Source organism: Microcaecilia unicolor, chromosome 1 (assembly GCF_901765095.1).
Source record: "Microcaecilia unicolor chromosome 1, aMicUni1.1, whole genome shotgun sequence".
NCBI lineage: Eukaryota > Metazoa > Chordata > Amphibia > Gymnophiona > Siphonopidae > Microcaecilia > Microcaecilia unicolor.
In genome coordinates this window covers 3,938,353-4,009,692 of record NC_044031.1, presented here as the reverse complement: position 1 = coordinate 4,009,692, position 71,340 = coordinate 3,938,353, and the positions used below count along the sequence as shown (strand labels likewise).

Below are 71,340 nucleotides of genomic sequence, written 5' to 3'. Positions count from 1 at the left end.
TAGGACTGGGGAATAGGATAAAGTGATGCCTGTGGATGGGTTCAGAAAAGGCTATTGTTTTTACTCCAGGTGCCATGGTATAGGAAAGTGCTGGTAAGGAAGGAAAGTGTTTTTGCAACTCCATTCAAAGCAGTTTACATGGTATATACAGGTCCTTATTTGTACCAGGGGCAATGGAGGGTTAAGTGACTTGCCCAGAGTCACAAGGAGCTGCAGTGGGAATTGAACTCAGTTCCCCAGGATCAAAGTCCACTGCACTAACCACTAGGCTACTCCTCCACTCATTCCACCAATAAGAGCCAACCTCATCAGTGATGTCACAATGGCTTGATTGCCCAATACAGTTCCCCAGGATCAAAGTCCACTGCACTAACCACTAGGCTACTCCTCCACTCATTCCACCAATAAGAACCAGCCTCATCAGTGATGTCACAATGGTTTGATTGCCCGATACTTGGCTCACTTCTGATATTGTGATGTCATAAGGGAAAGGGGGAAGAAGGAAAGTGAAATGGGACTTGATATACCATCTTTCTGAGGTTTTTGCAACTACATATATTCAGGTCCTTATTTTGTACCAGGGGCAATGGAGGGTTAAGTGACTTGCTCAGAGTCACAAGGAGCTGCAGTGGGAGTTGAACTCAGTTCCCCAGGATCAAAGTCCACTGCACTAACCACTAGGCTACTCCTCCACTCATTCCACCAATAAGAGCCAACCTCATCAATGATGTCACAATGGCTTGGTTCACTTCTGATATTGTGATGTCATAAGGGAAAGGGGGAAGGGGAAATGGGACTTGATATACTGCCTTTCTGAGGTTTTTGCAACTACATTCAAAGCGGTTTACATATATTCAGGTACTTATTTTGTACCAGAGGCAATGGAGGGTTAAGTGACTTGCCCAGAGTCACAAGGAGCTGCAGTGGGAATCGAACCCAGTTCCCCAGGATCAAAGTCTGCTGCACTAACCACAAGGCAGGAAGAGAGAAAGAGTTGGGCATTGGAAAAGGGGAAAAGAGGAGGGTGTTGGTACATAAGTATTGCCATACTGGGAAAGACCAAAGGTCCATCGAGCCCAGCATCCTGTTTCCAACAGTGGCCAATCCAGGTCACAAATACCTGGCAAGATCCCGAAAAAGTTCAATACATTTTATGCTGCTTATCCCAGAAATAGTGGATTTTCCCCAAGTCCATTTAATAATGGTTTATGGACTTTTCCTTTAGGAAGCCGACCAAACCTTTTTTTAAACTCCGCTAAGCTAACCACCTTTACCACATTCTCTGGCGTCAGGCCTAGGGAAAGGGGAGAGGGAAAGTGTGCTCTTTCCTCACTAATTCATGTGAATGCAAGAGACTTATGAGAGAAGTTTCCCATGATGCTGGCTCATTTCAGTAAAAAAAAAAATGTCTTCATTATTTTGATATGCTGCTTTCATGTTCATATACTGGCTTCGTATTCAGCCTTAGCCTGTTGTTTTTTCCCCCTTTGAAATAATGATAATGAATATGTATGAGATGTCTGTATGCAAATGAATACGATAATATGCTAAACTCCCCCTCCCCACTCAAATTAAATAGTCAAATTATGCCCATGCCTATGCTGGATCCTGGGTCCAGGCAGCAAGGTTCAGCTCTGTCCTGAATATTTGTCTTCCTGTGCCAGATGCCTGCAAAGATCTGTGGGCCTGGGAGGATGGAAACTGTGGAGCTGGAGTTTCAGCAGAGCACATAGAGCTGCTGGCTGATGCCAGGTCATGAGACTCTGTAGTCCAGCTGTTATTTCCTTAAGCTCCCTGTGGAGCAAACCAGGCATCTCTGGGTTTCTGCAGTCAGTGTAAACACAAAGAGATCCCGGATTAATTCCAGAGAGGTTAAACAGGGTGGAGTCTTGCTGTCTGTCCTGGCTTAGAGTTAATTTAAAATAAATGAACGCAAAGTAATGCCCGTGATGAAAACATATGGAGCACGAATGTACCACCCAAATCAAACTTTAGTAGAAAAGGAAGGAAAAGCCTCAAAAAGCTGAAAATCACTACTACTACTACTAACTAGCATTTCTAAAGCGCTACTAGGGTTACGCAGCACTGTACAATTTAAACATAGAAGGACAATCCCTGCTCAAAGAGCTTACAATCTAAAAGACAAGAGAACAATCTAAAGACAAGTGAACAATCTAGAGGACGAGTGAACAGTTAATCTGATAGGGTGGGTAGATTGGTGCATTCTATATTTCTCAAGCGGTTAGGCGCCGAAGGCAGCATTGAAGAGGTGGGTTTTAAGCAGAGATTTGAAGATGGGTAGGGAGGGGGCATGGCGTATGGGTAAAGGAAGATTGTTCCAGGCATAGGGTGAGGCAAGGCAGAATGAGCGGAGCCTGGAGTTGGCAGTGGTGGAGAAGGGTACTGAGAGAAGGGCTTTGTCCTGTGAGCGGAGGTTACGGGCGGGAACATAGGGGGAGATGAGGGTGGAGAGGTAGTGAGGAGCCGCAGACTGAGTGCATTTGTAGGTAAGGAGGAGGAGCTTGAATTGTATGCGATATCTGATTGGAAGCCAATGAAGTGATTTGAGGAGAGGGGTGATATGAGTATATCGGTTTTGGCGGAATATAAGACGTGCAGCAGCGTTCTGAACGGATTGAAGGGGGGGATAGATGGCTGAGTGGGAGGCCGGTGAGGAGTAAGTTGCAGTAATCAAGGCGAGAGGTAATGAGAGCGTGGACGAGAGTTCTGGTGGTGTGCTCAGAGAGGAAAGGGCGAATTTTGCTGATGTTGAGGAGGAAGAAGCGACAGGTCTTGGCAGTCTGTTGGATATGCACAGAGGAGAGGGAGGAGTCGAAGATGACTCCGAGGTTGCGGGCAGATGGGACGGGGAGGATGAGGGTGTTATCAACAGAGATAGAGAGTGGAGGAAGAGGAGAAGTGGGTTTAGGAGGAAAGACGAGGAGCTCGGTCTTGGACATGTTCAGTTTCAGGTGGTGGTTGGACATCCATGCCGCAATGTCGGATAAACAGGCCGATACCTTGGCCTGGGTCTCTGCGGTGATGTCAGGTGTGGAGAGGTATAGCTGGGTGTCATCAGCATAAAGATGATACTGAAAACCATGAGACGAGATCAGCGAGCCCAGAGAGGAGGTGTAGATTGAGAAAAGAAGGGGTCCAAGGACAGTTCCCTGGGGAACTCCAACAGATAGTGGGATGGGAGTGGAGGAAGATCCATGGGAGTGTACCCTGAAGGTGCGGTGGGAGAGATAAGAGGAGAACCAGGAGAGGACAGGGCCGTGGAACCCAAAAGAGGACAGCTTGGCAAGAAGTAAATCATGGTTGACAGTGTCAAACGCGGCGGAAAGATCGAGGAGGATGAGGATGGAGTAGTGATCTCTGGATTTGGCCAGGAGCAGGTCATTGCAAAATTTAGAGAGTGCTGTTTCTGTCGAGTGCAGAGGGCGAAAACCGGATTGAAGTGGATCGAGGATGGCATGAGAGGAGAGAAAATCAAGGCAGCGGCTGTGAACGGCGCGCTCAAGTATTTTGGAGAGGAAGGGTAGGAGAGAGATGGGGCGGTAACATAGTTAACATAGTTAACATAGTAAATGACGGCAGATAAAGACCTGTACGGTCCATCCAGTCTGCCCAACAAGATACACTCGTTCTACATGGTATGTGATACTTTATACCAGAGTTTGATTTGTCCTTGCCTTTCTCAGGGCACAAACCGTAGAAGTCTGCCCAGAACTGTTCTTGTACTAAGTTCTGAAGCTAACATCAAAGCCCCTTAAAATTTACACTCCAGCCCATCCCTATCTATTCAGTCACGATCAGGGCGTAGACCGTAGAAGTCTGCACAGCTCTCGTTTTGTTTTCAATTACCAGTGTCGTCACCCAATCTCCACTAAGATTCCAGGATTCCTTTGTGTTTATCCCACGCATGTTTGAATTCCGTTACCGTTTTCATCTCCACCACCTCCCGCGGGAGGGCATTCCAAGCATCCACCACCCTCCGTGAAAAAAAACTTCCTGACATTAGTCCTGAGTCTGCCCCCCTTCAACCTCAATTCATGTCCTCTGGTTCTACCGCCTTTTGTAGTGGTGTCTAGTTGGTTACAGTAGGTTTTTGGTGGGTTTTGGAGGACTCACTCGATAACATAGGGGAGGAACGATGAGATGTGCACCTGGGAGGTTTGATATGAAGTCCACTGCGGTGCCCCTTAGGGTGCTCCACTGCTCTTCTGGGATGTCTGTGGTAACATATACATAGTAGATCATGGCAGAAAAAGACCTGCACGGTCCATCCAGTCTGCCCAACAAGACAAACTCATATGTGCTACTTTTTGTGTATACCTTACCTTGATTTGTACCTGTCCTTTTCAGGGCACAGAACGTAAAAGTGTGCCCAGCACTATCCCCGCCTCCCAACCACCAGCCCCGCCTCCCACCACTGGCTCTGGCACAGACCGTATAAGTCTGCCCAGCACTATCCCCGCCTCCCAACCACCAGCCCCGCCTCCCACCACTGGCTCTGGCACAGACCGTATAAGTCTGCCCAGCACTATCCCCGCCTCCCAACCACCAGCCCCGCCTCCCACCACCGGCTCTGGCACAGACCGTATAAGTCTGCCCAGCACTATCCCCGCCTCCCAACCACCAGCCCCGCCTCCCACCACCGGCTCTGACACAGACCGTATAAGTCTGCCCAGCACTATCCCCGCCTCCCAACCACCAGCCCCGCCTCCCACCACCGGCTCTGGCACAGACCGTATAAGTCTGCCCAGCACTATCCCCGCCTCCCAACCACCAGCCCCGCCTCCCACCACCGGCTCTGGCACAGACCGTATAAGTCTGCCCAGCACTATCCCCGCCTCCCAACCACCAGCCCCGCCTCCCACCACCGGCTCTGGCACAGACCGTATAAGTCTGCCCAGCACTATCCCTGCTTCCCAACCACCAGCCCCGCCTCCCACCACCGGCTCTGGCACAGACCATATAAGTCTGCCTAGCACTATCTCTGCCTCCCAACCACCAGCCCCGCCTCCCACCACCGGCTCTGGCACAGACCGTATAAGTCTGCCCAGCACTATCCCTGCCTCCCAACCACCAGCCCCGCTTCCCACCACCGGCTCTGGCACAGACCGTATAAGTCTGCCCAGCACTATCCTCGCCTCCCAACCACCAGCTCTGGCACAGACCGTATAAGTCTGCCCAGCACTATCCCTGCCTCCCAACCACCAGCCCCGCTTCCCACCACCGGCTCTGGCACAGACCGTATAAGTCTGCCCAGCACTATCCCTGCCTCCCAACCACCAGCCCCGCCTCCCACCACCGGCTCTGGCACAGACCGTATAAGTCTGCCCAGCACTATCCCTGCCTCCCAACCACCAGCCCCGCCTCCCAACCACCAGCCCCGCCTCCCACCACCGGCTCTGGCACAGACCGTATAAGTCTGCCCAGCACTATCCTCGCCTCCCAACCACCAGCTCTGGCACAGACCGTATAAGTCTGCCCAGCACTATCCCTGCCTCCCAACCACCAGCCCCGCTTCCCACCACCGGCTCTGGCACAGACCGTATAAGTCTGCCCAGCACTATCCCTGCCTCCCAACCACCAGCCCCGCCTCCCACCACCGGCTCTGGCACAGACCGTATAAGTCTGCCCAGCACTATCCCTGCCTCCCAACCACCAGCCCCGCCTCCCAACCACCAGCCCCGCCTCCCACCACCGGCTCTGGCACAGACCGTATAAGTCTACCCAGCACTATCCCCGCCTCCCAACCACCAACCCCGCCTCCCAACCACCAGCCCCGGCACAGACCATATAAGTCTGCCCAGCACTATCCCTGCCTCCCAACCACCAACCCCGGCACAGACCGTATAAGTCTGTGGTTCCAGTCTACTAAGAAAGTTGGCACCCCAGACATTCCAACGGCTTGTTTTTTGTTCATTTTTCCTTTTGATCTTTTTTTTTTTTAATGATCCTAAAAGATAGACACACTGAGCACAAAAACAAAAAGTTGGACATTTTTCCGATTTGAAAATGACCATGTTGACTACTGAATTGCTGGACTAGTCATGTACCACAAATCATGTTGCTCCGACCTACCATATTCAAGCAAATGCATTCAAAATAAAACACTTGTTTTCTACCTTTGTTCTCTGCAGTGCATTATTTCTAGCAAAAAAGGTGCCGATACTCAAATGCCAGACAGGGATGGACCCACCCCACACTAGCCAGACCCCCTGCAACCAGTCACAGAATCTATGACAAGGCAGAACTGGTGTGTACAGCCTGAGCTCTTTCATTAAAACTTAGGGACCATGGGTCAATTTTAGTAGACAATGGAAAAGGTGCCAGTACTCAGTACCCCCAAGTACCCCCTCAAAAAAAAACCCCTGGTTCTCTGGAAGTTTCTGGGTACTTAAAGTTTTCCAAGCATGTTGGTTCAGATTTTTTTCTCTTTTCCTGTCTTCTGCTTGTCCATTTGTCCTTTCTCCACCATCTTCTTCTACTCCCTTACTATATTTCCTCTTTCTCTCTTTTCTGTCTCCCCCCTCAAATTTCGCCTTCTCATTCTTCAGTCCTCTATGTAGCAGTCTCAACGTTCCATCCCCTCCTTTCACCTTCTACCACTCCTTCCCTTCTCTTTCACCCAGTCCCCATTCCTACACTTCTATTCTCACTCATCTCGACAGCCCCCGTAGTTTACCCCACATGGTTCCACCTTGCCAAGTATCTCCTCTCTCGCTCCCTTCTTACACCCTTGTGCCCAGCATCTCCTTCCCCTCTCCACCCCTCTCTTTCCACTGTGGTTCAGCATTTCCCTATCTTTTCTCCTTTTTCCTTTCTCTCCACTCCTGTACTCCAGCAATTCCCTGTCCCCCTCACTCCCCCTCCCCCTTATGGTCCAGCAACTCCTTGTCTCCTCTTTCCCCCTCATAGTCCAGTAATTCCCTGTCCCCCATTCCTTCCCTTCCATCCCTATGGGCCAGCAGTTCCCCATCCCATGTCTCTCTCCCCCCTCCTCACCCTCTAAAAATGTGAAGCTTCAGTGTTCAGCAAGGTAGTGGGTGATAGACGACAGCCTACTCAGGAAACCCAGCCTGGTGCCAGGAGACATGGCTACACAAATGTCATTGCTGTGTGCATTCCTGGGTTGTGTAGGTGGCAACTTGCACCGCAGTTTGCTAATTGTGTTTTACCACCTACACAACCTGGGAAAAAGCAAGGCATCAGGGTTTGTGTAGCTGCATCTCCTGTGGGTTCAGCACCTGATCTTACTCTCTCCCTCCCCCTATGGCCCCAACATCTCCCCTTCTGCCCAGCACTCCCACCCAATGGTCTACCATCTTCTTCTCTCCCCGGTTTCTTCACCCATAGTGGCATCTCTCCTGTCCCCCTCCCCTTGAAGGTTCAGCAGCTCTCCCTCTCCATCCAGCTCCCCTCCATGTGTCTTGCACATCTTCTCTCCCCCCCCTTCTTCCCTCAGCTCCCCAAGAGTCCAGCACCACTCTCTCGCTCCTTCCTTTAACCCCCCCCCCCCCCCCCCACAAAGGCCCTGGGCCACTCCCTGTCCGTTTGTCAACCCCCCCTCCCGATCCAAAACCACTCCTCTTTCCTTCAACCCCCCCCCCCCCCCATTCTGCCCATGCCCCTCCCATTCCCGTGTGCCCTTTTTCAGATTGCACGATTATTGGAACCAATTAGCTTGTTATTCAATTAAATTGAATGTGTACATTTTGGCAAATTTTATATAGAGGGTTAATGCATGCCTTTGCTCTATTACATTGTCCTTCTGTATTGTTAATTATGTCTTGTTATATTTTTGATCGGAAAAGAGAGGGTAAAGCAGTATACAAACCAATACAGGAACAAGAAAAAGCAACACTGGGCCTTCAGGGTTGGGATAAGCAAAGTCCTCCTTTATTGAAAGATAGACCCGACACGGGCTGCTGCATGTCTTAGCAAGGAACTTGCGGAGCAGGGGTCTTGGCAGTGGCAGATAATGCAGGAGGGGTCAGAGGTTTGCACTGCACTCCGAGGGTCACTGCCAAGAACCAGCTCCACAAGTTCCTTGCTAAGAACAAGCATTGTATTTCCATCGGGGTTTTTTTGATGACAGATGCATCTTTATGAAAGACATATTGAGGACTCTCTGACCCCTGAAGCAGGCGCTAGTGCACCGAAACACGCAGCCCGTGTCGGGTCTATCTGTCAATAAAGGAGGACTTTGCTTATCCCAACCCTGAAAGCCCAGTGTTGCTTTTTTTTCTGTTCTTGTTATATTTTTGAAAAAAAAAAAAAAAAGAGGGATTTTGTAGGCTGTTGCCTAATGTTAGATGCCAAATACCTGAGTAGATGGTGGAATGCTAGCAGTTTCATGGATCATTGGTGCCCTTAATTGGCAATTCTCTGCATGGGTTCTACCGATGGTGCTTGTTGTAGACACCCACATGTGGGCATGTGCAAATTAATTGAATACAGCCAATTAGCACTAATTGGCATCCTAAGAAGCTATTAGTGCTAATTAGATTTAATTAGCAGTTACACACAAACTTAGGTGCCAGATCTGCGCCTAAATTTTACGTGCGAATTTGAAAAAGGGAAATGGGAGGGTAATGGGTGCCGGGAGCATTCCTAGAATTTAGGTGTGCAATTACAAAATAAGGAGCACCCTTGAGTCACCCACACCCTTCCCATAGCCATGCCTCTTTGGATTGCACACCATGGGATTTCAGCACCCCAGTTTCAACTGAAACTCACTACTTTGTACCCACAGCAGTTGTTCCCCTCCTCCCCCAACCAGGATCGGGCTTAGCTCCTTCCCTCTCGCTCTGGGCCTACATTAGAGTCCTTGGGCAAATCCCCAGTCGCTTCTGCCCACGCACCTCCTCCACAGGTGCGGTCATGCCCAAGCCAGCTCTAATCTCAAAATGGCTGCCACAATCTTTAGTAGTGAGACTGCTGCTGAAGTTCTCGGCAGCCATTTTGAGGTAAGTCCTGGGGGAGGAGCTCATGCAGAAGCCCAGGAGGGGACTCTTGTCTGGTCATGGGGGAGCGGGAAGGAAGGCTCTCTGGTTGCAGGGTGAGGGGGTGGGTGCTGTTTGGGAGTGGAGCTGGGCTGGTTTGGGCTGAAAGTGAGCTACAAATTTCAGTTGCAGATTTATCTTTGATATACCGCATTTTCTTCAAAAAGGTCAAAGTGGTTTACATAAAACAATAGTAAATTAAAATTAAGCATGAAAAGAACTCCATTAATGATCGGAAAAAAGAAAAACAAAAAACATACCCAAGCAGCACAATTTAACAAGGGAAATAACTTACATTTTCTAGTACACATCCTGGGTCAGCTGGGGCTGGGGATGCTGGGAAGGAGGAGGGAATCCTGGTAGCCTTACTTAGGGCCAAGATTGCAAAGTTCTGGAGACCTGTTGCAACACAACTGAAACACAAAGGAGAGGGAATCCAAAGCACAAACGAAGTTAGGGGCCTCTGTTTCGGTGAGAAATGCCTACCTCTGGGGTTTATTAATGGTGTCTGTTTCTAGGGATGTCAATCATCCATTAGAGGAAAAGACCTTTGTCCCATGCATTAACAGGCCCCCGAGGCAGGCGTTTCTCGCCGAAACACAGTGTCGGGTCTGACCAAAAAAGTAAAGCTGAGATGCCCTTTACTTTAGGAGTGTCACTGCAATGACTAGATTCGGTATGGCGGGTGCAAGGAAGGAGAGGGGTAAATCCGAGGCGTTGCAACTAGGCTCATGATACCTGCTTCTGACTGAGTCAGAAACCCAAAGAAACAGCAGGAAACTAATTCAATAAAACAAAAATCCTACTAAGGCATTGTGGGGGAAATTCTAGAACTGGGCAGCACGAATGTTGCGCCTAGAGGCAAAGTGCTGAGGGCTAATTCTATGACTTCATCTGGCGCCCAGATTCCTTTGTAGAATACTTGCTTAGTTTGGCATCTACACACCTCCCATTTATGCCTTGTCAACAGCAGTTACTGTATGTTGTAGAAATTTTGGATCCACCCATGCCCCTCCCATGCAATACAGCACAGTCTCGCTTATCTGATCTCGCTAATCTGACCCCAGTGATGCCAACGCATTTAATTCTATTAAAAATCTTTGTTTTTGAACAATTTTTGAAAATTGTGAACTCTATGCCTTTGGTTTGAGGGGTTTTCTGTATTATCTGACTTTCCACGTATCCAACAACGGGCTGGTCCCATTTACGTTGGATAATTGAGACTCTACAGTAAGTCAAGTTTGATAAAACAAACATATTCTACAACTTACGCCTGCAGTAGACACATAAAACGTGGGCACAAAATGATAAAATAAGAGCTTAACTACCGAACCTTCTAGAAAATGTCCCTAGTAGGAAAGCTCTGCCCCATTTGCTCATATATTTCATACCAAGAAACGCTTCAGACCTTCTCTCTCAAGCACTGGTCTGCAGAAAGGTTTGACCACCAGCAGTTATCATGAACTTGGTGGCCTAGTGAGCGTCAGCATCTCACTGGAGACACGTCCATGAACCTACCTTGAAGGCCTAAAAAGCTCCTCCTGGCAGCTTTGAAGATTTTGAGGTTGCGGGTGGTCTTAAGAGTGAGGACTGAGGGAGAAAAAAAAGAGGAAGCCAAAGTTCATCCAATGAATCAGGTCGTTATTGCCTCAAAAGTCATGCAAGCCAAATGTTGAAAGGCTCGACACGGCCGTGTTTCGGCAGACTTGATTTTGTCAGGAGCCTTATCTTATTGACTGCATAAACAAAAGCATGAAATGTGAACTAGTACAAACATAGTACACATTAGAGTAAAATGCGTAGAGCAAAACAAGACAGAGACCATAAGCCCGATACCAGAGTATAATTGCTCTATGCGTCTTATTCTAATGTGTACTTGTTCCTTAGGGAATCAGGACAGCTGCACTAGAAGTGTCCGCATAGTCATGAGATGGATGGTAACCACTGTGAGACAATGTAAGCAAACAAAAAGATTAGTTGAATGAGGTTCGGAAATTCTCTTTATTTTCACATGACGTTCAACACTATTATATTTGCATCAACGCAGTAGATAACACTCAAGACAGGTTTTAATATAAAGGAATGTCCATTGGAACCTTGATCTTACAACAGGACGATTCTAAAGGAATGTCCATTGGAACCTTGATCTTACAACAGGACGATTCTTTAGATAGTTGGAAGGTTTCAAACACAAATCTACATAAATGGTTTTGTAGTATAACCCCTTCCGTGCTACTGTCTCTTGCCCGCATTCATTGCTTACTTCTCAGTATGTTAACCTAAAATACTAATACACGTAAGACAGCTAATAATTTAGCATTTCAGGCTTGAAACAAGTACCAGGATGTTTCTTCTAAAGTTACTCAATATATATTCTGTGTACATGATTAGCTTTTATCCAAGTTAACCAGAATATTGGGAAAGTCCTGAGAAACGTTGCTTCACCTCAGCTGCGTTCTTAGGGTAAGAGGGGAAATTCAGCCCTTTCACCACAAAGAATGTATTTAGGAACCTACCTTCAAGCTTCAGTAGGCTTCCCTCATCAATCCCTTCCTGTATTCCCTTCCATTGGTCAATTCCAGAGTTCCTATTTAGTGTGGCCATGAAACTCTCCGTCTCTCTCAAATACTGGAAGGGGTAACACTGCACTATAAGATTCTTATCCTGGGGTATTTCCATTGCACTGAATCCTTATCTTGGATGGCATCGGATGCTTGGGCTCAGGTCCCTATGTGTTATGTCAGAGACTTACCTTCTAGTCGTACACATTTTTAAATTTCATACACGGTAAGGTGCTCCGACTCAGCAAAGCAGCTTCCGGAACATTCTACACTGCTCCGACTCAGCACAGTTCCAAGTTTATTTTCGATATCCTGCCGCAGGGACATGCCATATCAGCAGCTAACAATATTATCAAAGATAGGAATTACAAATCTCACAGGAAAGAAGAAAATAAAAAATAAAAAGACTACAATTCTCCAAGGGGAGAAGGTAAAGAGACGATGCAGTTACATCGCAAGCTCAGTACTCCAACATGGGCACCTATGTCTATCTAAACAGATGGGTCTTAAGAACTGCCTAAAATTCTTGGTGAGATGGCAGCTGATTCAGGTATGGGGAAGCAGCTTCTAGAAGATTCCACAGGTAGTGCTTAATACAATTCTTACTGTTTCAAGTCCTGCTCCCATAACGAATTTTTTTTTGTAATCATTGGTTCTAAGTTTTCAATCAAAATCCAAGCAGGCAACAGTTGTAATAGTGCAGGGGTCATATCCCTAATCCCACCCCTCAAAACGACATTAGGAAACACAGGTCAGACCCCTCTATCCATAGTTCAAAACAGTCACTCTTTACATTCGTTATATTGAAGGAGTTTCGAGTAATTGGTGACGAAATCAAGCCAACTCATTTCAAAGAGCTGGCTTGATTTCGTCATCGTAAATCTGTTTATTCACTTTTGAAAGGCAAAAACCTGAAACGTTCATCATTGGTTCTGGGCGATACAGTGTCACTGGTCCATTTTCATTAGAGTCCGAGCTGAAATGGAAACGGAGTTCATAAACATATGGGATAAACAGATGATCGTTAGCGGCAACAGGAGGGTAACGAAGCAACTCGGCTATGGTGGTGAGATCTGGGTTGGGGGCCCATCAATCCACCCCCCCCCCCCCCCCCACAAACACACACACAGCTCTCTCCAACTCCATTGATATGGACACTTAAGGCTGGATTCGGTAAACGGGCCCTTTTGAGAAACACACACAAGCAGATGAGTGCGCAAACTTTAAATGAGTGCCGATTAACATCAATAATTTGTTGTCAGCACAATTAATTTGGGCGTGCACGTAAATCTGGGCACCGTGGGGTGAAGTCTATAAATCGTGCCTAAACAATCACCGCAGAAAAAAAAACCCACTTATGCGCAGAGGTCGTGTGTAAATTTAGGTGCGTCCATTTGCACCGATGAAAATGTGGTGCAAATTTACGCATGGAACGTTCTTATTCTATAATTCCACATGTAACTTGAACCCATGCCCACGCTCTGCCATGAAACACCTATGACCCTCCCTTTTGGGGATGTGTCAAATTTAGACATGGACCACGCACCTACATTTACACACGAACAAATTAATTGATTTCAATTAGCGCCAATAATTGCTTGTTAAAAAGTTGGCTCATTATTCAATTAAATTGTGCGCACAGTTTTTGGCGACTTATAGAATTAGGGGCCATATGTAGAATCCAGGGGATCAGTGCAGAGACCAGGTGGCACTAAAGAGTAATTACCTACACATTCCTTGAACCAGTGGCCTAGTGGTTAGAGCACCAGTCTTGCAATCCAGAGGTGGCCGGTTCAAATCCCACTGCTGCTCCTTGTGATCTTGGCCAAGTCACTTAACCCTCCATTGCCTCAGGTACAAACTTAGATTGTGAGCCCTCCTGGGACAGAGAAACAGAAGCCTGCCCTTGCAGATCAGCAACGCGGCCGCGCAGGCTTCTGTGAGTCTGACGTCCTGCACGTACTCACAGAAGCAGAAGCAGAAGCCTGCGCGGCCGCGTTGCTGATCTGCAAGGGCAGGCTTCTACATGGAATGTTGCTAATGGAGGAGTAGCCTAGTGGTTAGAGCACCAGTCTTGCAATCCCAAGGTGGCTGGTTCAAATCCCACTGCTGCTCCTTGTGGTCTTGGGCAAGTCACTTAACCCTCCATTGCCTCAGGTACAAACTTAGATTGTGAGCCCTCCTGGGACACAGAAATATCCAGTGTACCTAAATGTAACTCACCTTGAGCTACTACTGAAAAAGGTGTGAGCAAAATCTAAATAAAGATTCCATTCAGAATCTCAAAGAATAGCAACATTCCATGTTGCTATTCTTTGGGGTGGAGGAGTGGCCTAGTGGTTAGAGCACTGGTCCTGAACTCCAGAGGTGGCCAGTTCAAATTCCATCACTGCTCCTTGTGATCTTGGGCAAGTCACTTAACCCTCCATTGCCTCAGGTACAAACTTAGATTGTGAGCCCTCCTGGGACACAGAAATATCCAGTGTACCTAAATGTAACTCACCTTGAGCTACTACTGAAAAAGGTGTGAGCAAAATCTAAATAAAGATTCCATTCAGAATCTCAAAGAATAGCAACATTCCATGTTGCTATTCTTTGGGGTGGAGGAGTGGCCTAGTGGTTAGAGCACTGGTCCTGAACTCCAGAGGTGGCCAGTTCAAATTCCATCACTGCTCCTTGTGATCTTGGGCAAGTCACTTAACCCTCCATTGCCTCAGGTACAAACTTAGATTGTGAGCCCTCCTGGGACACAGAAATATCCAGTGTACCTAAATGTAACTCACCTTGAGCTACTACTGAAAAAGGTGTGAGCAAAATCTAAATAAAGATTCCATTCAGAATCTCAAAGAATAGCAACATTCCATGTTGCTATTCTTTGGGGTGGAGGAGTGGCCTAGTGGTTAGAGCACTGGTCCTGAACTCCAGAGGTGGCCAGTTCAAATTCCATCACTGCTCCTTGTGATCTTGGGCAAGTCACTTAACCCTCCATTGCCTCAGGTACAAACTTAGATTGTGAGCCCTCCTGGGACACAGAAATATCCAGTGTACCTAAATGTAACTCACCTTGAGCTACTACTGAAAAAGGTGTGAGCAAAATCTAAATAAAGATTCCATTCAGAATCTCAAAGAATAGCAACATTCCATGTTGCTATTCTTTGGGGTGGAGGAGTGGCCTAGTGGTTAGAGCACTGGTCCTGAACTCCAGAGGTGGCCAGTTCAAATTCCATCACTGCTCCTTGTGATCTTGGGCAAGTCACTTAACCCTCCATTGCCTCAGGTACAAACTTAGATTGTGAGCCCTCCTGGGACACAGAAATATCCAGTGTACCTAAATGTAACTCACCTTGAGCTACTACTGAAAAAGGTGTGAGCAAAATCTAAATAAAGATTCCATTCAGAATCTCAAAGAATAGCAACATTCCATGTTGCTATTCTTTGGGGTGGAGGAGTGGCCTAGTGGTTAGAGCACTGGTCCTGAACTCCAGAGGTGGCCAGTTCAAATTCCATCACTGCTCCTTGTGATCTTGGGCAAGTCACTTAACCCTCCATTGCCTCAGGTACAAACTTAGATTGTGAGCCCTCCTGGGACACAGAAATATCCAGAGTACCTGAATGTAACTCACCTTGAGCTACTACTGAAAAAGGTGTCAGCAAAATCTAAATATATATTTTTTAAAAATGCTTTGCATCTTGCAGTGCTTATGCTGCTTCTTCTCCATTTGGATGCTTTTTTCCATTTTTAGAGATGTTCTTTTGGCTCTAATAGCCTCTTTCACTTCACCTTTTAACCATGCTGGCTATCGTTTGCTCTTTTTTCCACCTTTGTTAATATGTGGAATACATCTGATCTGGGCTTCCACGATGGTATTTTTAAACAACGCCCACACCTGATTTAAAGTCCCAACCTTTGCAGCTAATCCTTTCAGATTCTTTTTAACCATTTCCCTCATTTTGTCATAGTCGCCCTTTCAAAAATTTAGAAAGCACGCCCCAATGCCAGATAGCAGGTTGTGCCTTCTTTGTTTCAGGTAGGTGTGAGCTCAGCAACAACTTTGCTTGGGAACTTTCCAGAAGGATCCAGGATACTCCCACAGAAAGGGCTGGTAGATACATAAGCAAGCAGAGGAATGAATCTACAGTAGGAAAGAAAAGCTGGGGGTGCTCTCAGTCTGAAAGAAGCACCAGGAGGTTCCTGGCTAGTTAAATCATTTTGGATATTGCGCCTTTGGTGACCCCTAAACAGGGGTGTGCTGGTAAAGTTTTAACAACAGGCTCTTTCTCCGGACGTAGCCAGCTCTGCAGGGTGTCCGGGGAGGGGGAGGGGGGAGGGGGAGCAACACTTGCCTCCCTCCCTTCGTACGAGCATGCTAGGCATACCTTTGCTGGCAGCCAATAAATAGACTGCCACCACTCCCAACGTCTTGCTCTGAGCAGCATGCTGGAACTTCTCACACATGCTGGAGAAGTCCTAGCCTGCTGCTCAGAGCTGGAAACAAGGAGCTGGGAGCAGCAGCAGTCTATTTACTTGGCTGGCAGGGCTCAGCATCTCCACCAGCAAAGTAAAAGAGAATTCAGCAGGGGGCCCAAGCCCACATTTTGGAGGCCAATTGTTAAAGTAGCCATGGAGGGCCCTACTTTAACAACCGGCTCCCAAAATTCTTAAAAACTTAACAACCGGCTCTTGCGAGCCTGTGAGAGCCTGCTCCAGCACACCACTGCCCCTAAAAGTGTATGAAGTGCATAAGGGACAGTGGAAATGGATAACGATGCACTTTAGAAAGAGAGACAAACTGAACGAAGGAAGCCCTAAGCCAATGGGTGATGGAGATAAGGGAACCCATCAGATTTGGAGCTGAGAGATCATTGCTGGTTGAATTATCTAACTCTAGGGAAAGGATACACTATATAGATTAAACATTACATTAAGGTCCACCAAACTCATCTGATTATTCCGTACAGTTTTTTTTTTTCATCCATACCGTTCAAAACGTTCATATGCTCAAAGAAACAACTGGTAATTTCTACAAAGAGGCCACATTGTCTTTTCTAGAGCAAAATAACACGTATTTACTGTCTCCTGCTAGCTAGTTACAGTAGCTAAAAAATAAAACAAAACTATGGGTACCTTGATTGGAATCTCGCCTCCTACAGAGGACTTGGACTTTTTAAACATGATGGTATTTCTGCGTTTTTATTTAGCTGTGTATCTTTGCTCTTTGGACATAGCATAATCAGATCAGATTCTCTCTCTACACGGAGCTATCCAAGTCACAGGTAAAAGCTTTTCACTTTGAGTCTGCCGCTGCCAAACGAGCGTGGATCTTCTGGTGTTTTACGAGATTGTGTTTGAGAAGGAAGCTGCCACCGCATTCAGGACATAGAAATGGTCTCTCCCCATTGTGGATTTCCATGTGCCTGTCCAGGATTTGCTTTTGGTTGAAGGTCAGCTGACACACAGGGCATACGAATGGTCTTTCTCCTGTGTGGATCCTTTGGTGCCGTACTAAATGCTGCTTGTATCCGAAGATTTTCTGACACACACAGCACAGATAACTCTTCTTTTCGCCCGGGCAGTTTCCTTTCTGGACTACAAAATCCAACTGGTAGCCCAAGTTATTTGCGATTTCACTGTAGTTGTTGGGTCTTTGTCCCAGGTGAATTTTCTGGTGATTCACAAGAGCTTCCTTCCTGGGGAAGCTTCTCCCACATCCATCGCAGGAGAATGGTCTCTCTACCGTGTGGGTGTCTTGGTGCTTCAGAAGGTATCGCTTCCGATTGAAGCTTTTCCCGCATTCGTTACATGAAAAGGGTCTCTCCCCGGTATGGGTTCTCTCATGAATGATGAGATCAGCTTTTCGGTTGAAGCTTTCTCCACATTGAGTACAGGAGAAGGGTCTTTCCCCGGTGTGCAGCCTCCGATGAGTTGTGAAGTTGCCCTTGTGATTGAAGCTCATGCCACAGTCGTTACATATGAAGAGCACCCGACGTTCTTCATGGATCTTCTGATGTCTGGTCAGATGCTGCTTGTGCGTGAAACCCTTCTTGCACTGTAAGCAGATGAAGCATCGTTGAAGCGTGTGTAAGCTCTGGTGGTTCCTCAGCTTGGACTCCAGTCGGAATCGTCGGTCACACTTCGTACACTTGAAGGGTTTCTCTAGTGAATCCATCTTCAGCTCTGTGCTGCTAGTTCTCAGGTTATAGGCATTATTTTCTGCCTGACTGGGACCCTCTGGTACACCTCCGGCTGTGTTGCTCGCTCCCTGCTGGGGCTCGCATTGACTTATATAGTTCCAGTCACTGAAGATCCACTGCTCTGCGTTCTGGTCATCTCCTACTGGTATCATCTGCTGAATCTGTAGGTTTTCTGGGCATTCATTCTTATGTTCAGTCTCAGCGCCGTACCCTGCAGAAGATCGAAAAGCCCATTATCCATCAGGTTTAGATCTAGCGAAAGAAAGCAACTGTCTCTCTGTGAAGGCTGAGGTTTAATCCTAACGATTTACGGAATAATTTTCATACAAGGCCATAAAGAGCGTTGTAACCTGGAGTCTGAAAAAACTGGGCACTTTGCAGGTGCAAAACATGCCAGGTAAGAACACGCATGGATTTCAAAAATGAAACCTACAGAAAACCTTTGAAAATTACCCCCTAAATCAAATGTTTGCATATTGTCACAAGAGCTTCATTTTCCCCAAATAATGTTCTATCAAAACCAAAGATTAATGCATGCATTTATTTCAAAAAATAAATCAATAAAATGAACAACCCACACCCTTTACATGTAAGCAAACCTGCTTGTGCTTCTGCAAACTGACGTAAATTGACAAGGCCATGTGATATGTTCTAGAAATTTCTCATCTCACTGAAACATAATTGGCCTGTGAGGAAGGAGTGGCCCACACATATCACGGGTGGGCACGCATGTAAGGCCGTGTTTACTACGGCGTGCTAGTGTTTTTAGTGCGTGCTAAACAACCAGATGGGGTTCACACTCTCCACAGAAACGGAACACAACAGTAATTGGGTGGAAAGGACCCAATATCAAGTGATGTGGTGACTGATCACTTGATATTGGGTCCTTTCCACCCAATTACTGTTGTGTTTAGTGCGTGCTAACCATGTAGATGCTCATAATATTCCTATGAGCGTCTACACGGTTAGCATGCACTAATTTCCAGCACACGTTAAAATGCTAGTGCACCTTAGTAAACAGGGCCCGTAATTCGCATTGTCCTCAAGGGTCACAAAACAGGTTGGGCTTTCAGGCTGGCTCCAACGAACGTGCATAAATTAGATTTGCATGGGATAGAGAAAGAACATCTCCACATCAGCCTCGTGCATATTCATCAGGGGTATCCTGAAAACCTGCGCAGTTTCTGGCCCTTGGATACAGCTGGTAGAAGGAATTGACAACCTGCACACGAGAAGGAACAGGCAACTCTCTAGGTTAACTCTACAAAGCGTGATGTAGGTATATTCACCGAGGCCAGTAAAGACGTCTCATGTACAGCTTCTTTGTGGACTCGCACTTCCACATAACCAAATGGTCTAACAAGGCAATCGGTTCTTTATTTAACACATAAAGCTCTGGAAGTATTGGGAGAGGCTCTGCAATGCATGCTGGGAAAGGGTCACCATGAAAACAGCAGCAACTTCGAGTGTTTCTAGCTGAGAGTGGCTCTGCAGGGCATACTGCGAAATGGTTACCATGGAAACAGCAGGACCCAACTCCTTTCTGGGTCACTGATAGCCAGGGCTTCTACCAGAGAGGGAGCCAGAGAGCAGCTCTGCAGTGCATGCTGGGAAATAGTCGCCATGGAAACATCAGAACTCCTCAGTGTTTCTACCACACAGTGGCTCTGCAGGGCATACTGCAAAATGGTTACCATGGAAACAGCAGGACCCAACTCCTTTCTGGGTCACTGATAGCCAGGGCTTCTACCAGAGAGGGAGCCAGAGAGCAGCTCTGCAGTGCATGCTGGGAAATAGTCGCCATGGAAACATCAGAACTCCTCAGTGTTTCTACCACACAGTGGCTCTGCAGGGCATACTGCAAAATGGTTACCATGGAAACAGCAGGACCCAACTCCTTTCTGGGTCACTGATAGCCAGGGCTTCTACCAGAGAGGGAGCCAGAGAGCAGCTCTGCAGTGCATGCTGGGAAATAGTCGCCATGGAAACATCAGAACTCCTCAGTGTTTCTACCACACAGTGGCTCTGCAGGGCATACTGCAAAATGGTTACCATGGAAACAGCAGGACCCAACTCCTTTCTGGGTCACTGATAGCCAGGGCTTCTACCAGAGAGGGAGCCAGAGAGCAGCTCTGCAGTGCATGCTGGGAAATAGTCGCCATGGAAACATCAGAACTCCTCAGTGTTTCTACCACACAGTGGCTCTGCAGGGCATACTGCAAAAATGGTTACCATGGAAACAGCAGGACCCAACTCCTTTCTGGGTCACTGATAGCCAGGGCTTCTACCAGAGAGGGAGCCAGAGAGCAGCTCTGCAGTGCATGCTGGGAAATAGTCGCCATGGAAACATCAGAACTCCTCAGTGTTTCTACCACACAGTGGCTCTGCAGGGCATACTGCAAAATGGTTACCATGGAAACAGCAGGACCCAACTCCTTTCTGGGTCACTGATAGCCAGGGCTTCTACCAGAGAGGGAGCCAGAGAGCAGCTCTGCAGTGCATGCTGGGAAATAGTCGCCATGGAAACATCAGAACTCCTCAGTGTTTCTACCACACAGTGGCTCTGCAGGGCATACTGCAAAATGGTTACCATGGAAACAGCAGGACCCAACTTCTTTCTGGGTCACTGATAGCCAGGGCTTCTACCAGAGAGGGAGCCAGAGAGCAGCTCTGCAGTGCATGCTGGGAAATAGTCGCCATGGAAACATCAGAACTCCTCAGTGTTTCTACCAGACAGTGGCTCTGCAGGGCATACTGCGAAATGGTTTACCATGGAAACAGCAGGACCCAACTCCTTTCTGGGTCACTGATCGCCAGTGCTTCTACCAGAGAGGGAGCCAGAGAGCAGCTCTGCAGTGCATGCTGGGAAATAGTCGCCATGGAAACATCAGAACTCCTCAGTGTTTCTACCAGACAGTGGCTCTGCAGGGCATACTGCGAAATGGTTACCATGGAAACAGCAGGACCCAACTCCTTTCTGGGTCACTGATAGCCAGGGCTTCTACCAGAGAGGGAACCAGAGAGCAGCTGTGCAATGCATGCTGGGAAATAGTCACTATAGGAACAACAGAACCCACTCTGTAGCCAGATTCTCTACCAGAGAGGGAGCCAGAGAGCAACTGTGTAGAGCATGCTGGGAAACAGTCCCCATAGAAACATCAAGACCCCTCAGTGTCACTCAGGGTTTGATGGACAGGAGACAGCTTGATGTCCTAAGGCTGAAGCCTGTCCACCCAAGGAGGTTTTAATTCTCCCCAATGAAGCCACAGATATCTTGGTACACTAAAAACAATATAATTGATAGGGTAACAAGCTCCGCCTACTGGATTCAGATAATGGGTCAAGAACGCTCCTGCTGTCTCCTGTTAATCAAACCTTGGTGTCATTGACAGCCAGGGCTTCTACTAGAGAGGAAGCCAGAGAGCAGGGCATGCTAGGAACTAGTTACTAGGACTTTCAAGCTTTAAACCTCAGCTTACATAGGCCTGTCAACCTTTTTATTTCACTGTGCTTTTGCTCGTTCAGTGTGACCCACAGCTGAAGGGCTTGAAGGTCTGTTATTGAGATGGACATGGGGGAAGCCACTGCTTGTTTTCGGATTAGTAGCATGGAATGTTGTTACTATTTGAGATTCTGAATGGAATGTTTCCACTCTTTGGGGTTCTAGATGGAATGTTGCTACTATTTGAGATTCTGAATGGAATGTTGCTACTCTTTGGGGTTCTACATGCAATGTTGCTACTATTTGAGATTCTGAATGGAATGTTGCTACTCTTTGGGGGTTCTAGATGGAATGTTGCTACTATTTGAGATTCTGAATGGAATGTTGTTGCTCTTTGGGGTTCTAGATGGAATGTTGCTACTATTTGAGATTCTGAATGGAATGTTTCCACTCTTTGGGGTTCTACATGAAATGTTGCACTGTTTTGAGATTCTGAAAGAAATATTGCCACTCTTTGGGGTTCTACATGCAATGTTGCTACTCTTTGAGATTCTGAATGGAATGTTGTTGCTCTTTGGGGTTCTAGATGGAATGTTGCTACTATTTGAGATTCTGAATGGAATGTTTCCACTCTTTGGGGTTCTACATGCAATGTTGCTACTATTTGAGATTCTGAATGGAATGTTGCTACTCTTTGGGGTTCTAGATGGAATGTTGCTACTATTTGAGATTCTGAATGGAATGTTTCCACTCTTTGGGGTTCTACATGCAATGTTGCTATTTGAGATTCTGAATGGAATGTTGCTACTCTTTGGGGTTCTAGATGGAATGTTGCTACTATTTGAGATTCTGAATGGAATGTTGTTGCTCTTTGGGGTTCTAGATGGAATGTTGCTACTATTTGAGATTCTGAATGGAATGTTGTTACTCTTTGGGGTTCTAGATGGAATGTTGTTACTCTTTGGGGTTCTAGATGGAATGTTGCTACTATTTGAGATTCTGAATGGAATGTTGTTACTCTCTGGGGTTCAGCCAGGTACTTGTGACCTGGATTGGCCACTATTGGAAACAGGATACCGGGCTAGATGGACCACTGGTCTGACCCAGTATGGCCGTTCTTATGGTCTTATGAGTACAAAAATTGCACAATCTTACCAGAAAAAAAATAATGCCCCATCAAAATGTTCAAACTCTAGGACAGTTTTGCAACGTTGGGTGCAAACAAAGGCATGTTTAAGAAACAATGCAGTTTCAAAGCCTTTGGTCTCTTTTTTAAAACAAGGGCCCTCATTTCCCAATGCAGAACTTGGCAGTATTGATTATACTGGACTTCACTGCTGTCTTCCACATTTCACAGAAGGAAAAGGAACATTGCTTCATGTCAGAAGAGGTAACCCAATTTGGGGTGGGGGGAGGAGTATAAAGTTTCATGTTTATGGAGAATTGTAGCCCTTTTTCCATTCTCACCGATTAACAGGGACTGAAGGCTCAACTGAGGACACCAGGCCTACATTTCTACATCATACAATTAGTTGTCTAAAAATACTTCTATGGCAAGGACAATACAATTATTGGTCAAGACCAGGGGTTCTCAACTCAGTCCTCGGGACACACCAGCCAATCAGGTTTTCAGGATACATGGGAGAGATTTGTATACATAGTAGATGATGGCAGATAAAGACCTGTACGGTCCCATCCAGTCCTCCCATCAAGATAAACTCATGGTATAAGGTAAGTATATCCAGGGCGCAGACTGTAAGTCCACCCAGCCAGCACTGGCTCTGCTTCTCAATTTCTGGGCTTGCCATCAATTACCGCTAAGTTTGTTTGGTTTCAATCCTTCTAAACATTTTTGAATTCCGTTACCATTTTCATCTCCACCACCTCCTGCGGGAGGGCATTCCGGGGATCTACCACCCTCTCAGTGAAAAAGTTCTTCCTGACATCATTCCCAAGTTGGTCCCCTTTCAACCTGAGTTCATGTCCTCTAGTTCTACCACCTTAGGTTTGATTGTATTTCAAATATTTGAACGTCTGTATCATATCTCCCCTGCCTCTCCTTTCCTCCAGGGTATACATGTTCAGGTCCTCTCCTCAAATGTCTTGGCACGCAAACCCCATAACACTATCGTCCCTTTTCTCTGACCCGCGTCAAGTCTTTTTACATTCTTAGCAAGATACAGCCTCCAATTCTGAACACAATACTCCAACTGGTACATGGGCATCAACACCTCCTTTCTTCTGCTGGTTATACCCCTCTCTATGAAGCCTAGCATCCTTCTGGCTGTGGCCACTGCTTTGTCGCACTGTTTCGTCACCTTGAGATCCTCAGACACCATCACTCCAAGGTCCCTCTCCAGAGCTGTGCTTATCAATTCCCCTCCTCCTATCTGGTACATCTCCTTGGATTTCGGCACACCAAGGTGCATCACTCTGCACTTCTTGGCATTAAATTTTAACTGAAATTCCTAACACAGGCTCACACTCCCTGTGTAATTGTAATGTGGAACCCCCACTCAGTTATCAGCTTAATCCAATGTTTTGAAAGTGGAGAAAAAAAGCTTCAGAGTCACCGCCCAGCCAGTCTAACTAAGCAGACTGTAAGGCTTGAGCTTGGCGTGCCATCATATAGCTTCAAAAAACAACTCCACTCCTACATGTATGTTAAATTTCAAATCACCAAATATACTATGTGCACTGCTGTCTACTTTGTGTATCCACTATAACTTATATCAATGTACTGTATACTGCCAGTGGAATTCTTAAATCATCCAATGTTCTGTAGACAGTAAGGATAGAAGTGCGTGGGCTCATTAGGGGAGCACATGCCAAAAAGCTTCATTGTATTTTCATTTGCCCATGTCATTTTGGGGATTTCCCATTTTATTCATACTTAAGTACATAAGTAATGCCACACTGGGAAAAGACCAAGGGGCCATCGAGCCCAGCATCCTGTCCACAACAGCGGCCAATCCAGGCCAAGGGCACCTGGCAAGCTTCCCAAACGTACAAACATTCTATACATGTTATTCCTGGACTTGTGGATTTTTCCCAAGTCCATTTAGTAGTGGTTTATGGACTTGTCCTTTAGGAAACCGTCCAACCCCTTTTTAAACTCTGCTAAGCTAACCACCTTCACCACATTTTCCGGCAATGAATTCCAGAGTTTAATTACACGTTGGGTGAAGAAAATTTTTCTCCGATTTGTTTTAAATTTACTACACTGTAGTTTAATCGCATGCCCCCTAGTCCTAGTATTTTTGGAAAGCGTGAACAGACGCTTCACATCCACCTGTTCCACTCCACTCATTATTTTATATACCCTATCATGTCTCCCCTCAGCCGTCTCTTCTCCAAGCTGAATAGCCCTAGCCTCCTTAATCTTTCTTCATAGGGAAGTCGTCCCATCCCCGCTATCATTTTAGTCGCCCTTCGCTGCACCTTTTCCAATTCTACTATATCTTTCTTGAGATGTGGCAACCAGAATTGAACACAATACTCAAGGTGCGGTCGCACCATGGAGTGATACAACGGCATTATAACATCCTCACACCTGTTTTCCATACCTTTCCTAATAATACCCAACATTCTATTCGCTTTCCTAGCCGCAGCAGCACACTGAGCAGAAGGTTTCAGTGTGTTATCGACGACAACACCCAGATCCCTTTCTTGGTCCGTAACTCCTAACGTGGAACCTTGCATGACGTAGCTATAATTCGGGTTCTTTTTTCCCACATGCATCACCTTGCACTTGCTCACATTAAACGTCATCTGCCATTTAGCCGCCCAGTCTCCCAGTCTCGTAAGGTCCTCTTGTAATTTTTCACAATCCTGTCGCGATTTAACGACTTTGAATAACTTTGTGTCATCAGCAAATTTAATTACCTCGCTAGTTACTCCCATCTCTAAATCATTTATAAATATATTAAAAAGCAGCGGTCCTAGCACAGACCCCTGAGGAACCCCACTAACTACCCTTCTCCATTGTGAATACTGCCCATTTAACCCCACTCTCTGTTTCCTATCCTTCAACCAGTTTTTAATCCACAATAGGACATTTCCTCCTATCCCATGACCCTCCAATTTCCTTTGTAGCCTTTCATGAGGTACCTTGTCAAACGCCTTTGGAAAATCCAGATATACAATATCAACCGGCTCCCCTTTGTCCACATGTTTGTTTACTCCTTCAAAGAATTTATTTTTGGTTTTGATGGACAGCGTTATCCAACAGTTCGTCCTATTCCTTAGTATTAAGCAGTCGGACATTATAAGATGGAGACACCCCAAATTCCCATTGTTTCAGGACAGAATAAAGCAATCTATGGTGCAACCACAACTTGAACTGTGTGCAGCTGGTCACCTCATCTCGAAAAACAATGAAGCTAGGAAAGGTTCAGAGAAGAGCGACCAAAATGATAAAGGGGATGGAACTCCTTTCGTATGAGGAAAGGCTAAGGAGGATAGGGCTGTTCAGTTTGGAAAAGAAATGGACGAGGGGAGATATGATTGAGGTCTACAAAATCCTGAGTGGTGTAGAACGAGTAGAAGTAAATCGATTTTTTACTCATTCCAAAAGTCCCAAGACTAGGGGACACTCGAGGAAGTTACATGGAAATACTTTTAAAACAAATAGGAGGAAATATTTTTTCACTCAATGAATAGCTAAGCTCTGGAACACTTTGCTGGAGGATGTGGTAACAGCGGTTACATATCTGGGTTTAAAAAAGGTTTGGACAAGTTCCTGGAGGAAAAGTCCATAGTCTATTAGAGATGGACATGGGGGGAGTCACTGCTTGCCCTGGGATTTGTAGCATGGAATGTTGCCATGATTTGGGTTTCTGCCAGGTACTGGTGACCTGGCTTGGCCACTGTTTGGAAAACAGGATTCTGGGCCAGATGGACCATTGGTCTGACCCAGTATGGCTACTCTTATGTTCTAACTTAGATCTTTTTCTTGGGTGCTAGCGTCATTCATGCGCATTGCTTTGCATTTGTCTACATCAAATTTCATCTGCCATTAGGATGTCCAGTCTTTCAGTTTCCTGAGGTCTTCCTGCAATTTTTCACAATCCACGTGTGCTTTAACTGCTTTGAATATTTTGGTGTCATCGGCAAATTTAATCACCTCATTTGACATTCTGATTTCCAGATTATTTATAAATATGTTAAGCAGATCCCTTTGGCACTCCACTGGTCGCCCTCCTCCACTGAGAAAAATGGCCATTTAACCCTACCCTCAGTTTTCTGTCCAATAACCAATTCCTAATCCACAGAAGGACATTGCCTCCTATCCCTTAACGTCACCTTTGCCACCTCATTCCACAGGTCCTGTGGATTTATACCACGTAGATATTTAATGTCTCTGTCATATCTCCTCTCTCCCGCCTTTCTCCTGAAGTATACATATGGAGATCTTTAAGGCTGTCCCCATATGCTTTATGAGACCACTGACCATTTTAGTAGCCGCCCTCTGGACCGACTCCATCCTGTTTAAATCTTTTTGAAGGTGAAGTCTCCAGATCTCACCAGAGTCTTACAGAGGGGCATCATCACCTCCGTTTACCTACTGGTTATACCTCTCCCTATGCACCCAAGCATCTTTCAAGCTTTCACCGTAAATTTTCTACCTGTTTGGCCAATTGTTTAACGACTTTTGACTTACTATCCCAGGTCTGAAATTTGCATATCATGAGTCTACCTACAATAGTCCTTCCTTCTGGAACTGCCCATCACTATCCGTACATTCGGAGTTGGCCTTTAGTTCAAAGGTGCTATTGGAGACCTACCTATTGAAGAAGCTGCCCTTCCTGGGGCGACAACCAATGGTTTTGTTTTATATTTTGTGTGTGTGTGTGTGTGTGTTTAAGTGCGTCTGCTAGCCTAGTATGAATGACTTTCCTACCTTTCTTATTATGTTTTTAGTTAATGGTACATCGCCTAGACCTGTTTTCAGATTAAGCAGTATAGAAAATGAGCAGTATAGAGAAATATTTTGCAACGTAATGCAATCAGTGGTACTAAGCCATGCAGACTACTGCAACGGAATCTATGCGGGATGCAAAGAACAGCTCAAAAAGAAACTCCAGACCGCTCAAAACACAGCAGCCAGGCTGATATTTGGTAAATTGTGATTCGAAAGTGCCAAACCCCTCCGAGAAAAACTGCATTGGCTCCCAATCAAAGAGCGTATCACCTTCAAAATCTGCATCCTGGTCCACAGAATTATCTACGGCCAAGTCCCAGGATACATGACAGACCTCATAGATCTACCAACCAGAAACACAACCAGATCATCACGAACATACCTAAACCTCCACTACCCAAAATGCAAAGGACTCAAATACAAAGCAACCTACACATCCAGCTTCTCCTATATAAGCACACAACTATGGAACGCACTGCCAAAAGCTGTGAAAACAACCTACGACCATCTAAACTTCACTAAAAACCAACTTGTTCAAAAAGGCGTACCCTACCGACCCAACATAAATGCCTACACTCTGCAACACAGCAAAACCAAAGCTCGTAATGGACACTATATAACCTTCCCTCTCCTCGGTCCCCATTATACAAATACAAAGCAACCTATGCATCCGACACAAATCGGGAGATGGCCGGCCATCTCTCAAGTCCGGCGAAATTGGCATAATCGAAAGCCGATTTTGGCCGGCCTCAACTGCAGTCCGTCGCAGAAGCAGCTAAAGTTTAAGGGGGCGTGTTGGAGGCGTAGCGAAGGCAGGACGGGGGTGTGGTTAACACATGGCCGCCCTCGGCCGATAATGGAAAAAAGAAGGCCGGCCCTGACGAGCATTTGGCCGGTATTACTTGGTTCATTTAGTTTTAGGACCAAGCCTCAAAAAGGTGCCCCAATTCACCAGATGACCACCGGAGGGAATTGGGGATGACCTCCCTGCACTCCCCCAGTGGTCACCAACCCCCTCCCACCCTGAAAAAAAAAAAAAAAAACACATTTTTTGCCAGCCTCAAATGTCATACCCAGCTCCATCACAGCAGTATGCAGGTCCGTGGAGCAGTTTTAGGGGGTACTGCAGTGCACTTCAGCCAGGCGGACCCAGGCCCATCCCCCCCTACCTGTTACACTTGTGGTGGTAAATGGGAGCCCCCCAAAACCCACTGTACCCACATGTAGGTGCCCCCCTTCACCCATAAGAGCTATGGTAGTGGTGGACAGTTGTGGGGAGTGGGTTTTGGGGGGGCTCAGCACCCAAGGGAAGGGTTATTAATGAAGTCCACTGCAGTGCCTCCTATGGTGCCCGGTTGGTGTCCTGGCATGTCAGGGGGACCAGTGCTACGAATGCTGGCTCCTCCCACGACCCATGACCAAACGCCTTGGATTTGGCCGGGTTTGAGATGGCCGGCATCGGAACTGTTCAGCTCAATTCTCACAGAGCATTTTCATGTCCACCCGGTGCGGCAGCCATCTTGGTTTTCTCCCCGGCCATCTTGTTTCTATAACACAATTCGGGACACCTCTTTACGGCGCCGGCCTTAGAGATGGCCGCCCATATAGATGGCCGGCGCCATTCGATTATTTTTTTATTTTTGTTACATTTGTACCCCGCGCTTTCCCACTCATGGCAGGCTCAATGCGGCTTAGATGGGGCAATGGAGGGTTAAGTGACTTGCCCAGAGTCACAAGGAGCTGCTGTGCCTGAAGTGGGAATGGAACTGTTCCTCAGTTCCCCAGGACCAACGTCCACCACCCTAACCACTAGGCCACTCCTCCACTGTTGCTACTATTTGAGATTCTACATGGAATGTTGCTATTCCACTAGCAACATTCCATGTAGAAGTCGGCCCTTGCAGATCACCAATGTGGCCGCGCAGGCTTCTGCTTCTGTGAGTCTGACGTCCTGCACATACGTGCAGGACGTCAGACTCTCAGACTCACAGAAACAGAAGCCTGCGCAGCCTTCTACATGGAATGTTGCTAGTGGAATAGCAACATTCCATGTAGAATCTCCAATAGTAGCAACATTCCATGTAGAATCTCCAATAAATAGTAGCAGCATTCCATGTAGAATCTCCAATAGTAGCAACATTCCATGTAGAATCTCAAATAGTAGCAACATTCCATGTAGAATCTCAAATAGTAGCAACAGAACCTCAAATAGTAGCAACATTCCATGTAGAATCTCAAATAGTAGCAACAGAACCTCAAATAGTAGCAACATTCCTTATAGAATCTCAAAGAGTAGCAACATTCCATGTAGAATCTCCAATAGTATCTATTTTATTTTGGTTACATTTGTACCCTGCGCTTTCCCACTCATGGCAGGCTCAATGCGGCAGGCAATGGAGGGTTAAGTGACTTGCCCAGAGTCACAAGGAGCTGCCCCTCTATATCACCTTGTATTTGTTTCTCTACCGGATTTGGCGAACGCCTTTCCGGTACTATGTAAGCCAAATTGAGCCTGCAAATAAGTGGGAAAATGTGGGATAAAAATTTCCTTTAATTGTTAAACTTGAAAATCAATCTTTCATTAATGAGCCGACACAGCCCTTGCGTCAGGGGTTAAATGTGTAATAATACGGAATAGATTCCGTGTGCAGCAGCAGCAAAACGTCCTCATTTTTGAATAAAAAGTACTCTTTTTCCTGTTTTTTTTTTTTTTTAGTTTAAAGTAATTTTATTGATAACTCAAAGTTAAGCAACACAACACACAACATACACAATATTGCCAACTTACAAACAATAAGATACTATGCATGAACCATACAGCTTATAAACTGCCCATACCCCCCCACCCCTCCCCTTCCCATCCCCTCCATCCCACCCCTGTACCACTCAATTTCCAAAAACTCCGTATGAATTCAAGTAAGTACAACAGTACCAATAATCCAGAACTGTTTGGCAGGCTACAGATTATGTGGTGACCTCTGTACTCTATGGAAAGCAGCTTATTACGAGGCAGAGAGGAGGTGGAACCCCCCCCCCCCCCCACCCACTCCACAACCAAAATCAACAAGCATTAATAAGTAAACTCCGACCCCTTGGGCTTAGAATCTGAAGATAAGGCATCCAGATCTGAAGAAATTGTTTTCTACGTTTAGGCGACATCTTGGAATCTCTAGCCTCCCAAGATGCTAAAAGGTGCACCTGATTACGCCAATGCCAGTAGGCGGGCGCTTCCGAAGAGGTCCAATATTGCATTATACACTTTCGAGCTACCAAACTCAGCTTTCTGCATAGCAGAGTTGCAGGAGTACTCAAAGAGGCAAAAGCCTTTGGATGGTCTAGCAAAAACTGTCCCTCCGTGCCCTCAATTTTATTCCCAAGTTTGATCAGAAACCCCCGGACCCGCTGCCAAAATGCTCGCACCCTTGGACACTGCCACAACGCGTGGTAGAAGGAACTATGACCCCCCCCCCCCCCCACACTTAGAACAAGCAGCATCAACCATCTCTAACACATGAGCCAACTGTGCTTTAGACATGTAACCCCGAAGAACTATTCTATACCCGCATTCTCTCAACCGTTCATCCGTTACTAATAGGCGAATGCCTTTTAAAGTAGTCTCCACATTCCATGAAGTCAATGAGGACCCCAGATCCTGCTCCCACTTATGCTTAAGACCCTCATATGTTCTCCGAGGCCTACACTTAACCAGTGCCCCAAACAAATCAGAGACCGAATGTCTAGCAGTTTTCATCCCTTCAAAAAAACCTCGGACCCGGTCCCCCAATCGACCCCTCAAAGAAGCCTGATGCAAGGACTTCATATAGTGCGTAACCTGCGTATAAGCAAACCTGTTACCCCAGGCTACTCCCACCTTGTCTTGTATAGCCTCAAATGGCAACAACTCCCCATTATTCTGCAACAAATGTTCTAAACGCGCAACTCCCTGCTGTCCCCAGGCACCAAAAATCGGATTGTCCATCCCTGCCTGAAACGCTATATTTCCTACTATTGGCAATAAGTCCGTGATATACGGTTGTCCCCCCAGTTGTCGCACCCACCACTGCCATACCTCATGAAGTGGCTGTAACAAAATGCTGGTTTTAAATCTAGTGGGTACCCTACTTCAAGGCAAATGAAGAAGCGTCATCACATCATATGGAACAAAAAAGGCCTTTTCTAAATTTGTGGGTGTGTAAAAAAGAGTCGATTCAATCCAGTCCCCCAGATGACGCAATAAACACGCCTGATTATATAAGAACAAATCTGGGAAACCTATGCCACCCTGCTTCCAACTCCCAACTAACATTTCCTGACTGAATTTTGGCTTTTTCCCCGCCCAACAAAAACGACTAAAAAGTCGCGTTATCCGTTTCAGATCTTTCTGCAACAATCGGACTGGCAAAGTTTGCAGAACGTACAGCCACCGGTGTGTTTTAAAGTTGCAGATGATGCACTGGCCTACACCTGGGCAGCAACTCGCGTACACCCATGATCGGGCCGAGCACCGCCCGTTTTTTTGGGCTGGGATTCGTGGTAACCAAGAATTCCAGCCCAGTGGTCGGGTGGATCGGAGCAGGAGGGATACGGACAGGGAAGAGTGAAGCCTTGCTGAAGACCCATCTCTTACCACAAAGATCAACCAATGTGAATATACATAAATCCTCCACACGTAGTTAGAAATGTCTTATAATATCTGCTTGTCATACTACTAACATATCTTATCATTATCATGTTACCAAACATTTTCTGTAACACTAAATGCCTATTTTTCTATCATATTTGCACTATCCATGATGTATTGTAAGCCACATTGAGCCTGCAAAGAGGTGGGAAAATGTGGGATACAAATGCAATAAATAAATACGGTGGAGCGCGAGGGAAACTGGGACCAAAAAACAGGCGCAGTACACGAGCTACGGCCCAGATGACAACCAGAACATCATCTGCAACTTTAAAAATGAGGAGGTTTTGCTGCTGCACACGGAATGTATTCTGTATTATTACACATTTAACCCCCGACGCAGACACAGCCCGTGGAAGACTGATTTTCCAGTTTAAGGAAAGGAACTGTGTCCCGTTATTAGTAACTAGGTCTCATTGCATAAAATGGGACCTGTGCTAAAATAGCCTGAGTCAGTAGTAAAATAAGATGTCTTAACAGTAGCCCCTGTTGATTATTTTCTCTCAGTCTGAAGATATTGTCATGTCATAATGCCTCATTCCACCAATAAGAGCCAACCTGATCAGTGATGTCACAATGGCTTGATTGCCCTGTACTTGGCTCACTTCTGATATTGTGATGTCATAATGCCTCATTCCACCAATAAGAACCAACCTGATCAGTGATGTCACAATGGCTTGATTGCCCTGTACTTGGCTCACTTCTGATATTGTGATGTCATAATGCCTCATTCCACCAATAAGAACCAACCTGATCAGTGATGTCACAATGGCTTGATTGCCCTGTACTTGGCTCACTTCTGATATTGTGATGTCATAATGCCTCATTCCACCAATAAGAACCAACCTGATCAGTGATGTCACAATGGCTTGATTGCCCTGTACTTGGCTCACGTCTGATATTGTGATGTCATAATGCCTCATTCCACCAATAAGAACCAACCTGATCAGTGATGTCACAATGGCTTGAATGCCCTGTACATGGCTCACTTCTGATACTGTGATGTCATAATGCCTAAAAGCCAACCTCATCAGTGATGTCACAATGGCTTGATTGTTCTTTACTTGACGTGCAGTAGTGATTCTGATTTCTAGAGACATTTCTTTTTTGTTTAGTTAAGGGGGAAGGTTATCTGCATGGGCTACAGCTAAGATGGCTTACTTTACTGTTAACCCCTGTTATTACAAACTAGGGAGCCCTTTTACTAAGGCGTGCGCTGGTGTAGGTGCGTGTATTGGACACGCACCAGGTCCATTTTTTACCATGCCTGCAAAAAAAGGCCTTTTTTTTTTTTTTTGCTGAAAATGGACGTGCAGCAAAATAAAAAAATCAGCACGCGTCCATTTTGGGACTGAGACCTTACCGCCACCCACTGCCTTAGCGGCAAGGGCTTACGCGTTAACCAGGCGGCAATCGTCAGTGTGCGCACACTGCCGATTACCACTCGGTTAGCGCCACGCGGTAGAAAAGAGAAATTATTTTCTGCCGCGCGTTTTGGACGCACGTCAAAATTAGAATTCCCCCCCCTCCCGGGCATGCAGTAGCTGGGCAGTAGTTCTAATTTGACACGCATTGTAAGTGCGTAGGTGCTCATTTTCGAAAGAGAAGGACGTCCATCTTTCGACATAAATCGGAAGATGGACGTCCTTTTCATAGAGACGTCCAAATTGGTATAATCGAAACCCGATTTTGGACTGCAGACCATCACAAGGACGTCCAAATTTCAAGAGGGCATGTCGGAGGAGTAGCGAAGGCGGGACTTGAATGCCTAACACTTGGATGTCTTTGACCTTTAATCGAAAAAAGCAAGGACGTCCCTGACGAACACTTGGACATTTTCACCCGGACCTGTTTTTATTACGAATAAGGCACAAAAAGGTGCCCGAAATGACCAGATGACCACTAGAGAGAATCGGGGATGACCTCCCGTTACTCCCCCAGTGGTCACTAACCCCCTCCCACCCTCAAAAAACATCTTTCAAAATATGTCGTGCCAGCCTCAGATGTCATACTCAGGTCCATGACAGCGCATGCAGGTCCCTGGAGCAGTTTTAATGGCTGCAGTGCAATTCAGACAGGCGGACCCAGGCCCATACCCCCCCTCCCCCCCCACACACACCTGTTATGTCTGTGGAGGAAACAGCGAACTCTCCATAACCCACTGTATCCACATCTAGGTGCCCCCCTTCACCCATAAGGGCTATGGTTGTGGTGTACAGTTGTGGGTAGTGGGTATTGGGGGGGGGGGGTTTAGCACACAAGGGAAGGGAGCTATGTTCCTGAGAACATTTTATGAAGTCCACTGCAGTGCCCCCTAGGGTGCCTGGTTGCTGTCCTGGCATGTCAGGGGGACCAGTGCACTAGAAATGCTGGCTCCTCCCATGTCCAAATGGCTTGCATTTGGAAGTCTTTGGTTTCGAAAATCGCCGAAAGTCAAAGACGTCTAAATCTAGAGACGTCCAAATTTAAGGACTTGGACGTCTCTGACGGTATTTTTGAAACAAAATATTCACGTCCATCTTGTTTCGAAAATACGGTTTTCCCCACCCCCGGATTTCGACATTTTGCAAAGACGTCCAAATCGCAACTTGGACGTTTCTTTTGAAAATGCCCCTCCATGCGTCTTAGTAAAAGGACCCCAGGTCTCAGTGCAGAAAATGTGCTGAAACAGCATGAGTTAGTGATAAAATAACAACCTACGTTGATAACACCCCCCCCCCCCCCAAGTCTTCTCACAATATGCTTACAGGTTATCCTTGGCCCCTGCCTGTTTGGCAGCACGGTATAATGATTTTCCTGCTGTTTCTCACTGCACATCTCTCATAAGCCCCCTGAAAAACCCATTCAGAAGAGTACCCCGCAGTCCCTTCAGCCTTCCAGGGGGAAGAGTGCTCAGAGTACAGCCCTTACCTAGAGAGATGAGGAGCTGCAGATTTTCCTCCATCACTTCCCGGTGAAGCTCTTTCTGCCATTCTTTCATGGAGTCCCACTCCTCTTGGGAGAAGTAGACAGCGATGTCGTCAAACGTCACCGGGACCTGAAACCCAAACCAAAAACATACCTAGCGTCTCTCACCTCTCCCGTCCAGCAGCATTACATTGCCAAGTACGGACCTGGGTGGTCTTCAGACCCCCGTGGATCACTAATATCTTTTTAGTTCAAACTCAAAACAGATACCACTGGGGCCAAGGGACCGGAGCATAAAACTCCTGCATTCCCTCCGGATCAAAGACTTCTCCTCTCAACCAACCCTTCTACGCTGCTCTGGACCTGGCTCATTCCCTCCCGCTCTGACTAATCAGTATTTAACGGGGTCATTTATCAAACTTACTGCTTAGCTATAATCAGTGGCATAGCCAAACTTTGACATGGAGGGGGGTCCAGAGCCCAATGTGTGTGTGTGAGGGGGGGGGGACACATTTTGGCCCGCCACCACCTAACCTCACATACCTTGGCTGGCAAGGGTTGGGGACCTCCGCCAGCTGAAGTGATTTTGTCCAGCGTTGGTCTCCGCCGCAATGCCTGCCCTGCTCTCCCCTCACGTCGCGTGCATGCCAAACCAGGGGCCCTGGAGCCCCCGTGTAGCTACGCCACTGGTTATAATCAATAAGCATGCTAATTACTGCCATGTTAAAACTACAGCTATAATCCGCAGCTCATCGATAAGCTCGACATTTCCTGTCAGTAACGCAAAACACATCAAGAAGCGTTCCCTACGAAGGAAGATGCTGTCCAAGGAGTAGGGAAGGGACGTGGGGCAACCAATCCAGGCAGGACACCACAATCTAAGTAGATACAATCTTTATTGCCAATGACCAGATACAAGACTCAACATGGTTCCGTGTTTCGGCAAATGGTATGCCTGCCTCAGGAGTCAAGATATCTGTGTCAATTGTGGATATGTTTTCAGTTGTAGCTGGAAAGCTACCTTTGCTAAATCGTCCAGTGACACCTCAAAAAGCACAACGTCAAGAACATCGCTTTCTGTTGCCCCACGTACCTTCCCTACATCGTGGACAACATTTCTTGTCAGCGCCTGAGTGGTGACTGGCTTATGCATTGACAGGAAGGGTGACGCTGAAGAAAAATAAAACACTCAGCACCCCAACCCAGCTTTTTGTAGGGTCCCTATTGGCTTCGCTCCCTTCCTCTCCCTGACTTGATGCGACTCCTCCTGTCCCCCCAACAGTAAAAACATTAATTACCTGGTGGGTCCCCCACTCGTCTATTCCAACTCCCTGCCAACCCCCAACCCCAACATTTACACTACAGTCCCTGGTGGTCTAGTGTCCCCACTCCCTCCCTCCCTCGTTGGCCAGATCCCCTGTCTCCACAACTGCGTCTTTTGCAGTATGGATTTGAGGGGCTTGGAGAAGGGGTGGGGGTACGGCTAGACACCAAGGACTTTTTCTTCTCAAAATTGGGGACAGGGGATCACGTTGGGGGGGGGGGTCGGGTTTCGATTGAGAGATGGGGTGCTGCTTGATACCCACTCCTCTCAACCACCCTTCTATGCTGCCCCAGACCTGACGCAGAATTTGCCACAGGAAAACCCTTTTTTTCCCCCTGCATGGTCACGGGATAGCTAATGCCATGCATTTAAGTGAGGTCCGCGGTAAGGGTATCTGCGCAAGTTAACGCCCACACTGAAACCCTTCCTGCATTGCTATCCTGCGTTAAAACTGTATTAACCCTATGTTAACTGTGTGGTTACTTGATCTGCTGCTCCTCCTTGTGATACTGGGCAAGTCACTTAAGCTGCCATTGTCCCAGGTACAAAATAAGTACCTGTACAACCACTTTGATCGTAACCACAGAAAGATGGTATATCAAGTCCCATCCTCTTCCTCCCCCCCCCCCCCCAAATGGGCTCCTCTGATCTGAAAGAAAAACCCAGCTTGGGAATACCTCACCAAATCCCTGCTAATTGACCGCATACTGTCAAGGACGACACTTTTTAAGGTGAGGAGAGCTGTTCTCAGACAGACAAAATCTGTTGTGCATAATTAGCTCCTAATGATTTTGGACATAGGCATCCTGGTTCTGCAGTTACTACTACTACTGCTACTTAACATTTCTAGAGCGCTACTAGGGTTACACAGCGCTGTACAGTTTAACAAAAAGGACGGTCCCTGCTCCAAGGAGCTTACAATCTAATGGGCGAAATGTCAAGTTGGGGCAGTCTAGATTTCCTGAATAGAGGTATGGTGGTTAGGTGCCGAAGGCGACATTGAAGAGGTGGGCTTTGAGCAAGGCTTTGAAGATGGGCAGTGAGGGGGCCTGGCGTATGGGCTCAGGCAGATTATTCCAGGCATGGGGTGAGGCGAGGCAGAAAGGGCGGAGCCTGGAGTTGGCGGTGGTGGAGAAGGGTACTGAAAGGAGGGATTTGTCTTGAGAGCGGAGGTTACGGGTAGGAACGTAAGGGGAGATGAGGGTAGAGAGGTAGGGAGGGGCTGCAGAACGAGTGCATTTGTAGGTTAATAGGAAAAGCTTAAACTGTATGCAGTACCTGATCGGAAGCCAGTGAAGTGATTTGAGGAGAGGGGTGATATGAATATATCAGTCCAGGCGGAAGATAAGATGTGCAGCAGAGTTCTGAACGGACTGAAGGGGGGATAGATGGCAAAGTGGGAGGCCAGTGAGGAGTAGGTTGCAGTAGTGAAGGCGAGAGGTAATGAGAGAGTGGATGAGAGTTTGAGTGGTGTGCTCAGAGAGAAAAGAGCGAATTTTGCTAATGTTATAGAGGAAGAAGCGACAGGTCTTGGCTATCTGCTGGATATGCGCGGAGAAGGACCGGGAGGAGTCGAAGATGACTCCGAGGTTGCGGGCAGATGAGACGGGAACAATGAGGGTGTTATCAACTGAGATAGAGAGTGAAGGGAGAGGAGAAGTGGGCTTGGGTGGGAAGACAAGAAGTTCGGTCTTGGCCATGTTCAGTTTCAGGTGGCGGTTGAACATCCAGCCAGCAATGTCGGATAAGCAGGCCGATTCTTTGGCCTGGGTTTCTGCAGTGATGTCTGGTGTGGAGAGGTAAAGCTGAGTGTCGTCAGCATAAAGATGATATTGGAAACCATGAGATGAGATCAGTGAGCCCAGGGAAGAGGTGTAGATTGAAAAAAGAAGGGGTCCAAGGACAGATCCCTGAGGAACTCCAACAGAGAGCGGGATGGGGGTGGAGGAAGATCCATGAGAACGTACTCTGAAGGTACGGTGGGAGAGATAAGAGGAGAACCAGGAGAGGACAGGGCCCTGGAACCCAAATGAGGACAGTGTGGCGAGAAGTAAATTGTGATTGACAGTGTCAAAAGCGGCGGATAGGTCCAGGAGGATGAGGATGGAGTAGTGACAATACACACCTCCCAGCCAGCCACAGTGAAGTCCAGGTCATCTACATTGTACAGCGAGAGTATTGGGCAGACTGTGAGGCACAGCAGCCACCAGAGAACTTTCCCTCGAAATATCAGACACCTCTGTCTTGGTTAATAATAATAATATTTACCTTTTCTAGTGCTGCTAGGTGGACACAGTACTATACAATGGTAGTATGAAAAGTCCCTTCCAAGAAGAGCTTACCCAAGGCAACTGGAGATAAAATTAACTGGAGCTTAAGATTATTATTATTATTAGCATTTGTATAGCGCTACCAGACGCTCGCAGCGCTGAACACCTGATACAAAGAGACAGTCCCTGCTCCAAAGAGCTTACAATCTAAATAATACAGACAGACAAGACAGTTACGGGTGAGGGAAGTAATGGGCGAGAAGGGAGGAAGGGACAAGGGGAGGGCAATTGTGGCTAGGAGGTAAAAGCAGCAGTGAAAAGATAATAAGAACTTGTGTCAGTGAGAGTAGCAGGATTTGAACTCAGATCTGCCTAGCTGCAAACTGATGGTTCTAAACACTAGGCCCCGCCTTCTATTATTATTATTAATTTTTATTTACAATTTCCTACTTAATCTCTTCTCTCAAGGTATAAATCTATTTTCGTCCTGTGCAGTAACCGTATTTCCTCTCCTGCATTTTCTGCTCTTTTCAGCTCTCCGTGCTGTCTGTTTTACATGTATGAGTACAATCCCTGCACTGTAATGGAGTTTCAGTCTTCACCTGTCCGTGCTGTATTTTTACTTCATGTGTATCAATACAATACCTGCACAGGGATCTGTTGGGGGGGGGGGGGGGGTCTACCGCTATCCATCTCGTGTTCATGCTTAGCACCATAGGAGCTAACTTTTCAAAATTATTGGGGGTGCTAAGCCCGGTGGAAATAACCCCTCCCTGGACACATACATGGAATTTTCTCAATATTGGGGGTGCTCAAGCACCCACAGAGTCGGCTCCTATGCTTAGCACCATGTATCACTGGTCCCTCCATGAGAATGGGGTGAAAATGTATTCTTCAGCTGTTTGTGCTGTATTCCAGTAAAAACCAGAAAACACTGCATCCATTGTTTCATGCAGTAATAACTCAGTAAGTCTGTGTGGGAGAGGGTGACGGGGGTTCAGTGTTTTATATGGCTCTTTCACCCTCTCTGTGGATCCTGCAGAGGGAGGGTCAGCGTCTGGGCTGAAATCATTCTGTGCAGAGGTCAGTCTCTTTCAGGATAACATGCATGAGAGTCTCCTACCTGCACACAGTCCACTGTGGCCATGTCCTGTGCTGGATCCTGGGTCCAGGAGGCTGCAGGGCTCAGTTCCATCCTGTGCATCTACCTTCCTAAATATGCCTCTGCTGCACAAGCACAATGGCTGCTGCTGCCTGCAAAGCTCTGTGGGCCTGGGAGGAGTCTGTGTGCTGGGAGGATGCAAACTGCGGAGCTGGAGTTGAACCTGGGCATGGGCACAAGGATGTAGCAGTGCTGGCAGACACCAGGTCATGCCAGACTGAGTGCTCCAGTTCTGTTTTTCTTTTTCTTTTCTAAAGTTCCCTGAGAGCTGCAGGTGACTCCCAGCCAGGACAATCTGTGTGATCCTCTCCTGGTTTTACATGATCCCCGTCTCCAAGCAGTGTATGCACAAAGAAAAATCTGGGTCATTTCCAGAAAGGTCAGAGAGGGGAGGGGGTAAAACCAGGCCGGGGTATGTGCATTTCATGGCTTGGAGTTACTTGCCAGCTCAGATAAATAAAGTCTAGGGATCAGAGCTGAGCTGTTTCCCATTCCTTAGAGATCTGCAACCACTGTTTACTAGATGCCCTGATCCTTCACTCAGAGAGTGAATATTTCTGTCCCCAAAATGGTAAGGCTGCCTCCAGCATTATCTCCAGATACTCAATGATGGGCAAAATCCAGGCACCACCAGTATGGCTCACTTTCAAAGCAGAAAAATGTTCAAAAAGCAGCACAAATCTGCATTTCTAACATAGTAAAGGACTAGTAATGTGGAGGGGCATAATCGAACCCGGGGCCGGCCCCGGAAAGCGGCATACACGACCGTATTATCGAAACAAGATGGACGACCATCTTTCGTTTCCATAATACGGTCAGGGCCTGCCAAATCTCGTTAGGCCACCCTTAGAGATCGCCGGCGTTAGAGATGGCCGCCATTGGTTTTTGCCGATAATGGAAACTAATGGCGGCCATCTCAAAGGGCGAGCAAATCCAAGCCCTTTGGTCGTGGGAGGAGCCAGCATTCGTAGTGCACTGGTCCGCCTCACATGCCAGGACACCAACCGGGCACTGCAGTGGACTTCAGAAATTGCTCCCAGGTGCCTAGCTCCCTTACCTTGGGTGCTGAGCCCCCCAAAACCCACTACCCACAATTGTACAACACTACCATAGCCCTTAAAGGGTAACGGGGGGCACCTACATGTGGGTACAGTGGGTTTCGGGTGGGTTTTGGAGGGCTCCCATTTACCACCACAAGTGTAACGGGTAAGGGGGGATGGGCCTGGGTCCGCCTGCCTGAAGTGCACTGCAGTACTCACTAAAAACTGCTCCAGGGACCTGCATACTCCTGGCATGGAGCTGGATATGACATTTGAGGCTGGAAAAAAATGTTTTAAAGTTTTTTGGGGGGGTGGGAGGGGGTTGGTGACCACTCGGGGAGTAAGGGGAGGTGATCCCCGATTCCCCCTAGTGGTCATCTGGTCAGTTGGGGCACTTTTTTGAGGCTTGGTCCTAAAAATAAATGGACCAAGTAAAGCCGGCCAAGTGCTCGTCAGAGACGGCCGCCTTTTTTCCATTATCGGCCGTGGCCGGCCATCTCGTAACCACGCCCCCATCCCGCCTTCAGTATCCTGTCGAAACACCCCCTTTAACTTTGGCCGGCCCTGCAACGGAAAGCTGTTGAAGCCGGCCAAAATCGGCTTTCGATTATACCGATTTGGCCGGGTTTAGGAGAAGGCCGGCCATCTCCCGATTTGTGTCGGAAGATGGCCGCCCTTCTCCTTCGAAAATAAGCAGGATAGTAACATAGTAGATGACGGCAGAGAAAGACCTGCACGGTCCATCCAGTCTACCCAACAAGATAACTCATATGTGCTACTTTTTGTGTATACCCTACCTTGATTTGTATCTGCCATTTTCAGGGCATAGACTGTAGAAGTCTGCCCAGCACTAGCCCCGCCTCCCAACCACTAGCCCCGCCTCCCACCACCGGCTCTGCCACCCAATCTCGGCTAAGCTTCTGGGACACGGACCGTAGAAGACTGCCCGGCACTGTCCTCATGTTCCAAATTTACTGGAGTTTCCGTCAAAGGTCTCTCCAGCCCATCCTAAGCCGGATTGCTACATGCAGGACTCAGACTGTACAAGGCAGCCCAGCACCGGCCTAGGTTCATCCAGCCAGAGCTTGATATGAAAGCACATATAAACAACAACATTTAAAGGAATGCATATCATTCATTTTCTAAATTAGAGATCCTCTGTGTTCATCCCACGCCTTTTTGAATTCAACCGTCGTTTTTTTTTCTCCACCACCTCCCTCAGGAGGGAATTCCAGGCATCAACCACCCTCTCTGTGAAAAAGAATTTTCTGGCATTGCTCTTAAGTCATCACCCCACAACTTCAATTCAGAGTGGAGGAGTGGCCTAGTGGTTAGGGTGGTGGACTCTGGTCCTGGGGAACTGAGTTCAATTCCCACTTCAGGCACAGGCAGCTCCTTGTGACTCTGAGCAAGTCACTTAACCCTCCATTGCCCCATGTAAGCCGCATTGAGCCTGCCATGAGTGGGAAAGCGCAGGGTACAAATGTAACAAAAAAAAACAAACCTCCGCTCTCAAGACAAATCCCTCCTTTCAGTACCCTTCTCCACCCCTGCCAACTTCAGGCTCTGCTCATTCTGCCTCGCCTCACCCTATGCCTGGAATAAACTTCCTGAGCCCTTACGCCAAGCCCCCTCCCTACCCATCTTCAAAGCCCACCTCTTCACTGTTGCTTTCGGCACCTAACCTTTATACCTTTCAGGAAATCTAGACTGCCCCTATTTGACTGACTGTACATTTGTCCTTTAGATTGTAAGCTCCTTTGAGCAGGGACTGTCCTTCTATGTTAAATTGTACAGCGCTGCGTAACCCTAGTAGCGCTCTAGAAATGTTAAGTAGTAGTAGAATTTATGAGACTGTTGGGCAGACTGGATGGAGCGTTCAGGTTTTTATCTGCCGTCACTTACTATATTACTGAGTTTTTCCTGCTCATTCTTTGTTCTCTCTGATCTCTTTGTAATTTTGCACAGTACAGGTGGAAATGCATTTCTGTTCCTATTTCTCTTCTTTCCCAGGACTATACAGACGTTTTTCCCCTGTTCATTCTCTGATTTTCTCTCTCACTTTTGCAAGATCTCTGATCTCTCTGTATTTTGCACAGTACAGGAGGAAATGCAAGATCTGCAGAAGAGAAACTACCGCTCCCATGAGCCCCCTGTCCTCCTGCGTCAGGTACTGGATGGTTGGAGCTGCCACTTCTCACTGCACTAAAGGCTTGAGTAACCCCCTCCCCTCCCCGCCCCACCAGCAGCTACTACTAGTAATACCCAGAGTCCCTCAGCCCCGGTGGCAGCCATTAGAGGAGGGGAGGGGGGGTTGTTGCAGAATGCAGAGAGAAAAAGTGTCAGATCCAGACACAGAGCTTCAGACAAAAAGAGAGAGACAGGAGGCAGACACATCCTCCTGCAGCCGGAGACAGACAGACAGACACAAGCAAGAGAGGGTCAAGCCCAACAGACACAGAGACTTTCATACAAAGAGAGAGACAGGAGGGAGACACACCTTTCTGCAGCTAAAGGGGCAAAAAAAGACAGACAGGAATGACTTATCTTCCTGCAGCTGGGGAGACAGACAGAAACAAGGATGCATGCAAAGAGAGAGACAGGAGTGACCCCCCTCCCTGCAGCTGGAGAGACAGACATGCACAGGGATTCCTAGAAAGAGAAAGGGAGGAATAACCCACCTGTCTGCAGCCAGAGAGCCCTCTAGAAGGAGAGAGGGACAACACACACCTTCCTTAGAGAAAGCTCTTCAGGTTTAAATACCCTGCTGTCAGAGAGTACAGCTTTGGCTCCCAAGGAACCTGCACAGGTAGGTCAGCTCTTGTATATGGGATTAGCGGCAAGGATTAATCTCCCCACATGCAGGGATTATGGTGTTCACTCTCTCAACACCCCTACCCTTAATCTCACTGTTTGTTTTCACTTTTTACTTTCTGACTATTGAATCCGCTAATCGACTTTGTGGGAAAAGCCTGGAGCTGTCCAAGGGGGTATAGCTTGCATGCACCGCTCGTGAACCCTTTGGGTAGCAATTTGTAAGAAGGCTGGTGGTGAGCTCACTGCTTCCTGTATCTGTTTTACAGTGATATGGCATTGGTTTACGATTAAATCCTCAAATATCAGAGGTTGAAATTATCAAGAATGCGGGTAGTGACGTTCTTTCATCTAGGATCCATTTAAATGTAACCCCTTTACCAGTTAGGAACTTAGGCATCTCTTTAGATCCAACTTGGTTTCCTAGAATGCCTTATTTTCAATAGAGGCTCATTCAGAACTTGAAAACGTTTTTGGACAAGGGGAGGCTGGCAGCAGACCCCTATGCATCCTTATCTCCTTATTGTAATGCCTTGTATGTTGGGATACTGGACAACAGACATTCACAGTGAGCACAAAATTCCGCAACAAGATTTGCTGACCTGAACATGTATACCCTGGAGGAAAGGAGAAACAGGGGTGATATGATACAGACGTTCAAATATTTGAAAGGTATTAATCCGGAGATGGGAAGGTGGTAGAACGAGAGGACATGAAATGAGATTGAAGGGGGGCAGACTCAAGAAAAATGTCAGGAAGTATTTTTTCACGGAGAGAGTGGCGGATACTTGGAATGCCCTCCCGAGGGAGGTGGTGGAAATGAAACGGTAACGGAATTCAAACATGCGTGGGATAAACATAAAGGAATCCTGTTTAGAAGAAATGGATCCTCAGAAGCTTAGCCGAGATTGGGTGGCAGAGCCGGTGGGGGGAGGCGGGGATAGTGCTGGGCAGACTTCTACGGTCTGTGCCCTGAAAATGGCAGAAACAAATCAAGGTAGGGTATACACAAAAAGTAGCACATATGAGTTTATCTTTTTAGGCAGACTGGATGGACCGTACAAGTCTTTCTCTACCATCATCTACTGTGTTACTATGTAAGTGTAACAGAGGGGTCATTTTACTAAGGCATGCTGAAAAATGGCCTGCACTGGCGTAGATGCATGTACTGGACACGCGTAGGTCCAGTTTTCAGCGTGCCTTCAAAAAAGGCCTTTTTTTTTGGCAAAAATGGATGTGCGGCAAAATGAAAATCAGTGCGCACCCATTTTGGGCCTGAGACCTTACCACCACTCATTGACTTAGAATTAAAGTCTCATGCGTTAACCGGCTGGTAATCATCAGCGCGTGTACACTGATGATTACCGGCCGGTTAGCGCCACGCGGTAGAAAACAGAAATTATTTTCTGCTGTGCGTTTTGGACACGGGTCAAAATTAGAATTACTGCCCAGGGCACGTGGTAGCTGGGTGGTAGTTCTAATTTCATGTGGTTGTATTTTCAAAAACAAAAGATAGGTGGTTTTTTTGGGGGAAAAAGAACTTTCTTATTCAGATTTTGGACATTTCTTGCAAAACGTCATGCACGTCCCACGCTTCGAGAGGGCTACTCCTTTGCTTTGGCTTCCCATTAGGGCCAGGATTGTATTCATAGTAACATAGTAGATGACGGCAGAAAAAGACCTGCACGGTCCATCCAGTCTGCCCAACAAGATAACTCATATTTGCTGCTTTTTGTGTATACCCTACTTTGATTTGTACCTGTGTTCTTCAGGGCACAGACCGTATAAGTCTGCCCAGCACTATCCCCGCCTCCCACCACCAGCTCTGCCACCCAATCTCCACTAAGCTTTTGAGGATCAATTCCTTCTGAACAGAATTCCTTTATGTTTATCCCACGCATTTTTGAATTCCGTTACCGTTTTCCTCTCCACCACCTCCCGCGGGAGGCCATTCCAAGCATCCACCACTCTCTCCGTGAAAAAATACTTCCTGACATCTTTCCTGAGTCTGCCCCCCTTCAATCTCATTTCATGTCCTCTTGTTCTACCGCCTTCCCATCTCCGGAAAAGATTTGTTTGCGGATTAATACCTTTCAAATATTTGAATGTCTGTATCATATCACCCCTGTTCCTCCTTTCCTCCAGGGTATACATGTTCAGGTCAGCAAGTCTCTCTTCATACGTCTTGTAACGCAAATCCCATACCATTCTCGTAGCTTTTCTTTGCACCGCTTCAATTCTTTTAACATCCTTCGCAAGATACGGCCTCCAAAACTGAACACAATACTCTAGATGGGGCCTCACCAACGTCTTATACAGGGGCATCAACACTTCCTTTCTTCTGCTGGTCACACCTCTCTTTATACAGCCAAACAACCTTCTAGCTATGGCCACCGCCTTGTCACACTGTTTCATCGCCTTCAGATCGTCAGATACTATCACCCTAAGATCCCTCTCCCCGTCCGTACACATCAGACTCTCACCGCCTAACCCATACGTCTTCCGTGGATTTCTATTCCCTAAGTGCATCACTTTGCATTTCTTCGCGTTGAATTTTAATTGCCAAACCTTAGACCATTCTTCTAGCTTCCTCAGATCCCTTTTCATGCTTTCCACTCCCTCCCGGGTGTCCACTCTGTTGCAAATCTTGGTGTCATCCGCAAAAAGGCAAACTTTACCTTTTAACCCCTCGGCAATGTCACTCACAAATATATTGAACAGAATGGGCCCCAGCACCGATCCCTGAGGCACTCCGCTACTCACCTTTCCCTCCTCCAAGCGAACTCCATTTACCACCACCCTCTGGCGTCTGCCCGTTAACCAGTTCCTAATCCAGTTCACCACTTCGGGTCCTATTTTCAGCCCTTCTAGTTTATTTAAGAGCCTCCTGTGGGGAACCGTGTCGAAAGCCTTGCTAAAATCTAAGTAGATGACGTCCATAGCACGTCCTTGATTTAATTCTCCGGTCACCCAGTCAAAGAATTCAATGAGATTCGTTTGGCACGATTTCCCTTTGGTGAAACCATGTTGTCTTGGGTCTTTCAACTTATTTGCTTCCAGGAAATTCACTATCCTTTCCTTCAGCATGGCTTCCATTACTTTTCCAATAACTTTACACTACATACAGGTGACACCTGCAGATATAAGGGCTACTGTAGTGATGTACAGTTGGATACAGTTGGGGGTAATGGTGAGTTTTTATGTGAAGTTCACTGCAGCGTGCCCTAGGATACCCACCCCATTGCTATCATGGGATGTCTAAGAATGCTGGCTCCTCTTACATCCCAGTGGCTTGATTTTGTACGTTTTTCACGTGGACATTTTTTTTTTCCTAAAAATGGTCCAGAAAGATAGATGCACTGAGTACATCTAGAAAACATCTAGGAAATGGGCCTTTTTGAAACAAAAAGATGTTTTTCGGGTTCGAAAGTGGCCAGGTTCAACACCTGATTCTTGGACGTTTTCAGCAAAACGTCCGAAGTCAGATTTAGACGTCATCGAAAAGGCCCCTCTAGGAGTAGAAATTCTACTGTTCATGTTGAGTATCGATCAGAATGCGCTTTAGTCTTATGTATTACTGTTGGCTTTATCATGTATGTTCTTAGAGTTTTGTTGTATTTTAATGAGTAATCAGTGTTGTAAATAACCAAAATAGGTATTAGTTGTCCTGAATCCAGTCCTCGTGACACACACACAACAAGAGGAATAAGCCGGAGAGATTTATATACAGTGGAGGCACTGCATATCAATCTACCTCATGCATATTCATCGTGGATATCCTGAAAACCAGCCTGACTAGTCAGGTCCTGGGGTACACTGTCTAGGTGTCTCACCCCAGGACTGCTGATATAACATTTCTTCTGTCCTGGGAATATAAACCGTGTCTCTATTTTCATCTCTGCAGGGTCTCAGCTGTCTTGAATTGGGCCTCATCGGTCACTAACACTCCCTGACTGACAGGCAGAGTTCAGGAGTCCATGAAGGGTAAAGGAGTCCTGAGGTGAATGCACTGAAGATCCAGTGTGACTAAAGAGGATTCCACAAATCATTAGCATGGCAGAGAGGACAGAGGTGGAACCAGACAGCCTACTGACTGCCATTAGCTTCCAGGAGAGTGCTAAACCGCAGAGAAAGCAGAGTGCCTTCCCCGCAGACCCACCATTCTCTGGAAACCATCCCAAAGACTGCATCCGGGAGAACGGTACACTACAGCCAGAGCAGAGCGCCTTAACTGCAAACCCACCTTTCCATGGGAACCACCGTGAGAAAAGCTTCCAAGAGGGAATCACACTGAAAGCAGAGCTGAGTGGATTCACAGTGGACGCAGCGTTCCAGAAGAAGCACCATGAGGGCACCTTCACTCCAGTGTCCCTGAGCCCGCAGGGCCCATACAGACGGGATCGGCCATACCCCTGTTCCGAGTGTGGGAAAAGCTTCCGTCGAAAAACCGACCGGGTGAGGCATCAGAGGATCCACACTGGGGAGACTCCATTTTCATGCACAGAATGTGGGAAGAGCTTCAACCGGAAGGAAAACCTTATCACACACCAAAAGGCTCACGCGGGGGAGAGGCCCTTCCCCTGTTCAGAATGTGGGAAGTGCTTCCTGCAAAAACAGCATCTCCTCACCCACCAAAAGACGCACACAGCGGAGAAATCCTTCACCTGCACACAGTGTGGCAAGACCTTCATCTACCGGCAGCATTACATCACCCACCAGCGTATTCACACCGGAGAGAGACCGTTCTCTTGTCTGGAGTGTGGAAAGAGCTTTAGCTGCAAGACTGGCCTGACCACCCACCAGAAGGTCCACTCTGGTGATAAGCCCTTTGCCTGCCATGAGTGCGGAAAGCGGTTCAGCGAGCAGCTCGACGTCATCATCCACCAGCGCATGCACACGGGGGATAAACCGTATACCTGCATGGAATGCGGAAAGAGCTTCAGCTGCAAAGACTACATGGTACTGCATCAAAGGGTGCACACTGGTGAGGGGACCTTTATCTGTGCCGAATGCGGCAAGAGCTTCATCAACAAGCAGACCTTCAAGGTGCATCAAAGGACCCACACGGGCGAGAAACCCTTCACTTGCATCGAGTGTGGGAAGAGCTTTATTCTGAATACAGGCCTGATCCGGCATCAACGCATCCATACTGGAGAGAGGCCCTACCAATGTGTTGCCTGTGGCAAGAGCTTTAACCAAAAGGGCAACCTAAGAACCCATGAGAAAATTCATACTGGTGGAAAATGAATGCATTAAGCTGTCGGGAGGGATATATAAGCCAGTCAGTGGCTGGCGTGGGGTGGCTTCCAGCTGCTAGAGCCCAAGGGAAGTCTCTGTCACTCGCTACTTGTAGTAATTCTAAAGACCTTATGTTAGGTCTTGAACGCCAGATACTGGCCCATTACTTGTGGATTGTATAAATGGCAGCTGTAGAGAATGTGTGAGGACAGACTGCATATAACTTGATTCTGTATAATAAATGTTTGAATAGAAAATATGTTTCCTAGAATTCTACAGTGAGATAGAACTGGGAGAGACCTTAGAAGGTCATCTAGGCTAATGTTTTCCAGTCAGGACGTGGTATCACACTGATATGCCTTCAGATGTGATCTGATGGGCCACATGAAGTCACTACTGCTCAACAATCAGGTTCAGACCAGCTTCTAGAATCCACTCTCACCACCTCACAGCAACAAGAGACAGTGGCAGTGGGTTTCAAAAGTGTAGGAGCTCCTTTTCTTAGCACTTCCTAGCTACAGCAATTAATAGTGGAGTGGAGGAGTGGCCTAGTGTTTAGGGTGGTGGACTTTGCAACATTCCATGTAGATCCATGTAGAAGCCTGCGCAGCCACATTGGTGATCTGCAAGGGCCGACTTCTACATGGAATGTTGCTAGTGGAGGAGTGGCCTAGTGGTTAGGGTGGTGAACTTTGGTCCTGGGGAACTGAGGATCTGAGTTTGATTCCCACTTCAGGCACAGGCAGCTCCTTGTGACTCTGGGCAAGTCACTTAACCCTCCATTGCCCCATGTAAGCAGGACGTCAGACTCACAGAAGCAGAAGCCTGCGCGGCCACATTGGTGATCTGCAAGGGCCGACTTCTAGTGGAATAGCAACATTCCATGTAGAATCTCAAATAGCAGCAACAGTGGAGGAGTGGCCTTTAGGGTGGTGGACTTTGGTCCTGAGGAACTGAGTTGGATTCCCACTTCAGGCACAGGCAGCTCCTTGTGACTCTGGGCAAGTCACTTAACCCTCCATTGCCCGCCGCATTGAGCCTGCTACAAGTGGGAAAGTGCGGGGTACAAATGTAACTAAAATAAAATAATAGGCAACATGAGAGCACAAATATCAAGGCCTACTTTGTCCTGCACACACATTGCAGAAGCCACTTCCTCATATTACCTTTCATGAGCCCTGTTTTGAGAACTTACAGTAGGCTTGTTCAACCTGCTGCGTATGCCTTGTAGCGCTATAGAAATGCTAAATAGTAACCTACAGCCCGTGGGCCAGAACCTGGCCTGCACCTGGTTGGCTTCAGCTGTATCAAAACCACACAACTCCGACTTCTTTGCTGTGAACTTGGCTCTCTTCAAGCCTGATGGTGCAGGAGGTTCGGTGACTTGAGACCGTGTGACCAACCCACATTTCTTGTAGCATGTCGCTCTGGATGAGAGCCAGAGTCACAGTGGGGAAGCTGGAGTTGTGCAGCTGAAGTCAGGTGAGAGAGGGGCTCTAGGAGGGGTACACGAGAAAGAAAGAGAGAGAGAGAGACCGGATGAAGACTGGGGGAGGGGACAATGCAACGTCGCGTTATGTCACTATTTGATGAAACATGCAGCAAATTTCGATGGTACATGTTTTGGCCCTCTGAATGTTATAAAATATGAACTAAAAAACAATGTGGTCTTAAATAAGTTATAAGAATTATCTGTGCTGTGTATAAAGATACTAGGAAAAAAGGCCCGTTTCTGACACCAATGAAACGGGCGCTAGCAAGGTTTTCCTCGGAGTGTGTGTGTTTTACAGAGTGTGTGTGAGAGAGTGAGTGTGTGATAGAGAGTGAATGTGTGAGTGTGTGTGACAGAGAGAGTGAGACTGTGTGCGAGTGTGTTTGAGAATGAGAGTATGTGCCAGGGGCCCCCTCCCTCCCTGCCTCACAGTTTCAGTGTCCGGCCGCCCTCCCTTCCAAGTTCCAGAGTCTGCCCCATCTCCAAGTTCCAGAGTCCACCCTCCCTCCCACCCATCCATCCAGTTCCTGGGTCGTTGCCCCCCCTCTCCCCCTCCCTCCCAGTTTCATGGTCCGCCTGGCCCCCCTTCCAAGTTCCAGAGTCCGCCCTCCTTCCCACCCACCCATCCAGTTCCTGGGTTGTTACCCCACTCTACCCCTCCCTCCCAGTTTCATTGTCCGCCTGTCCCCCCTTCCAAGTTCCATGGTCGGCACTCCCACCCACCCATCCATCCATCCATCCTGTTCCTGGGTTGTTGCCCCCCCTCTCCCCCTCCCTCCCAGTTTCATGGTCCGCCTGTCCCCCCTTCCAAGTTCCAGGGTCTGCCCCCCTTCCAAGTTCCAGGCTTGGCCCTCCCTCCCATCCACCCATCCATCCATCCATCCATCCTGTTCCTGGATTATTGGCCCCCCTCTCCCCCTCCCTCCCAGTTTCATGGTCTGCCTGTCCCCCCTTCCAAGTTCCAGGCTCGACCCTCCCTCCCATCCACCCATCCATCCATCCTGTTCCTGGGTCGTTGGCCCCCCTGTCTGCCTCCCTCCCAGTTCCAGGGTAGTTGCCCCCCCTGTTCCCCCCCCCCCCCCCTCCGTTCACCCTGCGATCGCACCTGTAACATTGTGAAGCTGACTCCGTGGCTTCACTCAAGTGAAGGGATCGTAAGGTTCATTACCTCCATAAACTGTCACCATCTCTCTCGGCCCCGCCCCGCGACTCTGATAGGTCCGCTGCCGTCGACGTCATAACGTGAAGACGTTGCGATCGTCAAAACGTGTTGATGTCAAGGGTGGCGGACCTATCAGAGTTGCGGGGGCGGGGCCGAGAGAGATGGTGACAGTTTTTTTTTTTAAATTTTTTCTTTATTGAGTTTATATTACATTCAGTCATACAACTTAAATGTCAGGAAGAAGGAAACTTAAATGACCATTAGGTTATTTAACAAAGGAAATAATTCAAAATCTTTTAGACCACAATAGAAGTTGTGGCAAGACACAAGGAATAAATTTTGAAAAACATGGAGATACATTTTTAGTCTAAGAGCAGCAACATGCGCACTACTCACACCCGAATATCAGCGATTAACTCTATGAACTTTCAGGTTTGATCTCCTCTATTTTCTCTTGCGCTAATAAAGACTTTCATTTTTTGAGGTTCAAGAAACATATAAGTCACTGATTCTAAAGATACGATGCATCGACATGGAAATTTTAACACAAATACAGCTCCTAGCACTACTGGCCTAAGACTCATAAATTCTCTTCTCCGCATTTGACTATCTGGATATATACAAACTTGTTCCCCTAGAAACTTTTCATTTAAATGTTTAAAGTATAATTTGAAAATATTATTTCTATCCAACTCTATCGCAAATGACGCCAAAAGAGTCGTTCTCTTTGTTACATTGTCCAGTGAGTTCTCCAAAAAGTCTGTTAAATTATCTGCTGGATTCTGAGCAGCCGGGGAGGTCGATTTTTTAATCCCAGTTAAATACTGAGTTTTATTAATAGGTGGAAGACCCTCTGTTGGAATTTTTAATATTTCCTGGAAATATCTACGTAGCATATCAATTGGTGAGATCAAAGGGGCTTTAGGGAAATTAATAAATCGTAAATTATTCTTCCTCCCCTGATTGTCCAAAAATTCCAATTCTCTCCTCAATATATCTCTATCTTTAGAGACTTCTCCTGCAAACACCTGCAATGTTGAGAGTTCAGTTCTTAAAGTTCCAACTTGATTCCCTTGATCTTGAACTTTATCCTCTAGCTTCTGTTGAACTTGTTTTAAGTCTGTAATGTCTTTTGTAAAAGAGTTGGTTACCTTTGTTAATAGGGAGTTCATCCCCTGAATTGCGTCCCATAGAGAGTCCAAAGTAACCACAGCCGGTCTTACCATCTCCGTTACACCTACGGTTGTAGCTCCCGAGAGCGTGGGGGTCGAGGTCGCATTGACCCTCCAGTTTCCAGCTGTTCCCACTATCGGGGCCAAAATCGCCTAGGTTCCTCCTTGGAGTGCTTCGTTACTCTCCACTTCAGGAACTGAACTAGGCGATCCTACCTCGGAGATGAAACTACTTCCGGGTCGCGGAGGGGCTGCATTTTCGAGTGGGCTCAGCGAGACCGCTCCATCGCTGTGAACCACTGAAACCTCCATGGCTCGATTCGAGGTGGGTGTTTGCATGACCCGTGGAAGAACGCCAACTTGGTCCAGGGTCAATTGCCGGTGAGCGGGAACAGTTCCAGGGGCTGAGGAGGACAGGACTCTGGGCTTCCCCTTCCTTTTCCCCATCTCCTGGGGTAGGATTAGCTCGCCAGCAGTTGAACACCTCGCAAAGTCAGGAGCTCACTCTCACATGTCCGCTCTAATCCGCCATCTTGCCCTTTCCCCGAGATGGTGACAGTTTTACGGAGGTAACGAACCTTACAATCCCTTCACTTGAGTGAAGCCAAGGAGTCAGCTTCAGAACGTTGGAGGTGCTTTTTATTATTATAGATAATATTATTGTTTTAAATAAAAGGCCTCATTAGCCGAGAGTACCAACTCAGTGGACACACCTGTACAGGCTTCAATCATGGGCCAGCCACCACCTCCGAAAAACCTACAGAGTGGAATAACTGAACCAGTCTGTAGTCAAAAAAAACGGGGTAGGGCTAATGTAGGTTTAATTAACAACGGGCACAGATAATATCTAATAAACCCAATGAATGTAGTGTCACATAACGGAAGAATGAAAAAGTACAATTGAAATGGGGAAAAAACAGGATTATAAAATGCCATATATCCAAAAAGGTTACTTGCCTTCCAATCCAGGAGGGAAAAGAAAATCTCAACAGAGAGGCGCCTCAGTGGGTTCCTTAGCAAAAAATGAGAGAGTGACTTAAAGAAAGAATTCGTGTGGATCTTGAAAGGACTATACTTATATTATACCATTCTTTGCTCAATCATATCCCTCCTCAGCCGTCTCTTTTCCAAGCTGAAGAGCCCTGACCTCTTTAGCTTTTCCTTATATGAGAGGAGTTCCATCATCGTTTTGGTCGCTCTTCCTTGAACCTTTTCTAATTCTGTTGTATCTCTTTTGAGATACGGTGATCAGAATTGAACGCAGTACTCAAAGTGAGGTTGCACCATGGAGCGATACAGAGGCATAATAATATTCTTAGCCTTATTTTGCGTTCCTTTCCTAATAATTCTTAGTATCCTGTTTGCTTTTTTGGCCACTGCCACACACTGGGCAGAAGATTTCAGTGTATTGTCTACATTGAGGGGCATAATCGAATGGGGCGCCCAAGTTTTCCTGAGGACGTCCTCGCAGGACGTCCCGGCGAAGGGGCAGGGAAACCTGTACTATCGAAACAAGATGAGCGGCCATATTTTGTTTCGATAATACAGTCGGGGACGCCCAAATCTCCACATTTAGGTCGACCTTAGAGATGGTCGACCTTAGAGATGGTCGTCCCCGTTTTTCAGCGATAATGGAACCTGAGGACGTCCATTTCAGAAACGACCAAATCCAAGCCCTTTGGTCGTGGGAGGAGCCAGCATTCATAGTGCACTGGTCCCCCTAACATGCCAGGACACCAACCGGGCAACCTAGGGGGCACTGCAGTGGACTTCAGAAAAAGCTCCCAGGTGCATAGCTCCCTTACCTTGGGTGCTGAGCCCCCCAAAACCCACTCCCCACAACTGTACACCACTACCATAGCCCTTATGGGTGAAGGGGGGCACCTACATGTGGGTACAGTGGGTTTGTGGTGGGTTTTGAAGGGCTCCCATTTACCACCACAAGTGTAACAGGCAGGGGGGGGGGGATGGGCCTGGGTCCGCCTGCCTGAAGTGCACTATGGTATCCACTAAAACTGCTCCAGGGACCTGCATACTGCTGTCAGGGAGCTAGGTATGACATTTGAGGCTGGCAAAAAAATATTTTTAAAGTTTTCGAATCTCGTTTTTCCAAATATGAGCCTGGCTGCTGTGTTTTGGGCAGTTTGGAGTTTCTTTATGATTTGTTCTTTGCATCCCGCATAAATTCCATTGCAGTAGTCCAAATGGCTTAGAACCATAGATTGTGCCAAGTTATGAAATATTTCCCTCGGGAAAAATGGTTTCACTCTTTGAGTTTCCACATAGACTGGAACATTTTCTTTGTTGTAGCTTTCCCTTGGCTCTCTAGTGTGAGATTTCGAATACGAAGGCTCAGATTTTTAAAACTATATAGAGACAGAGCTCAGTTTAAAAAAAAAAATGGACACCAAATTCAATAGTTACAGGTAACTCTACTCACCAAAACCTTTAAGAAACTTGCAGCGTGGTTTTTTCTCATTCATTCACTCTGGAGCCAAAAGAATTCCGCGAAACTTCACCCATAACATTTATCAAACATCTCCTTCTTAACCAGACTTAATGCAGTGGCCATTCAACACATTCTCACACATCCTTACTGTAACTGGTCATCCCTCCCAACCATACTGATCAGCAACTAACCAGGGCAACCAGCAGGCACATGCATAAGACATAAGCATCGCCACACTGGGACAGACCAAAGGTCCATCTAGCCCAGCACCCTGTCTCTGACGGTGGCCAATCCAGGTCACAATCACCCGACAAGATCCACGGAGCAAAGCATTTTGTACTGCTTGTCCCAGGAATAGTGGATTTTTCCCTTCGTCCATTTAATAACATTCTACGGCCTTTTCCTTCAAGAAGCTGTCCAAACCTTTCTTAAACTCTGCTAAGCTAACCGCCTTAACCACATTCTCCAGCAACGAATTCCAGAGTCAAATTACACGCTGAGTAAAGAAACATTTTCTCTTGTTTTAAACTTACTGCGCTCCAGCTTCATCGCATGCCCCCTTGTCCTAGTATTTTTGGAAAGCGTAAACAGACGCTCCATTTCTATCTTTTCCACTCCACTCATTATTTTATAGACCTCTATCATATCACCCCTCAGCCGCCTTTTCTCCAAGCTGAAGAACCCCAGCCGCTTTAGCCTTTCCTCATAGGAAAGTCGTCCCATCCCCTTAATCATCTTTGTCGCCCTTCTCTGCTTGTCCCAGAACAGCTTAAAACATAGTAACATAGTAGATGACGGCAGAAAAAGACCTGCACGGTCCATCCAGTCTGCCCAACAAGACAACTCATGTGTGCTACTTTTTGTGTATACCCTACTTTGATTTGTACCTGTGCTCTTCAGGGCACAGACCGTATAAGTCTGCCCAGCACTAGCCCCGCCTCCCAACCACCAGCCCCGCCTCCCAACCACCGGCTCTGGCACAGACCGTATAAGTCTGCCCAGCACTAGCCCCGCCTCCCAACCACCAGCCCCGCCTCCCAGCCACCGGCTCTGGCACAGACCGTATAAGTCTGCCCAGCACTATCCCTGCCTCCCAACCTCCAGTCCCGCCTCCCACCACTGGCTCTGGCACAGACTGTATAAGTCTGCCCCGCACTATCCCCGCCTCCCAACCTCCAGCCCCACCTCCCACTACCGGCTCTGCTATCCAATCTCCCAACAGTGGCCAATCCAGGTCGCAAGTACCTGGCAAGATCCCAAAACTGTACAATACATTTTCTGCTGCTTATCCTAGAAAGCAGCAGTGGATTTCCCCCACATCCATTGGAATAATGGACTTAGGAAGCCATCCAAACCCTTTTTTTAAAACCCCGCTAAGATTCTCTGGCAACCAATTCCAGAGTTTAATTACACGTTGAGTGAAGAAAGTTTCTCCGATTCGTTTTTAATTTACTACTTTGTAGCTTCATTGCCTGCCCCCTATACTGCTCAATCACAACTTTTCCAAAGTTAAGTTAAGTTTAAGTAAATTTAAATTCTCACTGACACTGAGACCCAAAGGATCAATTTCCCCATGCTGTTCCAAAGAGTGCTGTAAAATTAGCACCAAAACGGCATGGGGAAATAAAGCTGAATTCACCACCCCCTTCACTTCTCTCCCAGCCTCCCAGCAATGGCTGCGATTCCGAGGAAGAGACTCTGGGAAACTGAATCCATCTTCCAGAGGAGGAGGAGGAGGAGGAGAGGGGGATATAATAGAGGGGGCAGGTCCTCATCCTCCATAACAGGAGAAGGTAGAATGGGCTCTGAATCTCTCATAAGTAGCATAGTAACATAGTAGATGACGGCAGAAAAAGACCTGCATGGTCCATCCAGTCTGCCCAACAAGATAAACTCATATGTGTATACCTTACCTTGATTTGTACCTGTCTTTTTCAGGGCACAGACCGTACAAGTCTGCCCAGCAGTATTTCCCGCCTCCCAACCACCAGTCCCGCCTCCCATCACTGGCTCTGGCACAGACCGTATAAGTCTGCCCTCCACTATCCTCGCCTCCCAACCACCAACCCCTCTTCCCCCACCTGCTCCACTAATAGTAGTAGTAGTAGTATGCTTGAAGAATGGCACTGAGCTACGGAGAGGAGGACCTTGCAAACATTTATTACTGAGTGCCAGCCCCGCACACACCCCACCTGGTGGTCCCCCACCAGGGAACGAATGTGGGGCACCGAACGGTCCGCCAGCACTCGAGCCAGGATCTTAAGATCTACTTTGATCAAAGAAATGGGTTACTCCACCCGATCTCGTGGTACATAAGTATTGCTCTACTGGGACAGACCAAAGGTCTATCAAGCCCAGCATCCTATTTCCAACAGTGGCCAATCCAGGTCACAAGTACTACTACTACTTAACATTTCTAGAGCGCTACTAGGGTTACGCAGCGCTGTACAAATTAACAAATAAGGACTGTCCCTGCTCAGAAGAGCTTACCTGGCAAAGATCCCAAAAAAGTACAAAACATTCTATACTGCTTATGCCAGAAATAGTGAATTTTCCCAAGTCCATTTAATAACCGTCTATGGACTTTTCCTTTAGGAAGCCGTCCAAACCTTTTTTTGAAGTCCGCTAAGTTAACCGCCTTAACCACTTTTTCTGGCAGCGAATTCCAGAGTTTAACTACGCGTTGAGTGAAGAACACCTTCCTCCGATTCGTTTTAAATTTACCACACTTCATTGCATGCCCCCTTGTCCTAGTATTTTTGGAAAGCGTAAACAGACGCTCCACATCGACCCGTTCCATTCCACTCATTATCCTATAGACCTCTATCATATCTCCCCTCAGCCGCCTTTTCTCCAAGCTGAAGAGCCCTAGCCGCTATAGCCTTTCCTCATAGGGAAGTCATCCCATCCCCTGAATCATCTTTGTCGCCCTTCTCTGCACCTTTTCCAATTCCACTATATCTTTTTTGAGGTGCGACGACCAGAATTGAACACAATATTTGAGGTGCGGTCGCACCATGAAGCGATACAAAGGCTTTACAACGTCCTAATGTTTGTTTTCCATTCCTTTCCTAATAATACCTAACATTCTATTTGCTTTCTTAGCCACAGCAGCACACTGAGCAGAAGGTTTCAACGTATCATCAATGACGACACCTAGATCCCTTTCTTGGTCAGTGACTCCTAATGTGGAACGTTGCATGACGTAGCTCTAATTCGGGTTCCTCTTTCCCACATGCATCACTTTGCACTTGCTCACATTAAACGTCATCTGCCATTTAGACGCCCAGTCTCGTATTAAGTTACGTCCAATAAAAAAGGTGTCATCTTATTTTCTTTTCCATGTTTTATTTCTTTTGATGATTACCTTTAAAAGTGGACTAACACGGCTACCACACCTCTCTGATCTGAAGAAAAATGTAGTAAGCTAGTCCAATAAAAAGAGGTATCATCTTCTTTTCTTTCTTTTGATTTATTTCTATTTATTACCCATGAATAAGAAACTCCGAGAAGGAGTGGGAAAAAAGTCTGTATAATCCTGGGGAAAAGGAAGAGCAGCTGACAGCAGGCAAAAAACCTGGCTTACGTGGGAATTCGTCTTGTTATGTCTCTCTTTGTACATTGTATATGTTTCACTCTTGTTACTGTTTGTAAATTGTTTCCCTCTTTCTCTCTTGCACACTTCAGGGGAAGGGGGTAGGGTAGGGGGTGGGAGGGCTCCTCTCCCTCCCTCCCTCCTGAGTCATTCTGCCTCTCTCCACCCTCTGCTTTCCCACAATGCTCAGGACTGGGTCGGCTGCCATTAAAGCAGAAGCTGCCTGCTTAGTACCGGAATCCTGAATCCCCCCTCCCCCCATCTCCTGCTGGGGGTCCAAAGAGAGAGAGAGGAGTGGGGTGCACTTTACTCTTTCCATGGTGAGTCTCCGCAAACCCTTCTCATCTGCTGCAGCTGCGGACTACAGGGGGGCAGAGAGGAGGGAGAGAGAGCAGAGGCCAGGGAGGAGGGAAAGGACAGAGGGACAAAGACAGGGACAGAGGGGGTGGAGGATGCAGGGGAGGGTGGAAAGGGCAGGGGTGAGAGAGTGGGAGAACGGGGAGAGAGAGAGAGCAGGGAGAGGAGCATACAGAAGGAGGGCAGAGAGCAGAGGCCAGGGAGGAGGGAAAGGACAGAGGGACAAAGACAGGGACAGAGGGGGTGGAGGATGCAGGGGAGGGTGGAAAGGGCAGGGGTGAGAGAGTGGGAGAGAATGCAGGCATGGGGAACAGCTAGGAGAACAGGAGGGGGGAGAGATAGGGTTGGGAGAGATTGGAGGGAGAAAGAGAGGGCATGCAGGCAGGTAGAGGATGGAGGGAGAGGATAGAAAGGGCAGGGAGGAGGGACAGGATGGAGAGAAGATATTGGGTGTGGGAGTGGATGAGAAGACCTTGGGGAAGGTACAGGAGCCAGAGAGAAGAGGAGGGGCAGGGGGAGGAGACGATGGGGGTGGGGGAGAAGCACTGGGTGAGAGAAAGAACAGATGGGAAGTCCAAGAAGATCAAAAGTCCAGCCCTTTCAGGGAAAAACAAACAAACAAAAACCACACAGGCAAATTACTAAGGGTGAACATTACACTTTTCCAAGGTCCTGCATCACAGCTCTGGGGCTGAGGGCAACAAAGACACCATCTACACCAGCAATAGAAAGCATTTGCCAAAGTCTGACCCCATAATATATTCACAGGAGGTGGCAGGGACACAGGGGAACTCTATTGTTACAGTTCAGGGGGGAGGGGAGAAGAGCCGAGCCCAGGAAGTTACAGGGACACAGGGGGAACACCTCTTGGGTCACCAGGGAGCTTCTTTCATCATACAGTATAGTTTGAGAGGGGCCCGAAAATCGCCTCCAGTCTCTCCAGTGGTTTGGAAGGTTCCTGTGTTGGTAAAAAAATTCCTGAAAAGAGTAACGCTCAGGGTCTTTGGCTAGTTTCCCTTCCGGAGAAGATCTGACATAGAACCTGGCGTTGTGATTATAGGAGCCCTAGTGGTGGTTGTGATGGTGCTGGGGGAAGTGGGAGGGGAACATTTCTCCTCTGCATCTGCTCACAGGAATGGAGATGGAGGATGGTGGGCTGGATGGACTTCCAGGGACTGAGACCGGATGATGCTGTATGAATTCTGTGTCCTCTGCTGAACCCAGGCCCCCATCACTTGGAGGGAGCGGAAGAAGCAGGGTCGATAACCCTTCTACCACCCAGTTGTTATTTTTGGAGGGTGATAGAGGGCAACTGAAACCGTGGTTGCGACGAAATCTGCTGCTCGGTTTTGGCTGGAAGTGAAACCAAAAACGGCGCCTCCCCTAGTCACCGGTCATCGAGGTTGTCACCCCCTTCTAACAAAGGGTGGGTCTTCCAGGACCAGCCAGATCCCCTCCATCCTCTCACCATCCAAAGTCCCTCCCTGGGCCTACTTTGCAATGCTCTGGTGGCCTAGTGGCTTCTTCCGGGCAAGAAATCGCAGGTTCCTCAGCAAAAACGGCTGCCAAGACCATAAACCGCTACTAAATGGACTTGGGAAAAATCCAAAATCCCAGGAATAACATGTATAGAATGTTTGTTCGTTTGGGAAGCTCACCAGGTGCCCTTGGCCTGGATTGGCCGCTGGCGTGGACAGGATGCTGGGCTCGATGGACCCTTGGTCTTTTCCCAGTGTGGCATTACTTATGTACTTATGCCCTCTACTTGGCTCACTTTTATTACATAGAGCAGTGATTTAACCTATTGTGATGTCATAGTGGCTCATTCCACCAATAAGAGCCAACCTCATTAGTGATGTCACAATGGCTTGATTGTATAGAATGTTTGTACGTTTGGGAAGCTTTTGCCAGGTGCCCTTGGACTGGATTGGCCGCTGTCGTGGACAGGATGCTGGGCTCGATGGACTCTTGGTCTTTTCCCAGTATGGCATTACTTATGTAAGACCTCTTGTGGCAGCCTTGTGAGCAGGGACCCAGCTAAGTGGGGCTATGGGGGCATGGGCCCCTCCACTTTTGAGCCCCCCCCCCCCCCCGCCGACCTTCTCCCCCTCCACTTTTGACCTCTCCCCCTGTCGCTACAAGGCACCTTTGCTGGCGGGGGTCCACAACCCCCGCCAGCCTTAGTCTTCTTCAGCGCCGGTCTCCAGCTGTAGCAGAGATCAGCGAAGTGAGCGAACGTGACGGAGACCGGCGCTGAAGAAGACTAAGGCTGATGGGGGTTGGGGACCCCTGCCAGCAAAGGTACCTTGCGGGGGGGGGGGGGGTCATTGCCGGGGGGGGGGGTTGAAAGTGATGGTGGAGGCGGGCTAAAATGTGCCCCCCCACCTTGGGCTCTGGACCCCCCTCCCAAAGAGATCTGGCTACGCCCCTGCTCATGAGACTACCGTGGGAGGTCCCGGCAGCCATTTTGAGATTGGAGCCAGCCTAAGCAGGAGAGACCGATCTCTAAATGGCTGCTGGGACCTTCTACAGTAGTCTCAGCAGGGCTTTTTTTGAGGGGGTACTTGGGGGTACTGAGCACCAGCACCTTTTCTGTTGTCTGCTAAAATTGACCCAAGGACCCCTAAGTTTTAATGACTCAGGCTCTACACACCAATCCTGCCTTGTCATAGATTCAGTGACTGGTTGCAGGGGGCCTGGCTATTGTTGGGTGGGTCCCTCAGTGATCATCCCACCCCTGAAGAGTGGCTAGACAAAACGCACTGAGAGGCTGGCGCAGGGAGATCCCAGTGGCCATTTTGAGGTCGGAACCAGCATAAGCAGGAGCGACTGGAGATTGCTCCTACTTATGCTGGTTCCAGGTGAAGATGGCTGCCAGAATCTCCTGCGACAATGGATACTGTAGCAGTCTAATTTCTGGGGCCAGTGTCATGGTCTTAACAGTTCATGTCCCCTAGAATTACAATTAACATTTACATTCCTCTACATCCACTCCTTCCCCCCCCCAGCCCACATTCAAACTGTTTATTGGGCCTAACCTGAAGGGGGTGGGCATTTCCAAATGCATCATTCTCTTCACCTACTGAGCAATGCTTCGTCCTTCAAGCGTGTGGCTCCTCCTTCCCATTCCTCGTTCTGTCAGGAACTTGGTTAGAGAGGCAGAGAGTAGCAGAAAAAGAGCCAGAATATTCCGCCAGTGTCGTTATGCTCTTATTAGCCCTTTCCTCAAGTCACTTCACTGGCTTCCTATCCATTTCTGCATACAATTCAAACTCCTCTTAGTGACTTATAAGTGCATTTACTCTGCAGCTCCTCAGTACCTCTTCACTCTCATCTCTCCCTACATTCCTCCCCAGGAACTCCGTTCACTGGGTAAATCTCTCTTGTCTGCACCCTTCTCCTCCACTGCTAACTCCAGACTCCGTTCCTTTTATCTTGCTGCACCATATGCCTGGAATAGACTTCCTGAGCCGGTACGTCAAGCTCCATCTCTGGCCGTCTTCAAATCTAAGCTAAAAGCCCACCTTTTTGATGCTGCTTTTAACTCCTAACCCTTACTCACTTGTTCAGTACCCTTATTTTATCATCTCCAGCTTAGTAATTCCCTTCTCTTATTTGTCCTGTTTGTCTGACCTAATTAGATTGTAAGCTCTGTAGAGCAGGGACCGTCTCTTCATGTTCAAGTGTACAGCACTGCGTACGTCTAGTAGCGCTATAGAAATGATTAGTAGTAGTAGCAGAATGATGATGAGGGTTGCCTCTGGGGCCTTGTATTGAAGAACACTGATCTACAAGATCAAAGGCTGATGATAAATCAGACTGTAAAAGACTGTTGCAGTTGTCCTGGTCTTGGCGCTTCTCAGTAAGCGGAACTGACGTTTTGAATTGTGTGGGAAAGTTTGTCGGTCACTGTTTTAAACTGATGGGAATGAGGCTGGAAATTTAAAATTGTGACCGACGAATTTTCCCTCAAAAATTAAAATTTGTGACCGACTGACTTTCCCACCGGAATCTCCTTCCTTCCTTCCTGAGGAAACCACCCACCTCGAACCCCAGCCAATCGGGTTTGAGAACCCGCTACAAAACTGCAGGCCTCACAGCACACCCTGAAGAAAACCACAGCTGGAGGGCTAAAACAGCGGTTCCACTTAATCGGACATAGCAAGACCCGGACAACTGCAACAATGTTGATGCCAGCCACGGAAGCCTAAGAAAACAAACCGTAGGGGGGCGGTCTTTGACCAAGCTGCGGTGAAAGGGGGCCTGCGTTGTCATTGGCTCACAGGTTTGCTGGGTAAACCCCTGGCTCTAGAAAAAAAATGTTCCTAATGCATGACAGAAGCCGGAACTACGGCTGGTCTGAGCGAGCCCGGCGGTAGGGTCAATTTGCCTCGGTTCGTTAACCCTTAGATAGGAGAACGTTAATTTAAGATATCAAAGAGCCCAGAAGTGTTTCTGTACCAAAACCATTTCTGAAACCCGATTTAAGTGTTCATTAACAAATCTTGCTTGTCTAGATATTTCTTCCAGCTGTTTGGCAAAGATAGGAATGTTAGCCATTGCTCGATACTTACCACTGTTGACACATCTAAGGAAGGAAATTTTATCCCACATTTTCCCACCTATTTGCAGGCTCAATGTGGCTTACATAGTCCCGGAGAAGCTTTGAAGTCTCCGGTGAACAAATACAAGGTGATGTTGTGATAGGATAGAGTTCATGTAGCACTGTCACATTAGGGAGTTGTACAACGGAAGAGTTGAGTAATGTCCATTACGTACTTGAGTTTTGTTGTGTAGCAGAGTTCAGGCATTTAAGTTGGGTCGGCAGGGTATGCCTTTTGGAACAGGTTAGTCTTTAGTGATTTCCGGAAGTTTAGGTAGTTGTATGTCGTTTTCAAGGCTTTTGGTAATGCATTCCATAATTGCGTGCTTATGTAGGAGAAACTGGATGCGTAGGTTGATTTGTATTTAAGACCTTTGCAGCTTGGGTAGTGAAGATTTAGAAATATTCATGTTGATTCGGATATTTTAAACTTAGATTAAGTAATATACTCCCATACAAGGCTGGCCCAAGGCAAGATACTGCCTGAAGTGGAGCTAACATGCCACCCTCCCCGGGCTGAGATGCTGCCTTCCCCCCGGGCGTTTTACCTTGTCATGATGACGTTCCAATCCCAGCAGCGATTCTCATACACTGCCCTGCTGCCCTGGCCCCCACCTCTTCCCTTTACTGCCTGACAAGTTACTCTTCGGAGAGGCGGCCACAGTACAGGGAAGAGGCGGAGGCCAACAGTGGCAGGGCAGTGTATTTTATTTTTTATTTTAGTTACATTTGTACCCCGCGCTTTCCCACTCTTGACAGGCTCAATGCGGCTTAGATGGGGCAATGGAGGATTAAGTGACTTGCCCAGAGTCACAAGGAGCTGCCTGTGCCGGGAATCGAACTCAGTTCCTCAAGACCAAAGTCCACCACCCTAACCACTAGGCCACTCCTCCACTCCTGGGAATCGCTGCCAGGATTGGAACGTCACCATGACCAGGTAAAATGCCACAAGGCTGCTCCCTGAGATGCCGCTCCTGAAGAGTGCCGCCTGAGGTCCCCACCTCAGGTGGCCTAATAAGTACATAAGTAATGCCACACTGGGAAAAGACCAAGGGTCCATCGAGCCCAGCATCCTGTCCACGACAGCGGCCAGTCCAGGCCAAGGGCACCTGGCGAGCTTCCCAAACGTACAAACATTCTATACATGTTATTCCTGGAATTTCCCATATGACCGACATCTTTCTCTCCTCCATCCCCAGGCCTGGCACACTCCTGTCTCTGATCCCCCCCTCCCCCCATGTTAGTTTACCTCAAAATTTCCTTTCTCCGCACAGGGTCCCGTCACAGGCTGCCTTGCCACTCACCAGAACCCTCTCTCTGGTTGTTCCGCCCCTGCCAAATATTCTGAAATTGTTAAAAAAAAAAAAAAAAGCCAGCCTTTAAAAGGAGCTGGGGCAATTTTGAATGTATTGCTGGACACAAATCTAATGCACAATGGGATTTCAGAAATTTGGACAGAAACAGTAAATCATTGTGTACTGGAATAGCAAAATCCTTCCAGTAACAGTCACCGGAGTTGCCTGATCCTGGATTTTAAGGTTTAGCCCTCATCTCTGCAGCATCGTCTCATCCATGCATTGAGCCTTCGGAGCTCTGCCTGCCCCTTGGGTCTTGGACTTGGGGAAAATCCACTATTTCTGGGATAAGCAGTATAAAATGTTTTGTACATTTTTGGGATCTTGCCAGGTATTTGTGACTTGGATTGGCCACTGTTGGAAACAGGATGCTGGGCTCGATGGACCTTTGGTCTTTCCCAGTATGACAATACTTATGTACTTATGCTCGTGGAATGGGGAGCGTATCCAAAAATACTACCCTGGAGGATCTGGATTTCGTCTTAACCATGCACTGAGACTTTGGAGCTCAACCTTTTCACGGAGAGATTGGTGGATACTTGGAATGCCCTCCCGAGGGAGGTGGTGATGAAACGGTAACTGAATTCAAAAATGTGTGGGATAAACATAAAGGAATCCTGTTCAGAAGAAATGGATCTTGAAAAGCTTAGCAGAGATTAGGTGGCTGCACTGGTGGTGGGAGGCGGGGCTAGGGCTGGACAGACTTCTACAGTCCGTGCCCTGAAAATGGCAGATACAAATCAAGGTCAGGATACATATAAAGTAGCACATATGAGTTTATCTTGTTGGGCAGACTGGATGGACTGTGCAGGTCTTTTTCTGCATCACTTACTATGTTACTATAGTAACATAGTAACATAGTAGATGACGGCAGAAAAAGACCTGCACGGTCCATCCAGTCTGCCCAAGAAGATAAATTCATATGTGCTACTTTTTTATTTGTACTGTCCTCTTCAAGGCACAGACCCTATAAGTCTGCCCAGCACTATCCCTGCCTCCTACCACCGGCTCTGGCACAGACCGTATAAGTCTGCCCAGCACTATCCCCGCCTCCCAACCACCAACCCCACCTCTCACCAACAGCTCTGGCACAGACCGTATAAGTCTGCCCAGCACTATCCCTGCCTCCCAACTACCAGTCCCGCCTCCCAACCACCAGCTCTGGCACAGACCGTATAAGTCTGCCCAGCACTATCCCCGCTGCCCAACCACCAGCCCCGGCACAAACCATATAAGTCTGCCCAGCACTAGTCCTGCCTCCCAACCACCAGCCCTAGCACAGACCGTATAAGTCTGCCCAGCACTAGCCCCGCCTCCCAACCACCAGCTCTGCCACCCATTCTAGGCTCACCTGCCATTGGGTCCTGCTCATGGATCAGGGAGTGTCTCCAAAAGTGCCACCTTGGAGGATCTAGATTTCAGGTTTCTAGCTAGGAGCCTAAATTTGGCTTCCAGAACCTCTCTTCATGGACATTCCTAATGTCCAGGGTGTATACCGGCTAGAAGTGACTTCCCCTCCTCCACCCCTATTTACTAAGCCGCTCAGCAATACCAACACAGCCCATTCAAAGTGAATGGGCTGTGTCAGCATTAGCGCACGGCAGCCCCTAGCGCGGTTTAGTAAACAGGAGGGGGTTAGTTTTCTGTGGTAACATAGTAGATGATGGCAGATAAAGACCTGTATGGTCCATCCAGTCTGCCCAACAAGATAAACTCATATGTGCTACTTTATATGTATCCTGACCTTGATTTATCCTTGCCATTTTCGGGGCATAGACCGTAGAAGTCTGCCCAGCACCAGCCCCGCCTCCCACCACTGGCTCTGCCACCCAATCTCGGCTAAGCTCCTGAGGATCCATTCCTTCTGAACAGGATTCCTTTATGTTTATCCCACGCATGTTTGAATTCCGTTACCCTTTTCATTTCCACCACCTCCCGCGGGAGGGCATTCCAAGTATCTACTACACTCTCTGTGAAAAAATACCTTGATTTGTATCTGCCATTTTCAGGGCACAGACTGTAGAAGTCTGCCCAGCACTAGCCCCGCCTCTCAACCACTAGCCCTGCCTCCCAACCACTAGCCCCGCCTCCAACCACGGGTGCTGCCACCCAATCTCCGTTAAGCTTCTGAGGATCCATTCGTTCTGAACAGGATTCCCTTATGTTTATCCCACGTATGTTTGAATTCCGTTACCGTTTTCATTTCCACCACCTCCCGCGGGAGGGCATTCCAAGTATCTACTACACTCTCTAGGAAAAAATACCTTGATTTGTATCTGCCATTTTCAGGGCACAGACTGTAGAAGTCTGCCCAGCACTAGCCCCGCCTCTCAACCACTAGCCCTGCCTCCCAACCACTAGCCCCGCCTCCAACCACGGGTGCTGCCACCCAATCTCCGTTAAGCTTCTGAGGATCCATTCGTTCTGAACAGGATTCCCTTATGTTTATCCCACGTATGTTTGAATTCCGTTACCGTTTTCATTTCCACCACCTCCCGCGGGAGGGCATTCCAAGCATCCACTACTCTCTCCGTGAAAAAATACTTCCTGACATTTTTCTTGAGTCTGCCCCCCTCAATCTCATTTAATGTCCTCTAGTTCTACCTTGTAGCTTTTCTTTGCACCGCTTCAATTCTTTTTACATCCTTAGCAAGATACGGCCTCCAAAACTGAACACAATACTCCAGGTGGGGCCTCACCAACGACTTATACAGGGGCATCAACACCCCCTTTCTTCTGCTGGTCACACCTCTCTCTATACAGCCTAACAACCTTCTAGCTATGGCCACCGCCTTGTCACACTGTTTTGTCGCCTTCAGATCCTCAGATACTATCACCCCAAGATCCCTCTCCCCGTCCGTACCTATCAGATTCTTCCCGCCTAACACATATGTCTCCCGAGGATTTCTACTCCCTAAGTGCATCACTTTGCATTTCTTCGCATTGAATTTTAATTGCCAAACCTTAGACCATTCTTCTAGCTTCCTCAGATCCTTTTTCATGTTTTCCACTCCCTCCTGGGTGTCCACTCTGTTACAGATCTTAGTATCATCCGCAAATAGGCAAACTTTACCTTCTAACCCTTCAGCAATGTCACTCACAAATATATTGAACAGAATCGGTCCCAGCACCGATCCTTGAGGCACACCACTACTCACCTTTCCCTCCGAGCGAATTCCATTCACCACCACCCTCTGGCGTCTGTCCGTCAACCAGTTCCTAATCCAGTTCACCACGTTGTCTCCTATCTTCAGCCTGTCAAGTTTATTCAAGAGCCTCCTGTGGGGAACCGTGTCAAAAGCTTTGCTGAAATCTAAGTAGATTACGTCTATAGCACGTCCATGATTCAATTCTCCTGTCACCCAGTCAAAGAATTCAGTGAGAATCGTTGTTACTATTTGAGATTCTGTTGCTAGTATTTGAGATTCTACATGTCATGTTGCTAGTGGAGGAGTAGCCTAGTGGTTAGTGCAGCGGACATTGATCCTGGGGATTCCCACTGCAGCTCCTTGTGACTCTGGACAAGTTAACCCTCCATTGCCCCAGGCACAAAGAAATACCTGTATATACTGTGTAACACCGCTTCAATGTAGTTGCAAAAACCACAGAAAGACAGTGTATCAAGTCCCATTAACCAGATTCCATGCAGAATCTCAAACAGAAGCAACATTCCATGTAGATCCCTAAAGAATAGCAAGATTCCCAAATCCCAAAGAGTAAGGAGTGGAGGAGTAGCCTAGTGGTTAGTGCAGTGGACTTTGATCCTGGGGAACTGGGTTCAGTTCCCACTGCAGCTCCTTGTGACTCTGGGCAGGTTAACCCTCCATTGCCCCATGTAAGCCGCATTGAGCCTGCCATGAGTGGGAAAGCGCAGGGTACAAATGTAACAAAAATAAAATAGATACTATTGGAGATTCTACATGGAATGTTGCTACTATTGGAGATTCTACATGGAATGTTGCTACTATTGGAGGTTCTACATGGAATGTTGCTACTACTGGAGATTCTACATGGAATGTTGGAGATTCTACATGGAACGTTGCTACTATTGGAGATTCAACACAGAATGTTGCTACTGTTTGAGATTCTACACGGAATGTTGCTATTCCACTAGCAACATTCCATGTAGAAGGCTGCGCAGGCTTCTGCTTCTGTGAGTCTGACGTCCTGCACGTACGTGCAGGACGTCAGACTCACAGAAGCAGAAGCCTGCGCGGCCACATTGGTGATCTGCAAGGGCCGACTTCTAGTGGAATAGCAACATTCCATGTAGAATCTCAAATCGTAGCAACAGTGGAGGAGTGGCCTAGTGGTTAGGGTGCTGGACTCTGGTCCTGGGGAACTGAGTTTGATTCCCACTTCAAGCACAGGCAGCTCCTTGTGACTCTGGGCAAGTCACTTAACCCTCCATTGCCCCATGTAAGCCGCATTGACCTGCCATGAGTGGGAAAGCGCAGGGTACAAATGTAACAAAAAGAAAATAGATACTATTGGAGAGATTCTACATGGAATGTTGCTACTGTTGGAGATTCTACATGGAATGTTGCTATTCCACTAGCAACATTCCATGTAGAAGGCTGCGCAGGCTTCTGTTTCTGTGAGTCTGACGTCCTGCACGTATGTGCAGGACGTCAGACTCACAGAAGCAGAAGCCTGCGCGGCCACATTGGTGATCTGCAAGGGCCAACCTAGTGAATAGCAACATTCCATGTAGAATCTCAAATAGTAGCAACAGTGGAGGAGTGGCCTAGTGGTTAGGGTGGTGGACTTTGGTCCTGGGGAACTGAGGAACTGAGTTGGATTCCCACTTCAGGCACAGGCAGCTCCTTGTGACTCTGGGCAAGTCACTTAACCCTCCATTGCCCCATGTAAGCCGCATTGAGCCTGCCATGAGTGGGAAAGCGCGGGGTACAAATATTAAAAAAAAAAAAAAAAAATCCTATGTATAATTGCTTTGATTGTAACCACAGAGAGGCAGTTTATCAAATCCCATCCCCTCTCAACTTTTATCTCTCTCTCTCTCTTTGCTGCAGGTGACGGGATTGTGACTGAAAGAAGTTCCAAAATGATCTGAAAGCCCCCACACCCATCCTGTTCCCCTGGGAGGAGACCCAGAGAACGAATCTTCGTGTCCCGAGAGACACCTGAAGTGCAGGGGTCGGAGCAGCTTTCTCAGGGACGGGGTAAACTCCTTCTCCGTACAATGACAAGTCCAGGGAAGGTAAAGCCGCCAGAGAAACCCTTTTCCTGTATTGAATGTGATGAAAAGTTTACGGACAGGATCGCCCTAAGGGCGCATCAGAAAACACACAACACGGAGAGGCCTTTCAAATGCTCCCAATGCAAGAAGAGCTTTCACCATGAGATCACGCTACAGATGCATCAGCAGGTGCACACGGGCGACAGCCCCTTCACGTCCACAGACGGTCCGAAAAGCATGAACCAGCAGAAGGTGCTGCTCGCTCAGAAGCGCAAGTTCCCAGGGGAAAAGATGTACATTTGCCCAGAATGTGGGAAAAGCTTTCTTCAGGAGTCTGACCTTGAGGGCCACCAGAAAATCCACTCCATGGATATCGTCTTCATCTGCACGGAGTGCGGGAAGAGCTTTAATCAAAAGGCATACCTGAAAAAGCACCAGAAAACCCATACGGGAGAGAGACCGTATGTCTGTACGGAGTGTGGGAAGGCGTTTGGTAGGCAGGAAGTCTTGCTAGCCCACCAGACCACTCACTCTGGGGAAAAGCCATTTCAGTGCACGTCCTGTGACAAGAGTTTCAGCCGCCGGTACAGTCTTATAAAACATCAGAGGCTGCACACGGGAGAGAGACCCTTTTCTTGCACAGACTGCGGGAAGAATTTCCGCCAGAAGACAGATCTTGAGCGGCACCAGAGAACACACACTGGAGAAAGACCCTATCAGTGTTCTGAGTGTGATAAGCGGTTCTTCCGACAGGAGACTCTGCTGACTCACCAGAAGACACACTCGGGGGAGAAACCCTATGAGTGTACTGAATGTGGAAAGTGCTGGATCCAGAAGGGAAACCTCTTGAAGCATCAGAAAATACACCAGGGAGATAAAGCCTTTGCCTGCACCGAATGCGGCAAGTCCTTCAGCCAGAAGCACAACCTAACCACGCACCTGCGCACCCACACCGGGGAGAGACCCTTCAAATGTGCGGAGTGTGGCAAGACCTTCAGCCACAAGCACAACCTGCTGAACCACGAGAGGCTGCACCGTGGCGACACCCAGTTTTCCTGTTCGGAATGCGGGAAAACTTTTGGGCAGAAGTCGGATCTGAGGCGACACATTAGCCTACACACTCCAGAAGGACCTTACCAGTGCCAGGAGTGTGGGAAGACGTTTGTAGATAAGCCGTCACTGGGGAAACACCTGAAGTCTCATCCTGTTGCCATAAAGGAGGAGGAGGAGGAAGAGGAGGAGGAGGAGGGGACCTTCATCTGCAATCAGTGTGGCAAGGATTTTAAGGAACACCTGCTGCTCACCGAGCACGAACAGACACACTTGTGACCTGCATCCCAGGCCTGGTGGTGCAGAACGAGGACCACGCTGAACTGGGAATCTT

The 71,340-nt window shown here is 47.6% G+C and overlaps 3 protein-coding genes across 4 annotated transcripts in view; 2 read left to right on the top strand and 1 right to left on the bottom strand.

Annotated features, from left to right (window-relative positions):
- Positions 1–11,022: 11,022 nt before the first annotated feature.
- LOC115462069 (zinc finger protein OZF-like) lies at positions 11,023–39,573 on the bottom strand. 2 transcript variants are annotated; one of them, XR_003940788.1, is made up of 4 exons: positions 39,441–39,573; positions 34,727–34,853; positions 16,704–17,981; positions 11,023–12,554 (listed from the first exon to the last, which is right to left on the bottom strand). XR_003940788.1 is itself a non-coding variant. In XM_030192114.1 (3 exons), the coding sequence occupies exons 1-3, from the start codon at positions 39,519–39,521 to the stop codon at positions 16,864–16,866; spliced, it is 1,326 nt and encodes a 441-aa protein (XP_030047974.1). In that variant the 5' UTR covers positions 39,522–39,573; the 3' UTR covers positions 16,302–16,863. The 2 variants fall into 2 exon arrangements, 1 of the variants encoding a protein (XP_030047974.1); XM_030192114.1 differs by lacking the exon at positions 11,023–12,554 and having other exon boundaries at positions 16,302–17,981.
- A 3,261-nt stretch (positions 39,574–42,834) lies between these two features.
- On the top strand, positions 42,835–48,801 carry LOC115462106 (zinc finger protein OZF-like). Its single transcript, XM_030192146.1, has 2 exons — positions 42,835–43,328; positions 47,238–48,801. Exon 2 carries the CDS (start codon positions 47,387–47,389, stop codon positions 48,578–48,580), a length of 1,194 nt encoding a protein of 397 aa, XP_030048006.1. The 5' UTR covers positions 42,835–43,328; positions 47,238–47,386; the 3' UTR covers positions 48,581–48,801.
- A 9,855-nt stretch (positions 48,802–58,656) lies between these two features.
- LOC115462080 (gastrula zinc finger protein XlCGF57.1-like) overlaps positions 58,657–71,340 on the top strand; it is a 13,458-nt gene continuing 774 nt past the window's right edge. Inside the window, exons 1-2 of the mRNA XM_030192120.1 lie at positions 58,657–58,761; positions 69,790–71,340. The exon at positions 69,790–71,340 is cut by the window's right edge and continues 774 nt beyond it. Coding sequence (XP_030047980.1) covers positions 69,960–71,285 — 1,326 coding nt within the window. The 5' untranslated portion in view covers positions 58,657–58,761; positions 69,790–69,959 and the 3' untranslated portion in view covers positions 71,286–71,340. The remainder of the gene's footprint in view (positions 58,762–69,789) is intronic.

Excerpts from the sequence above, each read along its gene's own strand:
- LOC115462106 (XM_030192146.1), top strand. The coding sequence starts at position 47,387 with ATGGCAGAGAGGACAGAGGTGGAACCAGACAGCCTACTGACTGCCATT.
- LOC115462069 (XM_030192114.1), bottom strand. The coding sequence starts at position 39,521 with ATGCACAGGATGGAACTGAGCCCTGCAGCCTCCTGGACCCAGGATCCA. Across the intron at positions 34,854-39,440 it reads CCACAGTGGACTGTGTGCAG|GTCCCGGTGACGTTTGACGA; the intron begins GTAGGAGACTCT and ends TTTGGGTTTCAG. Across the intron at positions 17,982-34,726 it reads GCAGCTCCTCATCTCTCTAG|GGTACGGCGCTGAGACTGAA; the intron begins GTAAGGGCTGTA and ends GATCTTCTGCAG.